The 55278-nt window shown below is 42.4% G+C and overlaps 1 protein-coding gene across 1 annotated transcript; it reads left to right on the forward strand.

Annotated features, from left to right (window-relative positions):
- Positions 1-20344: 20344 nt before the first annotated feature.
- hsf2 (heat shock transcription factor 2) lies at positions 20345-50814 on the forward strand. Its single transcript, XM_033021193.1, has 12 exons — positions 20345-20616; positions 20893-21001; positions 29939-30066; positions 31400-31524; positions 36867-36942; positions 39242-39303; positions 40103-40181; positions 40268-40398; positions 44464-44697; positions 45151-45256; positions 49171-49240; positions 50009-50814. The coding sequence occupies exons 1-12, from the start codon at positions 20524-20526 to the stop codon at positions 50299-50301; spliced, it is 1506 nt and encodes a 501-aa protein (XP_032877084.1). The 5' UTR covers positions 20345-20523; the 3' UTR covers positions 50302-50814.
- Positions 50815-55278: the final 4464 nt, after the last annotated feature.

The raw sequence follows: 55278 nt of genomic DNA on the forward strand, positions 1-55278 counted from the left end.
TAATACAGTGACTGACAGCAATGCATGGTTGATTTGGCACAGACATAGACAGAAACATTTCAAAGCTCTGCTAAATATTAACCTCTCATGCCTTGCATTTTACTTCATTGAGTAACATAAACGCATTAATCAAAAACAGTGAAACAAATCTGGTTTCAATTTCATAATGTGCACGCAAGTAAATTTTTGAACAAGCAATCTTGCAAACTTACTGACAACTCACAGAGTCACAACAGCTTGGATTTTCCATGTGGCAAGACATCTGGTAGATGGACTTTTCACCCGCATGACATCACCTACAGTGGCCTCCATAATGTTTGGGACAGATTATTTATTTATTTGCCTCTGTACTCCACAATTTGAGATTTGTAATAGAAAAAAGTCACATGTGGTTAAAGTGCACATTGTCAGATTTTATTAAGGCAAAGGGGGGCGGAGAGGAAAGGGGGGGGAGAACCTAAAAAACATTTTAGAACCAAAAAAGACACATTCTGCAAGCATTGTAGAACCAAAAGAGACACTTTTTGCAAACATTTTAGAACCAATAAACACTTTTTGCAAACATTTTTGAACCAATAGACACATTCTGCATGCGTTTTAGAACCACTAAGGACACTTACATTTGAGTAGACATGTGTTCAGTGTTATTCACAGCTCAGAGAAACGTGACCCTCTGCCTTCCTCCAGCTTGCAGACACTGATTGAGGCACACCACTTCCTGGTTTTATAGTCCCTCCCCCCTGCCGCCAGCAGGGGCAGCAGAGAGAATGGGGAATTTTGTAAAATCATTAATATATCTGTCATTTTTTATCGACGGGAAAAATCCTCGGCACACATATGACGGAGGGGGGCTTTGAGCAAGGTGGCCAAAAATGATGGCCGTAGGTGGCTGCGTTCTCTCGGAAATCGCAGCACTGATGGCCAAAACCGGTCAAGAACAAACTTTTAGTAATATAGATGACTATTGGTGAGGGAAACAACCTCTTTTTAAAACCGTTTTTGGAAGCAAAGAGGGCAAAAAATATTGTGAAGATGTGGGATTTATCTCCCTTATCGTAAAATTGCTCACCTCACCTCATGTTAATTTTACAGCTGATGCTCTCATCCATGAAGACTGGTCACGAATGACAAATGTGACTGAAGGATTGAGTTTATGGTGCTCTTAAAAAGAGGAAACACTTCCAGGTATGTGGCTTAGGTGGGTCAAGGCAGAACCACCACAATGCTGGCAATCACACACCAATACAGAAATCCTTATGATTCATTAGGGTAGAAGCCAAACCATAATGGATGCAACTAATGACATCCTACAAATGGGCAAATCTCCAAAGACCTACTTTGTTTCCTGATATTCTTTGAGTAAAGACATGTTCTGCTGAGCATGGCACCTGGGTGTGTTTAATGCATGCACTTTCTGGAAACTGAGCTGACCTGTGTGACTGTGGGATTTTCCATGTGGGAGGAAAGCCTGCATAAAGGTAAAAAGCTCATATTTTCAATGAAGCATATTGCATTGGGCATGTTTGCCCTAGCTTTGGCTAATAGCTGCAAATTTTCACACAATTCTTTGATGCCTCTGAGAATTGGAACTTTCTTAAATATGGATTTTCAGAGAACGGCTTGTATATTGTGCTCACCTTATTATCTCTATGTGAGCGTACCCGTGACTCTTATTTTGTGTGTCTTTCCATTTACTCTCCTTTGTCAGTTTATTTATTCATGTGTGTATATATTTATATCATGGTATATGGACACATTTATCTGTTTTGTAGTAAATGCCTACTATTTTCTGTGTGCTTAAGCAAAGCAAGAATTTCATTGTCCTATACAGGGACACATGACAATAAACTCACTTGAACTTGAACTTGCAGCCTTAGCTCTGTTAGCTTTGTTCCCTTCCCAAAATGAAATTCCTAGAAAGACCCAGCAAGGAATGATTGTAATGTATTGTGAAAGACCACATGTATACTGTGATAAGACCACAGTGACAACTACAAATATATTTAAATAGATAAAACAATGAAATGCTAATTTCTGCAAGAAAAAAAAGAAAAATACTCTGAACAGCTACTATTTGAAATTCGCAAAAAAATATTTATTATTATTTGCAATGGCCACTTGGTTAATGAAACATCCACAGAATCACATTAAAAAGAGAAGGCCATTCACAGTATAAAGGAAATATCCTTTTTATTTTTCATCCGCAAAAACTACAAATAGCTTTTTTTATTTTTCTAAGCAAGATCAATTATGCAACATTTGTCTCTTTAATAATCGATCTTTACTCATTCACTTAGTGGACTGACCAACACCGGGATGTCCATGTTTAACTGCCAGCATTTCCCTGAGCAAGTGTCTAAGATTCAGAGCTGCTGCTTGACTTCAGACCTTTCACCTTTCCTAACAGGTGTCCAATGGGGACTTGGTAATTGTGGTCTCCTTTTAGACTGTTCTCATAATCCAGTTATTATTATTATTATTATTATTTTATTTATTTTTTAATCCAGTTAATAATCTATAAACTGTTTTATCCCCTTGAATCTGTGTTGTAGAAAAGCAAAAATAAATTGGAGTTGCTGGAAATAGTTACCTCCGTCTTTCTGGCTGATGCTGCTTGACCTGCTAAGTTCTCTCAGCTTTCTCGTTTTCATTTATCCTGGGGAATCTGTCCTCTGCATTTGTGCCAGATTAGACTTAATGCAGAAGCATTCCATTATCAATGGAGTGGATTGGTTACCCAGGACATTGGAAGGTAATTTAGAATCAGAAAGTCATGCATCACAAAACTCATCCTTCAGCTCAACTCATTCATGTTAACCAAGGTGCCTACCTGAGCTAGTCCCAGTTATCTGCATTTGGCCAGAGCCCTCCAAACTTTCCCATCCACAAACCTATCTAAATGCCTTTTAAACATTATAATTATACCCATCTCCGCCATTTTCTCTGACAGCTTGTTTCATTTACCTACCACCCTTTGTGTGGAAAAGCATTCCCATTAGGTCCTTCATAAACCTTTCCCTTTTCACTTTAAAGCTATGGCCTTTAGTTATACACTTTTCTGCCCTGGGAAAATTAACTGTGACCATCCACCTTATCTACAAATATCAAGTTACCATAAACCTTCCCACCTCTTCTTCTTCATTGAATTTGTGGTGAAGAACTCTCAGTTTCAGGTCTAACCTGTTAATGCAGATTCTACTGGGAATTGCCATAACTTTGTGCTCCTCTGTTACACAGAGCTTAGTCCTAAAATACCGGTTAACATGTGTTAATGGAGTTTAGTCGTGAAAACACAGGCCAACACATATTAGCAACTTCAGGCTTCTGTGTTCAGACACATTGGCAAATCTCCTGGCATGAAACTACCAACATTTTCACATGAAATCAGACTGACCAGTAGCCAGTAACCACCAATAGAAGAAGACTAGGGAACTTAAGCCTTCTTTAAAATTGAAAACACTAAGTAATTAACCTGTCAGGATTTAGTCATAGGGCTGTAAAACACAGCAAAACGTCCTTCTGCCTACCATGTCCATGCTGACCATTGTGCTTATCAAATTGTACTAGTCCGATTTATTCACATTTGCTCTTCAGCTTTCTATGCATTGATAATTTAAGTGCCCGTGTACAAACGTTCAAAAGCTATTCTACTGAAGCATTCAAGTTGCTTACATTTTTGATTTAATAGTATGAATAAAAAATGATGAAAAATATCTGTAATTTACCAACATTAATTTTCAGCGTTGATAGTAGATCTGATCAGAAAGGGCATGGAATCTCACCTGGAATCCAACCAGGCAAAAATATTACATACATTATTACATATATTACAAAAATATATTGTGAAGCTCAAATAGAAGAAAACAGTTTCTAAATCCTACACCTGAAGTGAGTTGATGATAACATTTAAGTTTGCTTTTGATGGTTAATTTCTAAGGGGATCCAGAATTATACTGAAATCAGAGGTCACATAGTTGCTCTTCTCATATACTGCAGCAGGAAAGTCTTGGTGCTGGGACCGCAGCTATTTACAATATACATCAATGATTTGGATGAAGGGATTCAAAGTAACATTAGCAAATTTGCAGATGACACAAAGCTGGGTGGCAGTGTGAACTGTGAGGAGGATGCTATGAGAATGCAGGGTGACTTAGACAGGTTGGGGGAGTGGGCAGATGCATGGCAGATGAAGTTTAATGCGGATAAATGTGAGGTTATCCACTTTGGTAGCAAAAACAGGAAGGCAGATTACTATCTAAATGGCGTCGTTGGGAAAAGGGGAAGTACAACGGGATCTGGGGGGTCGTTGTACATCAGTCTATGAAATAAGCATGCAGGTACAGCAGGCAGTGAAGAAAGTGAATGGCATGTTGGCCTTTATAACAAGAGGAATCAAATATCGGAGCAAAGAGGTCCTTCTGCAGTTGTACAGAGCCCTAGTGAGACCATACCTGGAGTATTGTGTGCTGTTTTGGTCCCCTAATTTGAGGAAGGACATTCTTGCTATTGAGGGAGTGCAGCGTAGGTTTACAAAGTTAATTTCCGGGATGGCGGGACTGTCATATGCTGAGAGAATGGAGCAGCTGGGTTTGTACACTCTGGAGTTTAGAAGGATGAGAGGGAATATCATTGAAACGTATAAGATGGTAAAGGGTTTGGACACGCTAGAGGCAGGAAACATGTTCCCGATGTTGGGGGAGTCCAGAACCAGGGGCCACAGTTTAAGAATAAGGAGTAAGCCATTTAGAATGGAGACGAGGAAACACTTTTTCTCACAGCGAGTGGTGAGTCTGTGGAATTCTCTGCCTCAGAGGGTGGTGGAGGCAGGTTCTCTGGATGCTTTCAAGAGAGAGCTAGATAGGCCTCTTAAAAATAGCGGAGTCAGGGGATATGGGGAGAAGGCAGGAACGGGGTATTGTTTGGGGATGATCAGCCATGACCACGTTGACCATCTGGCTTGAAGGGCCAAATGGTCAACACCTGCACCTATTGTCTATTGTCTATTGAAATTGCCAGCCAGATTGAGCTATAGTGAATAACCATCTATCAGGTGCTAATCAGGCAGTGGCAGACACTTCCTAGGGGGCCGCTGAAAAGCGAGGCAGCGAAGCCTGTCTGGACCAATGGAGCCTTGGTGGCCTTGAGTCTCGGTGGCAGTGGTGGGGCCTCAGCAGCGGTGGAGCCTCGACAGCTGTGGCGGAGCCTCGGAGGTGGCGGTGAAGCGGGGACCCACCATGAGGGGAGAAGAGGGGGAAGAACAATGGAGGACCCGGCGTGGGGGGACGCCTGGAGGGAGGAACAAAGGAGGAGCCAGCTTTGTAACTTTGTCAATGTCGTTTATATGGCGAACATTTGCAAAGAATTTCATTGTGCCTTGTCATATGACAAAGTATTCTATTACATTCTATTGTTGGACAAGTAGTCCCCTGGATATGCAGGAAAGATCATAAGACATTGATTATGACAATGGAGCAGAAATAATCCACTGATCTAATCGAGTCTGCTCCAGAGAGGGGCAAGGGGTTCCTTTACATTCCAACCACATAAATTATTTTTTGAGGATGAACTGCATGATCCAGTCCGTATGTCCTGCTCTGTGCTCCATTGTCAGGGCTGAATGTATAAAACAAATATGGCATATTTTTTCTCCAGTGCAGTTAATCACTGAATAAGTATCAGTCTGAAACCTTAACTCTGTTTCTCACTTCACAGATGATGCCCGACCTGTTGAATGTATTTGGCGTTTTATGTTTTTATTTCCACTTTCCAGCATTTGCAGTTTATTATTTTGAATGTGTTTAAGTCTGTCAGCAGAGGGCATAGTTGTTCAAGAACATAGATTTTGCTTAGTATGCATGTTTAACAGCTGATTTTATATCAAAGCTTCCAATTGATTATTCCAGTGACTATTCACTATAATAATGTGAACAACTCAGGCTTTACATGTTATTAGGCTATTTTGGGCACATCCAGTCACTGTTGAGGAAACCAAGCTTTCCTTGAAATGCAGTTATTTCACTGGACTTAGGGGTACAGCTCCTGAACTTGATGACAGATTCAGAATGCAGAATCTATAAATATACCTTGCAGGAGTGCTTAACATGGAGAATGGCAGTAGGTCCTTATATTCCTGAGATTACTGAGCTTTAAAATTCTTGGATCTGAAACCAAAGTTATTTCACTGGGGATCGTAGACCTATGGATTACAATGTAAGTGTCTTTTTACAAACGATCTCACTCTCGTTTAACACTTATAATTATTTTTAAATCCATCAAACCTGGTGGTAGGGACATAGCAAACCGGGAACTTTCTGCAATATGATTTTGCTCATGCAAGTGCAGGTTCCGTCAATGTATGGTACTAAAATATTGCCTTGAGTAGCTTTTGCAGATATATATATGTTAAATATGTTGTTCAAAATTATTGACATTTGATTTTATGTTTCAGAGGTAAATGAGCAGGCAGTCTTGGCTGTTGTTATCAGGCTTCTGCTGTGCAATTCCTTTTGCGTTCATATATATAATTCTGCACAGCGAATACAAATTAGAAGTAATGAGTTCCCACTCACATATACAGCAGCAGGAATAGGACAAGAATAAAATTGTGATTGAAGGCAAATATATTTGGAAGAAGGTAAAGAAAACTGGATGAGTTTGAATTTGAAGAAAAAAACAGAATGAAGTTAGAAAATGTGGCTTTTTGAATTGGACAAAGCCGACAATTAAAAGTAATGGTTTGAACAAGATCAGTGAAGACATGTTCTCCTTAATTATTTAATCAAAACTCATGCAGATTTTATCTCTCCTCTATTTTGCGATAGCCCACTTCTGCATCTTCTACTACTTCATCCCTTACTCAACATCTGTATCATGTTGACCACATCACTTCATCCAGCCAACCCCCCCAAATTCCAATTACCCCACCCACCCTTTCATATGCCAAATTATACCACCTCTTCTTTCACTCCAGCCCCATCTAGCCCTTCATGCTTCTTCTCTCTCAAGGTTCCTCCCCACATCATCCCTATCCCTCAGCCCTCCAAATCAAAGGCGTAGCTATGGGCATGCGAATGGGCCCCAGCAATTCCTGCCTCTATGTACGATACATTGAACAACCCTGTTCCATGCGTACACTCTATCTCTGTTACATTGATGACTGCATCAGTGCTACCTCCTGTACCCCTGCAGAACTCATGGACTTAATTAACTTCACCACCAATTTACATTCTGCACTCAAATTCATTTGGACTATCTCCGACATCTCCCTCCACTTTCTTGATCTCACCGTCTTCATCACAGGAGATAGACTATCAAATGACATCTACTATAATCCATACTACATCACCTTTACTTCATCAGTGAAGAAAAGTCTCAACCCGAAACGTCGCCTATTCCTTCTCTTCATAGATGCTGTCTCGCCCGCTGAGTTTCTCCAGCATTTTTTGTCTACCTTCAATTGTTCCAGCATCTGCAGTTCTTTCTTAAACATCTACTATAAACCTACTGACTCCCACAACTATCTAGACTACATTTCTTCCCACCTTGCTTCCTAAAAAGATTCTAACCCCTACTCCCATTTTCTCCGTCTATGTGGCATCTGCGCCCAAGATGAGGTGGTCCATACCAGGACATCCGAGGTATCCTCTTTTTTAAGGAACGAGGGTTCCCCTCTCCCATCATAGATGAGGCTCTCACACATGTCTCCTTTGTACCTCGCAGCCCTTGCTCCCTCTCCCCCTAGTTGCAACTGGGTCAAAGTCCCCTAGATCTTACCTTTCACCCCATCAGCCATCGCATACAACACATAATCCTCCGACATTTTTGCCACCTCCAACGGGATCCCACTGTTAATATTGGCTAAATTAAAGACACCATAAAATGAAATTTACAGGCTTTGATTGGCGCCAGACAGTCTAGGCTCAGACTGGTATGCAGGATGGTGAGGGGTCCAGTGTTCTCCCTGTTTCTCTTAAATTGATAACATGTATAGCAGTTTTGCAAACAAACCTTAAATGCATAATTTCGATTGGATCGCTGCAAAGGCATTGTAAATAATATAAATAATGTTGCAAGACGGTCATCCTGTTAATCGATGATTGGTCGAACTGTTGAGCCTTGGAAAAACTGTTTGAATCTCAGGGCACATGTTTCAATGTTTGTTCTTGTTTGTTTCCTTCTAGAGCCTTCATTCTTAGACAATGTATTAGCCATTGTACTATTGGGTTAGGGAAATATTTGTCATGTATGGGGTTAATCAATATCTGTAATTGGATTGTAAAGAGACCACGCCCATGGGTTCGGCCCCTCGAGGACCTATAAAAGCCCGCTGCCACGAGGTCCTGCATCGATCTTCTGGGAGAGCGCTTAGGACTGCGTGACCTTCTGGAGTGTCTCTGTTTGAGCTTGAGGGCTTGATCAGGCAGATACGAGGATCGAACCTGCGGTGGGATAGGTACAGTAGTTGAACTGTAATTGTGTTTTGTCACCATAAAGATTAGTTACGCAAGTGCTTGATTCAGTGGTTTTTGACTGAAACTAGACTGGGGGGGAAGCTTAGAACGAGCTATTTACACCATCACTAGTCAAATCTTCTCATCCTCAGCACTTTCTGCCTTCAGCAGACCATTCCCACCCCAACTCCCTGGTTAACATCCCTTCCCACCCAAACGACCCCCTCCCCAGGTACATTCCTGTACAATCGCAGAAGATACAACATCTGTCCCTATACCTTCTACCTCGATTCTGTCCAGGGACACTGACAGTCCTTTCAAGTTAGGCAGAGGTTCACTTGCATCTCCTCCGACCTCATCTACTGTATTCGTTGTTCAAGGTGTAGACTCTTATGCATCGGCGAGACCAAACGTAGACAGGCGATTGTTTCACTGAACACCGTTGCTCAATCCGCCTGGACCCACCTGATCTCCCAGTTGCCAAACACTTTAATTCCTCAGGAAAAAGCTGGAGAAACTCAGCGGGTGCAGCAGCATCTATGGAGCGAAGGAAATAGGCAACGTTTCGTGCCGAAACCCTTCTTCAGACTGATCGGGGGTGGGGGAGGGCGGGGACAAGAAAGGAAAAAGGAGGAGGAGCCCGAAGGCTGGGGGATGGGAGGAGACAGCAGGGAGACTGAGGAAGGGGAGGAGATAGCAACGAACTAACAAAATTGGGAGAATTCGATGTTCATGCCCCCAGGATGCAGACTCCCCAAGCGGAATATGAGGTGCTGTTCCTCCAATTTCCAGTGCTGCTTGCTGTGGCCGTGGAGGAGACCCAGGACAGAGAGGTCGGAGACGGAGTGGGACCCGCGCCACTGGACTCCGACCATCGGGTCCGGTGACCCACGCCACTCCACCTCCCTCCAACAACCCACAGCTGTCGCCTAACCTGGAGCCTGGACTCTCCACTGGGCCTGAAGCCTCCGCGCTGCTCACTCCCACTCTCCTGGGTTTGACTCCACTGGGTCCTAGTGCCAGTCGACCCAGCCTGGTCTACCACAGTGGCAGTTCCACTGAGTCTTCCCCAACCCCCTCTAACTATGTGACCCCTGCTCTTCCCCACCCACACCACAGCCCTCTCACCCCCCCACCCCCTGACCACCCACCACCTCCCCACCACACATCGCCTCCCCACCACACATTGCCTCGTCCCCAGTCCACCCACCTGCCTTCCTCCGGCCCCAACCCCCAACCCTGCCGGGTGTTCACTATCCCCCCCCGACCTCCCCATCTCCAACACCGAACGGTCTGTCCTCAACAGAGGTCTTACCTTTGTCCCCCTCCGTCCCCACCTCAATGAATTCCGCACCCACCACGACTTGGAGCTCTTCTACCGTCGCCTCCGCCTCACAGTGTACTTCCATGGGAAGGAGTCCTCGCCCCCCACTGATGACCCCTTTTCCCATCTCCAACGCACCCCCTCCTCGTGGAACCCCCCTCATGGCCAATTTCCGGCTTTAGAACTCTTCATCAATAACTGCCGTCGCGACATCAACCGCCTCAACTTCTCCACTCCCCTGTCTCACTCCAATCTCTCCCCCCATGAACGTTCTGCCATCGACTCACTCCGCAACAACCCAGATTGGGTTATCAAACCCGCCGACAAGGGAGGTGCCGTGGTAGTCTGGCGCGCCGATCTCTACAAAGCTGAGGCCACGTGCCAACTCTCGGACACCTCCTCCTACTTATCCCTGGACCATGACCCCACTGACGAGCACCAGGCCACCATCTCCAGCCCCATCACCGACTTCATGAACTCCAATGCCCTACCCGACCGAGCCTCCAACCTCATCGTTCCCCAGCCCCGCACGGCCCGATTTTACCTTCTCCCCAAAATCCACAAACCTGACTGTCCCGGAAGACCCATTGTCTCTGCCTGTTCGTGCCCCACCGAACCCATTTCCAAATACCTTGACTCCATCCTATCCCCCTTGGTTAAATCCCTCCCTACCTATGTTCAAGACACCTCAGACACTCTCCGTCGTCTCCGCGCATTCCATTCTCTAGGCCCTCACCCCTTCATCTTCACCATGGACGTCCAGTCACTCTACACCTCCATCCCCCACCAGGATGGTCTCAAAGCCCTCCGGTTCTTCCTCGACCAGAGAAGCAACCTATACCCAGCCACTGACACTCTCCTCCGCCTAGCGGAGCTGGTCCTTACCCTCAATAACTTCACGTTCGACTCCTCCCATTTCCTCCAAATACAAGGCGTAGCTATGGGCACACGCATGGGCCCCAGCTATGCCTGCCTATTTGTCGGTTACGTCGAGCAATCCTTGTTCAATACATACCAGGGCCCCATCCCCGACCTCTACCTCCGCTACATCGACGACTGCTTTGGTGCCACCTCCTGCACCCGCACACAACTGACTGACTTCATCCACTTCACCACTAACTTCCATCCGGCACTCAAATACACCTGGACCATTTCCGACACTTCCCTACCATTCCTTGACCTCACTATCTCCATTGCAGGTGATAGACTTCTGACCGACATCCACTATAAACCCACTGACTCCCATGGCTACACTTCTTCCCACCCTGCTTCCTGTAAGGACTCCATCCCCTACTCCCAATTCCTCCGTCTACGCCGCATCTGCTCTACGGATGAGGCGTTCCACACCAGGACATCTGAAATGTCCTCATTATTCAGGGAACGGGGGTTCCCCTCCTCCACCATAGATGAGGCTCGCACCAGGGTCTCTTCCATACCCCGCAACACTGCTCTCTCTCCCCATCCCCCCCACTCGCAACAAGGGCAGAGTCCCCCTAGTCCTCACCTTTCACCCCACCAGCCGTCACATACAAAAAATAATCCTCCGTCAGTTTCGCCACCTCCAACGTGACCCCACCACCCTCCACATCTTCCCATCTCCCCACATATCTGCCTTCCGCAAAGACCGCTCCCTCCATAACTCCCTTGTCAATTCTTCCCTTCCATCTCGTACCACCCCCTCCCCGGGCACTTTCCCTTGCAACCGCAAGAGATGCAACACTTGTCTCTTTACCTCCCCCCTCGACTCCGTTCAAGGACCCAAGCAGTCGTTCCAGGTGCGACAGAGGTTTACCTGCATCTCCTCCAACCTCATCTATTGCATCCGCTGCTCTAGATGTCAGCAGATCTATATCGGTGAGACCAAGCGGAGGTAGGGCGATCGTTTCGCCGAACACCTCCGCCCGGTCCGCAATAACCAAGCTGACCTCCCGGTGGCTCAGCACTTCAACTCCCCCTCCCACTCCATCTCCGACCTCTCTGTCCTGGGTCTCCTCCATGGCCACAGCGAGCAGCACCGGAAATTGGAGGAACAGCACCTCATATTCCGCTTGGGGAGTCTGCATCCTGGGGGCATGAACATCGAATTCTCCCAATTTTGTTAGTCCTTGCTATCTCCTCCCCTTCCTCAGTCCACCTGCTGTCTCCTCCCATCCCCCAGCCTTCGGGCTCCTCTTCCTTTTTCCTTTCTTGTCCCCGCCCCCCCAACCCCGATCAGTCTGAAGAAGGGTTTCGGCCCGAAACGTTGCCTATTTCCTTCGCTCCATAGATGCTGCTGCACCCGCTGAGTTTCTCCAGCTTCGATTTTCCAGCATCTGCAGTTCCTTCTTAAACACTTTAATTCCTCATCCCATTCCCACAGTGACCTTTCTGTCCTAGGCCTCTCCATTGTTAAAGTGAGGCCAATCACAAATTGGAGGAACAGCATCTCATATTTTGCTTGGGCAGCTTACAACCCACTGGTATGAATATTGATTTCTCTAAGTTCAAGTAACCCCAACAATCCCTCTCCCCACCCAAGCCATACCAGCTTCAAAGTTGTCTTGTTCAGTCTCATTGTCGGAGATACGGAAATACATAGACAATAGGTGCAGGAGCAGGCCATTCGGGCCTTCGAGCCAGCACTGCCATTCAATATGAACATGGCTGATCATCTAAAATCAGTACCCCATTCCTGCTTTTCCCCATATCCCTTGATTCCTTTAGTTCTAAGAGCTAAACCTTACTCTCTCTTGAAAACATCCAGTGAATTGGCCTCCACTGCCTTCTGTGGCAGAGAATTCCACAGATTCACAACTCTCTGCGTAAATAGGTTTTTCCTTATCTCAGTCGTAAATGGCCTCCCCCATATTCTTAAACTGTGACCCCTGGTTCTGGACTCCCCCAATGTCGGGAACATTTTTCCTGCATCTAGCCTGTCCAATCCTTCAAGAATTTTAAATCTTTCTATAAGATATCCTCTCATCCTAAATTCCAGTGAATACAAGACCAGTCGACCCATTCTTTCATCATATGTCAGTCCCGCCATCCCGAGAATTAACCTAGTGAACCTACGCTGCACTCACTAAATAGCTATAATGTCCTTCCTCAAGTTAGGAGACCAAAATTGCACACAATACTCCAGGTGCGGTCTCACCAGGGCCCTGTACAACTGCAGTAGGACCTCCTTGCTCCTAAACTCAAATCCTCTGGCGATGAAGGCCAATAGGCCATTAGCTTTCATCACTGCCTGCTGTACCTGGAAGCTTACTTTCAGCAACTGATGTACAAGCACACCCAGGTCTCGTTGCACCTCCCCTTTTCCTAACCTGACACCATTCAGATAATAATCTGCCTACCTGTTCTTGCCACGAAAGTGAATAACGTCACATGTATGCACATTATACTACATCTGCCATGCATCTGCCCACTCACCCAACCTATCCAAGTCAACCTGCAGCCTCATAGCATCCTCATCGCAGCTCACATCACCACCCAGCTTTGTGTCATCTGCAAACTTGGAGATGTCACATTTAATTCCCTCATCTCAGTCGTTAATATATATTATATTTAATATATTAAGAACAGTACCGAGCCTTGCGGCACCCCACTCACTAGTCACTGCCTGCCATTCTGAAAAGGACCCATTAATTCCTACTCTTTGCTTCCTGTCTGGCAACCAGTTCTCTATCCATGTCAATACCCTAACCCCATTACCATGTGTTCTAATTTTGCAGACTAATCTCTAGTGTGGAACCTTGTCAAAAGCTTTTTTGAAAGTCCAGATACACCACATCCACTGGCTCTCCCATATCCACTCTACTTGTTACATCCTCAAAAAATTCCAGATTTGTCAAGCATAATTTCCCCTTCATAAACCCATGCTGACTTTGATCAATCCTGTCACTGTTTTCAAAATGTGCTGCTATAACATCTTTAACAATTGACCCAAGCATCTTCCCCACTACCAATGTAAGGTTAACTGGTCTATAATTCCCCGTTACCTCTCCCTCCTTTCTTAAAAAGTGGGGGTTACATTGGCTATCCTCCAGTCCACAGGAACTGATCCAGAGTCGAGAGAACATTGGAAAATGATCACCAATGCATTCACGATTTCTAGGGCCACCTTCTTGAGTACTCTGGGATGCAGACCATCAGACCCTGGGGATTTATCTGCCTTCAGTACCAACAGTTTACCTAACACCATTTCTTGACTAATATGGGTTCCCTTCAGTTCCACCCTCCCACTAGATCCTTGTATTTCTGGGAGATTGTTTGTGTCTTCCTAAGTGAAGACAGAACCAAAGTAATTATTTAACTGTTCTGCGATTTCCTTGTTTCCCATTATAAATCCATCTGTCACTGATTGTAAGGGACCTACATTTGTCTTCACTTGGGTGATCATATTGAGGTGTATAAAATCATGAGAGGAATAGATCGGGTAGATGAACAGAGTTTCTTGCCCAGAGTAGGTGAATCAAGGACCAGGGAACACAGGTTTAAGGTGAAAAGATTTAATAGAAATCAGAGGGGTAACCTTTTCACACAAAGGGTGATGGGTGTATGGAACAAGCTGCCAGAGGAAGTAGTTGAGGCAGGGACTACTCCGATATTTAAGAAACAGTTAGACAGGTACATGGATAGGACAGGTTTGGAGGGATATGGACTAAATGTTGGCACGTGGTACTGAGTGTAGCTGGGACATTGTTGGTTGGTGTGGGCAAATTGGGCCGAAGGGCCTGTTTTCTCACTGTATCACTCTATCTCTCGACATCACCAACTATTACATACATCGTTTCCCTTTCCTCTGAATCTCAGTCTGCAGAAGGGTCTCGTCCCAGAAATGTCACCCGCTCCTTTTCTCCAGAGATGCTGCCTGTCCCGCTGAGTTACTCCAGCATTTTGGTGTCTGTCTCCGGTGTAAAACCAGCATCTACAAACCTGGGTAGACACAAAATGCTGGGGAAACTCAGCGGATGAGGCAGCATCTATGGAGAGGGAATTGGCGACGTTTCGGGTTGAGACCCTTCATCAGTCTGAAGAAGGGTCTCGAGCCAAGACGTCACCAATTCCCTCTCTCTATAGATGCTGCCTCACCCGCTGTGTTTCTCCAGTATTTTTTGTCTACCTCTGATTTTACCAGCAGCTGCAGTTCTTTCTTAAACATCTGCACACTTGGGCCGGGACTCTCCTCTCCTCTCAGCTCCATCACCACCAAAGATACTAGAGCAAGAGCAAGATGGTCCACACAGCGATAAAGCCGTAGTAGATCATGGGTAATTTTTTTGCGCCATCTTAGAAACCGGCTTAATTATTACCATCATGCTCTGGTATATTTGCCTGCAAGTACAGAGTACAATGAGCCACATTAATCATGCCAGCGCCACACATTCATGTTATCATATTGAGGCACCTTAATGGGGTGCCCCATTATAATCATTTTTGTTTTTACACAAGTCTGTAGCTGTGATTAAGCGATTCGAGTCAGCTTACACCATAGCAACAATGTTCCTAGCTCCGTGTACTTACCACGTTATCTCCGAGGAAGTAATTTCACCCAAGTTTGGATCATGCAATTAATTTAATTCATTGTGCAAATTTTTTTTGAATGGGATTGCAGTGAAAAATGCACGCACTCTGGGAGCGAAAATGGAGGAAGTTTCTCCGATCTGTCCTTGGGTGCTTGCTTTCACACATTAACTTTTATTCACAACTTGAAAAGTAATTAAGAGGCAGATAATTTGTTTAGATATTGCACACATTAAGTAACGAAATGGCCAATTGTGAAAATGAACACTGAATAACCTTATCTATTTCTCATTTATAATTGAGATATATAGATATATTTAATTTTGTGAATCAAACAATAAATGGAAAAATGCAATTTAAATTTAAAAACTTCCTCAAGCATAATTTAGAGAACATTTAAATGATTTAATGGGACTTCAAAAAATCAAGATCATGATTTTCTTTTGGTAGACTGAAATTCTATGAACTGTCCTTAAATTGCCACACATGCAAAGAAGTTCTACTAGGACTTGATGCCACTTTAGTTGATCCTGTCCTCATATTCATCCATCATAAAGCATATGACACATCTACGTCTGACTTTGGCTCCTTGGTGGTGCCTTCTGAATACTTTCTAGCGTTCTGTGAAATGTGTGAGAAAGTGTTTCGCACAGAATTTGACGATGTCAAAATGACCAGGAACAACATTTCCCATCTGATAAACACAGTAATACACAATATATACAAGAATACAAGGACATGGAATTGTGCTGCCATAGAGTCAAGGCTAGAATTGTAGCAATCTTTGTGAGTGTCCACATACATTATGGACTCAAATTTAAGAATAGAAAAATGTAGGACATGACGTTAAAAGGAAGTGTAACAAAGTTCAAAAAGTGGAACATAAGTAAAGTACAACATTTTCTTAAATTATTTATTTGAAGTAATACACTTGTTTATCTACATCGTGTGAAATTTTGATTTGTTACCCACACAAAATTATGCAAATGACGATTTATTTTATTGTATATACGTTGGACATTTTGTCCTTTGGGGTAAGCAGGGGGTGGGGCTATCATTGTTTGAAATATGTTGAATTTTAAATCACTTTCATTGGTTAGCTGTTATGCAAAACACTGCAACCCTGTATATCTCACACATAAAACGATGTAAATTATGTAAATCTTACCATGAATGACAGAAATAAAAAGTGTTATCCGTGTTTATGAAGTTTGATGTTGAAGTATTTAAAATTTAGTGGGTTGGTGCAATATACTGCTAACTCATAAATGTGAGTTATGAGATATTCACACTTGAAATATCCATAAATCACAAATAAAAGCAAAAAGGTGCCTCGGTTATTTGCCGAACTTATCGGTTGAATATAAATATGACATTTCCACAGGTTGCAGGGTAGTGGGTAAGGATCGTGTTAATGTATGTAACTCATTTGTCACAAAGTGAGGGTTTGCACTATATTGCACCAACCCCCTCAATTATATGTCAAATTCAAAACTAAACTATGGTAGCAGTGTACATTATTCATGTCTAAAGCTAGTACTTCTGCATCAGTGTAGGTATGTATACACTACATTTTATTACACTAATATAGAATGAAAAGAAGGAAAAAATATCTTGGCATGTGTTCATGGATATTTTATTCACAATATTTGGATTTCATAGAGGGGGAGGGGGGGAGAGGGGGGGGCGGAGGGGGGAGGAGGGGGAGAGGAGGGAAGGGGGAGAGAGGGAGAGAGGGGGGGAGGAGAGAGAGGGGGAGATAGGGGGAGAGAGGGGGAGAGAGGGGGAGAGAGGGAGAGAGTTCAACAAATAATTAGAGGAAATCACAAGAAAGAAACTAGAGAAATATATATATACTGGACTGTGGTACCTGTTGGGTCCCAGCTTCACACAGGAGGGCTGGTCCCCCAACGTAATATTCCACCTCTCCACCAATTCCAATATTGCTACCCCGTGGAGGGGGGAAGGGAGGGTTCTTTCTGGAGCACTAGCATGGTGTTGTGGGCTGAAGGGATTGGTTTCCAGAGGGCTAGTATGGACATTGTGGGCCGAATGAATTCTTGGGCTGCCTTGAGACCACACACACACACACACACACACACACACACACACACACACACACACACACACACACACACACACTCAGACATTTACATTTACACTTACACGCACGCAAGCACGCACGCACACACACTCACATATACACTCACAAACACACACACACTCACATATACGCTCACAAACACACAAACACAAACACACACACACACACACACATATACACTCACAAACACATACACATATACACACACACACACACACTCACTCACACACTCACACACACTCACACACCATATATATGGCAGTAAACTTGAATACTCACACAGCTCAGCGCGTCCTTTAGTGTACCTGGACTTTCAGAAAGCATTTGATAAGGTCCCACGTAGGAGATTAGTGGGCAAAATTAGGGCACATGTTATTGGGGGTAGAGTGCTGACATGGATAGAGAAGTGGTTGGCAGACAGGAAACAAAGAGTAGGGATTAACAGGTCTCTTTCAGAATGGCAGGCAGTGACTAGTGGGGTATAGGAAAGGCTCGGTGCTGGGACCACAGCTATTTACAATATACATCAATGATTTGGATGAAGGGATTCAAAGTAACATTAGCAAATTTGTAGATGACACAAAGCTGGGTGGCAGTGTGAACTGTGAGGAGGATGCTATGAGAATGCAGGGTGACTTGGACAGGTTGGGGGAGTGGGCAGATGCATGGCAGATGAAATTTAATGCGGATAAATGTGAGGTTATCCACTTTGCAAGCACAAACAGGAAGGCAGATTACTATCTAAATGGCGTCAAGTTGGGAAAAGGGGAAGTACAACGGGATCTGGGGGTCCTTGTACATCAGTCTATGAAAGTAAGCATGCAGGTACAGCAGGCAGTGAAGAGAGCGAATGGCATGTTGGTCTTTATAACAAGAGGAATCGAATATAGGAGCAAAGAGGTCCTTCTGCAATTGTACAGAGCCCTAGTGAGGCCACACCTGGAGTATTGTGTGCAGTTTTGGTTCCAATAATTTGAGGAAGGACATTCTTGCTGTTGAGGGAGTGCAGCATAGGTTTACAAGGTTAATTCCCGGGATGGCGGGACTGTCATATGATGAGAGAATGGAGCAGCTGGGCTTGTACACTCTGGAGTTTAGAAGGATGATAGGAGATCTCATTGAAACATATAAGATTGTTAAGGACTTGGACACGCTAGAGGCAGGAAACATGTTCCCGATGTTGGGGGAGTCCAGAACCAGGGGCCACAGTTTAAGAATAAGGAGTAGGCCATTTAGAACGGAGACGAGGAAACACTTTTTCTCACAGAGAGTGCTGAGTTTGTGGAATTCTCTGCCTCAGAGGGCGGTGGAGGCAGGTTCTCTGGATGCTTTCAAGAGAGAGCTAGATAGGGCTCTTTAAAAATAGCGGAGTCAGGAGATATGGGGAGAAGGCAGGAATGGGGTACTGTGGTGAATTGTGGTGCTGGCTCGAAGAGCCAAATGGCCTACTCCTGCACCTATTGTCTATAGTTGAGCTGTTTGACCTCTAATATTTCCGATGTCAACAAATACTCCTTTGATGGTTGACCTGCCTCCAGTGTACCGATGACCACTTTGGCAACATATCTCCCCACAGCATCGGTTGTCTCGTCTATTGAGATCCATATTTTGTTGCATGCAACTTCATCTCCAATTTTCTGCACAACAATGTCGAAGTTGCTGTCAACATAATTTTTCCGTAATGATGACTAGCATGGTATATGTTTCTCTGAATATTTCTCTAAAAAAACCTCTGAGAGATTTGTTTTCCAATTTCCACAGTGGAATTCCAGTATCAATGAATACCTTACACAGTTCACTAAAAAACTCAGATTTGCGACTGGAGCTTGCAGTAAATGTAGTGAGGAGACAAGCTTGGGTATTTCGCTTGGGTAGTCTACACCTCAGCGGTATTAACATTGACCTCACATATATCCTCCCCCCTCCCTTCTCTCTCTCTCTCTCCCTCGGGGCCGACTCTCCCTTCCTCTTGGGCCGACTCTCTCTCTCTTTCTCGAGGCCGGCTCTCTCTCTCGGGGCTGACTCTCTCTCTCTCTCTCTCTCTCTCTCTCTCTCTCTCTCTCTCTCTCTCTCAAGGCCAACTCTCTCTCGGGGCCGACTATCTTTTTCTCTCGGGGAAAACTCTCCCTCCCTCTCGGGCGACTCTCTCGCTCTCTCTCTCTCTCTCTCTCTCTCTCTCTCTCTCTCTCTCTCGAGGCCGACTCTCTCTCGGGGCCGACTCTCTTTCTTTCTTGAGGCCGACACTCTCGGAGCCGACTATCTTTTTCTCTCGGGGAAAACTCTCCCTCCCTCTCGGGCGACTCTCTCTCTCTCTCTCTCTCTCTCTCTCGGAGCTGACTCTCTCTCGGGGCCGACTCTCACTCATTCACTCACACTCTCTCTCGGGTTGGCTAATCACAGCGCTTCGTTCACTGACCCCATATCTCGACTGTGAACCGCGCTGTGATTGGCCGTTGAGTGGAGAGGACTGAGGGTTTTGGGGGGGCAGTCGGTTTCCGCCACGGCCGGTTGTGGTTTTGCCGCGCTCACTGTGCGCTTGTTCTGAGATTCTGGAGGTCGGAGGTCGGCAGAAGAGAAAAGTCCCCCCCGGTTCCTCGGCCCATGTAAAGGACTTACGTGACCATTCCCGTACACTGTGCTTTCACAGTCTTAATTACAGCGCCAACCTTCCTGTTCATCGTGGTGTGTGCCTGTATCACCTTGACTTTGTACCGTGTGAATTTCACTCAGACAGCGCCCCCACCCCTGCTTGTCTTGTCCTGTCCCCGCCTGCATAATGGGCTGGTGAAGGAAGCGATGTGCGTGTGTGTGTTTTTCACTCTGACAGTCGCCGTTCCAGTCGCCGATTTTTAAGGGGACTGTTGACGACTCAACTCGCCTGAAAAATGTGTTTGCCGCTGGTGCTGGTGCTGGTGCTGCACGGGGCCGCCCAGCGCGGTGTGACGTCGTGGGGCGGAGCCTGCGGGAGCGCGCGCGGCGGCGGCGGCGGCGGTTTGCGGGCGGGGGGGCGGGACCAGAGCGGAGCGGGCGGGGCCAGGCCAGACCAGACCAGACCAGAGCGGAGCGGGCGGGACCAGGCCAGACCAGACCAGACCGGGCCGGAGCGGAACCAGTCACGGTGCGGACCCGACTGTGTGAGGATGAAGCAGACGATGGCGGTGCCGGCCTTCCTCACCAAGCTGTGGGCCCTGGTGGAGGACCACGACACTAACGAGTTCATCTGCTGGAACCAGGTGACGGCGCCGCGCCTTCGCACTGCAGCCTTGAGTGCGGCCTGTGCCGTTCCCCCTCTCCCCGAGCAAGCGGCGTGTCCCGGTCCCCGGCTCCGCTGCTGCTGCTGCTGCATAAAGCAGTGAAGCCGGACAGCGCTGCCCGGGCTCCAGCTCCGGGGCGGCGGCGGCGGCAACGGGTCTGTGCTGCCGGCTGATGGTGCCCTGGGGTGGGGGGTGGTGGTGAGAAGGATCCCCCGTCTCTGGCTCATGTCTGTTGTGTTTCCCTTCCCATTGCAGAATGGCCACGGGTTCCTGGTTCTGGACGAGCAGCGGTTCTGCAAGGAAATCCTGCCCAAGTACTTTAAGCACAACAACATGGCCAGTTTCGTCCGGCAGCTGAATATGTGTAAGTGTAAAAACGCTTTACCCAGTGACTTGTGCACCAGGCAGGCAGGCAGGCCTGGTCTCACTTATCAAATCAGGTCCTGAGTCGTGATTTCATTTTTAAAACACAACTTACTTGCAGGAAAAATGTTCCCAATGTTGGGCGAGTCCAGAACCAGGGGCCACAGTCTTAGAATAAAGGGGAGGCCATTTAAGGCTGAGGTGAGAAAAAACATTTTCACCCAGAGAGTTATGGAATTGTGGAATTCCCTGCGGCAGAGGGCAGTGGAGGCCAAATCACCTGATGGATTTAAGAGAGAGTTAGATAGAGCTCTAGGAGTTGGTGAAATCAAGGTATATGGGGAGAAGGCAGGCACGGGTTATTGATTGGAGAAGATCAGCCATGATTACAATGAATGGCGGTGCTGGCTCGAATGGCCTCCTGCACCTATTTTGTATGTGTCTACTCCTTGCACGCATGTAGAACTAGTCGAGTCGAGTTTACTCTCATGGCACTAATACGGTGAGGTGTAGGTGCAATTACATTCTTCCTTGCAGTAGGAGTTTCTTCCCAGAGGCCATTCGGACTAAACTCCTATCTCACCAGGGACTAACTTTACTAAACCTTTTTCCTTCCGCCCACAATATTTAATATGTAAAAAAATATGTGATTCTGTTTGTAGTTTGTTTGTCTTTTTGCACAAAGTCCGCGAGCATTGACACTTTTCATTTCACTGCACATCTCGTATGTGTATGTGACGAATAAACTTGACTTGATCACAATCATGTGGACTCGGACAACACAAAGTTTACACTTTTGACTTGTAGAATTAAAGTATAATTTAATATTGCAAAAAAAAAGACATGAATGCAAAATTATACAATTAGAAAGCATATCCATGTTAGGAAGAGGGGTTTCGGCCCGAAACGTTGCCTATATCCTTCGCTCCATAGATGCTGCTGCACCCACTGAGTTTCTCCAGCAATTTTGTGTACCTTCCATGTTAGGTCTGTTGTGTTCTGTTGTCATGGTAAGTTTAGGGTTAGTTTAGTTTAGATAAAGCATTCACACCAACCTGTTAACACTAGTTATCCCACTATCTCATCCACTATACACTACAACCTACAAACCGACTCATCTTTGGGATGTGGGAGAAAGCCGGAGCACCCGGAGGAAATTTACACGATTGTTACATGTACTGAAGTACAGTGAAAAGCTTTTCTTGTGTGCTAACCAGTCAGCAGAAAGGCAATACATCACAGGGAGAATGTGCTAACTCCACCTGGACAGCACTGGACATCAGGATTGAACCTGGGTTTCTGGTGTTGTGCAACAGCTCTAACAGCTGTGCCACTGCAGTTTGGTTCAAAGACTTGATAGTTGTAAACATGTAGCTGTTCATGAACCTAGAGGTGTGGGCCTCCTGGCTTCTGTAACTTCCATCTGAAGGTAACAGTAAGAAGAGGGCATGGCATGATGATGATGAGCTAGCTGTACCTGTGATAGTCTGGGCTGAGTCATAGAGTTATACAGGATGAAAGCAGACCCTTTGGCTCAGCTTGTCTGTTCTAACCAAGATGCCCTATCTCTGCTAGACCCACTTTCCTGAGTTTGGCCCATATCCCTCAAAACCATTCCTATCATGTTCTGTCTTATTAACTCAAAACATGATTTATTTTGCCTCTTGGTTATAGTTTCTAATAGCTTTTCAACCAGATATTAAACAATAATTTCCCTTTTTGTACACGTGTCATTTTGCTATTTTCTAGTCTGTGCGTCTTCCTTGTTTCTTGGGAAAGCTGGAAGATTATGGAGACCCTTTCAGCAGTATCCACACTTGTTTCTCTACCATAGCTAACCATCCTTGTTCTTCATTTTCAATTGTTCACCAAAAGCATTATCTTTGTTGCCTTATTTTGTATTTAGTCATCAATGAACCATTTTCTGTTCAAAGTCACCCATTGCTCTGACAGTGTTTGGTTCTACTTAATTCTGGGCAGATTCCATTTCATTCTGTTTGTTAGCAATCCTACATTTAAGTTTTATTTCAGATCAATCCTTGCTCCATCATTAATCCAAACCTTGCGATCACTGTTCCCTAAATGTTCTCCACTGACATTATCCTACCTCATTCTCCAGAACAGATCCAACTACACCAGTAATCTTTGCCCTTTTTTTATTCCAATAATTATTGGGTTAATTGAAATCCCAATATTAACTTTCTACAATTCTTGCATAATCTAGTAATTTTCCTGCAGAAATGCCTTTCAAGCTCTTGCTATATTTGGTGAATTATTGAATAAGCACAATTGTGAAAACTTCCTTCAACATTTGTGTTTCACTCCCATAGATCCCCTTCCTGGTGCATTAAGAATATCGTTTTCCACCATTTCAATTTGTTATTTAATCGGTATTGGCATTTTTTCCTTTCTTTTACATTCCTTATTGTTTCTGAATATCTTGTATTAGAAAATATGTGCAAATTTCTGACATTTTGCTTTTGAATTATGTTTTGATTAATGTTGGTGCACAGAATCCTACATACCTATTGTTTACAGTTCAACAGCATTACATTCTCTTCCTATGCAATCTGCTAATGCCTAACCTTTCTTCAGCCACATTAACAGGGCTCGAAATTAGCGGTTGCCCGGGTGCCACTGACCACCCAAAGTGCCGCCGGGCAACCTAAACACCGAATCATTTTGCCCGGCTTGGCATGCAGATACTGGTTTATACCGAAGATAGACGCAAAAAAACTGGAGTAACTCAGCGGGTCAGGCAGCATCTCTGGAGAAAAGGAATGCGACGTTTTATGTCGGCGACGGCTGTAATGCGTGGGAAAGATACTAAGTGTGGCATGTCTGAGGTCGGAGCGAATTACGGCAGCAGCGGCGACGTCGTCGGCGGCTCCATCACCTCCTCCCGTCCCCCGCCCGCCCTGTTAGCGGCAGCTGGCTGCCACTCTGCCAACGGCGCTTTCAAAACAAACCCTCCCGCACGCCGAAGCCGGGAGGAGGGAGGGAGGGAGGCGTCCTTCTGCCGTCTGAAGCGTCTGCACCGCTTGGCCCCGCAACTTCCTGTTGGTTGGAGGAGGAGGGGAGGCGGTGGCGAGGAGATCCCAACTGCCTCCCCCTTTGGCGGCGACACTTGGCGATGGACAGGCAGGGGTGGAGATCCCGGGGTGTGGGGGGGGGGGGGGGGGGGCAGGGGACACGCGTCTCCCCCTGTTTTGAGAGGTCCCCACCCGAGAGCCCACGCCCGGGGGTGGCCAGAGACGTAGGGAGTCAGACGGGAGCAGTGTCCCCAGGCCCACAGCCAGCTCAGAGAAGCAGCGCTAAACCCAGCTCAACACTGTCCCGCCAGGTTATCCCGGCCTGGATTTACGGGCAATATGTCATCAGTCCAGGCATGACCAGGCGAGACAGGCAGAGTTGGGCTGCATTTAGCGCTGGATTGAGCTGAAATTACCGTTCACAGGGCCTCCGAAGCCTCGGGAGTGTGCGCATGCGCGCGCGAACGCCAAGATATTCTGTCCCCCGGTCCTCTCCATATTTTGATAGCGCTTTCCGTGCCTGTCTGTGAGCGATGATGCCTGAATTGCCCGAGGAGCGCTGACCTTCCTTCCCACCTCCTCTGCCCCTTCCCCCCTCTCTCTCTCTCTCTCTCTCTCTCTTGTACACCCCGCTTATCCTGAGACGCCTCTCTCCATCCTGCACTGATTCCCATTCCTGCCTCTATTCAGTCCTCACTGACATCCCGTGTGCTCCCTCCTCATCTACTCCCTCCCCCCCCACCCCCCATTTATTCATCCTGCACTGATCTCCCTATCCACCTCGCATTGATTCTCCTGCCACCCCATCAATCCTACACTGGTCCTCCAATTGATCCTATCCATCCTGCACTGCTCCACCCCTTCATCCTGCACTGCTTCCCCCATCCATCCTGCACAGACCCCCCCCCCCCCCCCCCCCCCCCCCATTCAACCCCACTGTCATCCCCTACGCCCTCCCCTCACAATTTTACCTACTCCAACCAACACGCACTAATTCCCCTGCCTCAATCCATCCATTCCGCACCGATTGCCTTCTCAACCCCCCTCCCCCACCGCCATCTATCCATCTTGCACTGATTCACGCCCCCCCCCCCAGGCCCTATTGTGCTGGAAATGTCTTCAGAGCGAACATTGACTATGTTTGATAACGGAATGCAATCAACTGTGTTTTTATTCCCAATGTTATTATTTCTTGATATAATTAAGAGGCTGCCATGATCCCAGGGTCCTCGCTGCCTAGCGACCTTAATACAGAGCGCGTCCGCCCTCAGTCAAACGTGCATTGATTGGGCAATTGCTACTCAGGAAATTTGAGGTTTTTCTCAAAAATGTGCAGTTTTGGTCTTGACGAGTTTCAGGTATGATTTATATAATATTTTTACACAATATGTTAAAAATTTAGGTAGTTCCGTGAGTTGGATCACGAACCTGAACGAAAAAAGCTCCTCGGCCCACAGCCTATAACTATTTGACTATAGAACCTGTATTTTTACTGTATTCATAATTCCTATTTTTCACCCTTATGTGGTTTATTTTCCCATGGTTGCCATGTTTCATCCTGGCTTCCAAGATAATGTCATCACCACCAGTTGCTGATGAATGCTATTTAATAATTTATTTTAAAGATTCCTGCATTTCTTATGTCTTTCTGGTAGATGACCTTCCACTTAGTATCCTGAACTTCATCTGTTGCCATCTCATGGAATTACCATTTAAGAAATTAAATTCAATGACATGCAATGACTCCAATTAACACTCTATCTGAGTTTAAATAGCTGGAGGCACTTGCTGTTCATGGCTTTCAGGGTCATTTGTGCCTTCAACTTATCGCATGATGCAGGAATTGCACAAGGTCTAGGCTGTCCATCTGTGATTTAGTAAACTTTGTATTTCTTCGATGTTACATTACAATTTTAAAAATACATTTATTTGGCAACAGTACTTCCCTCTACACTAAACTCCTGTGTTTCCCCACTGTTCCCTTCACAGTCTACTTTCAATTGCAGCATTTAAATGTATATAATTATATTTAACTAGAGTACATTCAAGATGCAATCAACAGTTTAAAGAAAAATGACGTAATGTATTCTGTTTGTAGAAATATCACTGGGTGAAGTGGGATAGACAAAGAAATTCGAATCTTAGTAGTTAATAAGGATCTGAAGTCTATCAAAGTGGATATTAAAGGATATCTACGATCAGCATACTTGCCTCTTTTTTGTTATGGGTACCAGTCCTGCCTGAGTGTAATGTGGAGACATTTTATGATCTATATGTCATTTACCTTTACAAAGAAGATGCACTCTGAAAAAAAGATTTACTATTTATGCCAAATATATATAGCTTAAAATAAATTGAACAATGCAATGCCCTACTTTTAAAGATTTCAAAATTTGTGCAAAACAAACAAAATTGCTAAGTTAAGGCTAAATATGAAAAAAATCATAAACTTCAAACTTATTTAGTATCATTGGATACATTATCTGTGTGGTAGGTTCTTTACTTTTGCAATATTGAAGACTGGAGATAATAGCCACTCCGATACAAACTGATTTAGGAGGAGTTGTGAATGGATGCTCTTTTGAGCAGTATGCAGAGGTTTCCTGAGATTTGGTATGAGGAGCTTTGTTTCTAATGTTCAATGATTTTGTTGACATGTATTTTGTGTTTCATGTATTTTGTGATTTTATGACTTGGCAGATCAATTTCCGTCCTGGGATAAAAAAAGTTATATCGTATTGTTTGCATTTGCAGTTTAAAAATTTGCATACATAAACTTCTAGATGTTTGGACAGCGAGGAAAGTTGCCTAGACTTTTGGCTAGAGTGTTGGCTCTCCAACCCTAGGTACCCATTGCCTGAGCTTTTCTGGTTCACATGCAGAAGGCCTAACTTATTGGCCCCAACTATCCCAGAGACCAACAAGGAGGCCTAAAACAATAGTGAATTTTTAATTGTGTCCTCAAATCTGAGGAAATTAGGAATTGACATACACCTTTGCATTAACATCTGTATCATTTGAATTAATCAAATAAGAAGAATAAGCAGGATAATATATTACCCTGAAATGCCATAGTGGTGAGTAATTATGGACTTCTGCAATTGACTATGCATGTACAGAAGTTTTGATGCCTTTTTTATTAGCAAATTCTGAACCATTGTGATACTGGAGAAAACCGATTGGAATGAATAGGTGCAGGAGTAGGCCATTTGTCCCTTCGAGCCAGCACCGCCATTCAATGTGATCATGGCTGATCATCCCTAATCAGTACCCCGTTCCTCTCCCCATATCCCCTGACTCCGCTATTTTTAAGAGCCCTATCCAGCTCTCTCTTGAAAGCATCCAGAGAACCTGCCTCCACCGCCCTCTGAGGCAGGTGTTGTGTTGTGTAGTGGGGATTTTTCTTTATTATGGAGAGAATTCTTCTGTTATCAGCTGTGGGGGTCTTCCTTGGCCTGCCAGTCCCTTTGTGATTAGTAAGCTCGCCAGTGCTCTCTTTCTTCTTAATGATGTTCCAAACAGTTGATTTTGGTAAGCCTAAGGTTTGGCTGATGTCTCTAACAGTTTTATTCTTATTTCTCAGCCTCATAATGGCTTCTTTGACTTTCATTGCCACAACTTTGATCCTCATGTTGATGAACAGCAATAAAACTTTCCAAAGGTGATGGAAAGACTAGGTGCTGAGAGATCTCTTATACCTGCATTAAGGAGGCAATTAAACACACCTGAGCAATTACAAACACCTGTGAAGCCATGTGTCCCAAACATTATGGAGGGCACTATACGATAGTAGCTTTAAGAGACTATTGAATAGGCATGTGGAAATGGAGTGATTTGGACTATGTGCTTGTAGATAATAGTTGGTCTTGGCATCCTGTTCAGCGTGGATATTGTGGGCCGAAGGTTCTTATGCTGTGCTGTTTTGTGTTCCATTTTCTTACCCCCTCACCCCAATCTCCACAACTATGGACCATAAAACATGCTGCTGAAAGACTGATGGCTTGACGCAAAACATTGACCATTCCTCTCCGCAGGTGCTGCCTGCTGAGTTTCTCTGGAAGATTATTTTTTTCAGAATCGGTTGTCTCTAGTGTAAACTAGATCTATATTAATTTTAAACAACAGAACGTCACTAAATAAAGCGAAGTGATCATGCAGTCTACACTTTAGGTCATTGATTTGTTCGTGTTGAATTATACATGGTGGTTGGCAACTTAATTGTCGATTCAGCAACTTAAATCGGTAAAGCAAATAATACTAATATTTTCATACTGTTTTGATTTCAGTTCATAACATTTCATTTCAGTTCATAACATAAGGTTGTTTGCTGATAACTCCAGATTCAGCGAATACACAATGGATGTTCCATCTCTGCCTTCATCTTTGACCGCCTTCCTGCGGCCTACACCAACCTGAAGCCGCCGGGGTCTCCGGTGGGGGAGGCACCGTTTCAGAACTTACCTCGACTTTCACTCATCTGGACGCCCACAGCGGGGGCTGCGGAGGGTTGAGGTCCCAACCACGGGGGGAAAAGGAGGAGGACTGGCCAAATTTTGTGCCTTCCACCACAGTGATGAATGCTGTGGTGGATGTTTGTGTTCAATTTTTATTGTGTTTTTGTGTGTTCTTTTTCATTGTACCGCTGCTGGCAAATTCATTTCACTTGCACTTGTGCAAGCGACGAATAAAACTGATTGATTGATCTTAAAGGACAGTTCACCAAAACCATTTGTTTCTCAACATAATTTCAAGCAGTAAATGAAGAGAATTGATGTTGTGAAAGCTATTGGATTCGACACAATGTGGCACAGGAGTCCAGTCTGATAGCTTTTTGACAGAACTGTTAGTTATCTTTTATTGCTTTTTGTCTTGTCAATTTCATATTGCACCAAGTTGCTGCAAATTTAAAAATTATTTTGTTGATCATCTTACCTTTTTGTGATGAACCATTTTACCAGTAATTATCCATCTGAATTCTTAATGATTTTGAATATTTGTCAGATTTATTCTTAAATCTCTGAGGTGAACAACCAACTTTTCTATTCTTCTTTAACTGTTCAATGGTGCTTTTATTGTTACATGTGCGAAGTTAAAATGCACAGTGAAGTTATTTTCTTGTAAACAGTCCAGTAGAGTATTGCCATACCTAAGCACATCCTCGATTAGCAAATTGTACAGAAATATTCTACTGCTCTTGCATGCAAGAGGCGCCATGTTTTAGCACCATTTTTAAAATCCAGCCCACACTCTATGTATTGAGTGATGCCCATTCCAAGCAAGCCCCAGGCTGCTGTCGATTTCCAGCTGTTGCCTTCCCTTGGACATGCAGGTCGACCAACGAACTGCCTTCCCTCATCGCCAGTCCACCTTTGTGTCCTGGGGACGCAGCCGACCACGAGGGCGTGGTAGGCCAGTAGGAATTTCCCTTCCTACTGACCTTGCTCTTCGGTTGTGACCGCAGTCTTCGCCAGCTCCATCCTCTGGTCTTCGGAGGAGGAGCACGGCTGGACTCGGCGGGCTCCCCTTTCCAGGCCGTGGTCTGCAGGGTTCTCTGAGCAGAAGCCGGCTCCGCAGCCACCCCCTGCAGGCTGTGGTCAGTTGGGTCGTGCATTCGGCCATGGAGACCTGCTCGGCAGCTTCTCCCTGTAGGCCATGGCACGTTGGATATTACTCGTCTCTTGATGCTGTCATGATTCGGTAGCAATATTATAGAAAAATAGTTTCTGGTGATTTGCATTGGATTTTGGTTTAGTATCAATTGTCTCTCTTAGCTCAATCAGTTTGTGTCTAATCTATCATTTTTTCATTTTACTGTGGGTTAAATAAGTCTGCATTTATCTGGACCAAGTAACTTGCTGAATCGTTAAAGAATCTTTTGCTAATGATGAAATCTGAATGCTTTTTAGATGGCTTTCGTAAAGTGCTGAATGTTGATGGTGGCATAGTCAAACAGGAACGTGATGGACCTGTAGAATTTCAACATCCATTTTTCAAGCAAGGGCAAGATGATTTATTGGAAAACATAAAACGAAAGGTGAGTGCCACCACTTCCTGTGTCTTGAGAAAAATGCATTGGGTCTTTTTTCTTTTTGCCTGTGGTTTCCCAATAATTTGTTGATGCTTTATGTAGTTTTTATTTCTTTTATGCAGTCATGATTCCATTAATTTAAAGAAAGAGCAATTGGAAATTGTGAGATTTAAGTAGAGCTGAACTAAAGAATCTTTAGCTAAAAGAATGTAACCTGGTTTTAAGCATTTCAAATCAAATCTGAAACTACACCATCCCCATTGAGTAATCTATCTGTTTTATGAAGTTCATCCTAAACAAACTTAAATTGAATTTGAATGTTGTTGCTGATTGCTGAAGTAGCCTATTCTTTTAACCATGGAATTATTAAAAAGAAAACAAATCTAAAGATCTTAAATACTGCACGTGTTCAAAACACACCCACAACCTGTTGAAATTGGGAATAAAAACATAACATGTTAAATGGTCAGCTGAGAGACTTTAAATGTTTTCCAGAAGCTGCAGTACTGTTTAAATCAATAGCTGATTGTACAAATTGGTTCCTTAATAGTCTTTCCATATTATGCAGCATTCAACAAAATCCATCTTGGATTATGCAGTGGAACTAATTTATGTTATTATATACAGAACTAGGTAGGAGAATGTTATCAAATGCCTTTGTCTCAATGGCAGTCTTAATTGCTTAATTGATAATACACAGCCAGTATGTATGACCTCCTTGCACTGTATGGCCTCTGAGACGCAGGCAATATGGTTATTTCTTAACCGTTCTTAGAAGCTACACCAGTGTATTACATGCAGAATAAATGGCAGGGACCTGAGGATGTGCAAAGATGCAAGTCCAAATCTCCCTGATAGTGACACCAAAGGTAGATAGAGAGCAAAAAGGGCATTGGGTATGTTAGAATGAGAGTTGGGACCATGTTGCAAGTGTGAAAGACATCGGTTAGACTGCACCGAGTATTGTGTACCATTCTAGTCACTGCACTACAGGAAGAATGTAGTAGCAATAGAGGGAATACAGAAGAGATCCACTGGGACGTTGCCAGGAATGGATGGCTGAAGTTGTGAGAAGAGATTACATACGTCGCATTTATTCCCGCAGGAACATAAGATGCTGAATGGTGACCTTTTAGAGGTTTATAAAATTGAGGGGCATAGGTAGGATAGGTCAATCAAAAAAAACGTTTACTGACTGGGGGAATCTAGCACTAGAAGGCAGGAGTTCAAGGTGAGACATTATATGTATGGACATAATGTGTGGATATGTATGGACATTATATGTTTGTGGAAATTCACATTGATGCATGGTAATTTTGTCATTTTTACATTACTGTAGGTATCTTCGATGAAACCAGATGAAGCTAAAATTCAACAAGAGGGATTGAATGCAATTGTATCCATTGTTCAAGAAATACAAGGAAAGCAAGAGAACCTTGACTCGAGATTAACTTCCTTGAAATGGTATTGCGATGTACTTTTCATTAATTGTTTCCTTAACCAGGTTACAATATAGGAACATAATTTTCTGTTCTTGTCCTTGTGTTTATTGGATCATATAAATACAGAAAATACTGGAGCAAACCGAAATTTGGATTCCTTTACAAGCATGTATTCAACCCTGGATGTCTTCCTTAACCAGTTAACACCACATAATATTTATACTTGCCTTCATGTCATGAGTCTCGTGTGATGCAAGTAGATAATAGGAAGGTCTATGACAGGAAGGTCAGTATGGGAATGAGAGGTGGAATAAAAATGTTTGGCAACTGGGAGGCGCGTAGGCCAAAGCGCACAGAGCGAATGTGATCTTCGATATATAGGGTCCACACTGAAAGCAATCGTGTTTTGATAGTTTTTAACTTGCATTTTGATTGTGTTCAGGATATCGCTCTAGTCAGAAATCAGTGCATTTCTTGTGGATTTGAATAGTTTTTTGCAGTGAGCTATACCAAAACTAACATGGCTGGTGGTCATGTTAGATTTTTTTGAATGCAGCAGATTTTGCTAACAAATGATGCAAAGACAAATGTGAAACGACTAGTAAGATTCCAGATTGAGATGTGGCTGACTATAGTATGATAATTCAGACCATGTTACATTGGCAAATCTGCTAAAGACAAACTGACACGGATATTTGTTGCAAATTCATTGCAAAGTTTGTTTTTAACTTGAAGGGTGATAAATTCATTGCAAGGTTTGTTTTTAACTTGAAGGGTGAGATCCATATTTGCCAAAAAGAAAAACTGGATGGCTAAAAAGTAAAGGACGCCACATCTAAAAAAAATGGATGTAGAAAGGCACAGATTGGCTGATCTAGAAGAATAAAGTGAGACAAAACTGCTGCAAAAGACAGTTGAAAGGAATATAAAAAGCAAACAATTTTTACAATTTGTATTCAAAAGAATGGTCAGGGGAACTTAAAAATAGTGATATTTTTAATAAAGGAATTAGTTAGTAAATAGGTTGACAGCATTTATGGTGTGAAAACAGTTAGCATGCAGAACACGTTTCCTAGGGTCAAATAGCTTCCATTGCAGAGGTCCTTTAAAAAAAAAAAAAGATAATATTGCAGATGACCTAACTAATGTGATCTGGGAACAGCTCTTTTAGGTTGGAAGAATGCACACGATGTCTAAAAAAGTGAGAGTGAATAAAATTTCTTGGAGTTGTGGAGAGTGAAGAAAGCTATCAAAAGAAACGGCAGGATATAGATCAGTTGCAGATATGCGCATAGAAGTGGCTGATGGAGTTTAATCCAGGCAAGTGTGAGGTGTTGTACTTTGGGTGATCATATGTAAGGGGATAATATACAGTTAATAACAGGGCCCCTAACAACACTGGTGAACAGTGCGATCTTGGGGGGGGGGGGGTCCAGGTTCATAGCACACTGAAGTAGCAACACAAGCAGATAGTGGTAAAGAAGGTGTATAATATGCATGTCTTTATTGGTTGTGACATTGAGCACAAAAGTCAGGAAGTCATGTTGCAGCTCTAAAGGACTTTTGATAGGCTACATTTGGAGTATTGTGCATAATCCTGTTTTGAAGGATGTGGTGGCTTTGGAGAAGGTGCTGAAGAGGTTAATCAGAATGCTGCCTGGATTAGAGGGTATTAACTGGAAGGGGAGAGTGGATGTTTGGTCTGTTGTTTTGTGGAGTATCAGAAGCTGAGGGGAGACCTGATAGAAGTATATAAAATGATGAGAGGCATAGATGGGGAGGGGGGGGAGTTTAAAGAACTTTTGGCACAGGGAGACAGCTGGTTGGGCAGATGCCTCACATCGCCAGAGACCCAGGTTTGATCCTGACCTCGAGTGCTGTCGGTATGGAGTTTACATGTTCTCCCCATGACCGTATGGGTTTCCTCCCACACTACAAAGACATGCTGTTTATAGGTTAATTGGCCTGTGTTAAATGCCCCTTGTATGTAGGATGTGGATGAGAAAGTGGGATAACATAGAACATAACATTAAACAGATGGTCAGTGGTCAGCTTGTATTTGGTGCGCCAAAAGGTCTGTTTCCATGCTGTATCTTTCAATCAATCAATCAATTAAAAAAAGATCTGCAGGGCAAGTATTTTACACAGAAAGTGAAAGGTGTGTGGAATGCAATGCATCCAGAGGTGGTGGTCCAAGTAGCTACAATAATCGCATTTAAGGCTTTTATATCGGCACATGACTATGGGGGGGATGTGGATCATGTTCAGGCAGAAGGAATTAAATTAGTTTGGCATGTTTGGCACACACATAATCCAAAGGTCCTGTTTCCATGCATTATCAACAACAACAATCAACAATCAGTTTTATTCGTCACATTGCACATAAAGTGCAAGTGAAATGAATTTGTCCTATTGTTCTATGTAACCAACCTATTATGCACCAGTTTGCCTAATTAATGTATTTTCATGATTTTTCTTTTATAAACCAGAGTGACTGAGTACTTTAAATTGTGTAAAATGAAACAAGAATAGTTTTCCAAATATTTACGGCTGATAAAATGTGAAACTTTTTGAAAGGATGAGGGGATGCCAATCAATTAGAATTTGCTTGCACGGTGGAAGAGAAAGAGGCAAAATCTCTGATTATCAAACATAACGGGTTGTGGAGGCTTCAATTAATCACATTACTTATCTCATAACTGATGCTCTCAGTACCAAATTTGCTGATAAAAGATGGACATTTTAAGTAAACAGACCCCTTTCACTTTTTTCACATTTTGTTATGTTACAGCCTTATTCTAAAATGGATTAAATTCTTTTTTTTAATATCATCAATCTACACACAATACCTCATAATAAAAAAGTGAAAACGGGTGTTTAGAAATTTTTGCAAAGTAATTAAAAGAAATAACTGAAATATGACATTTACATAAGTATTCAGACCCTTTACTCAGTACTTTGGTGAGACACCTTTGGCAGCATTTACAGCCTCGTTTTCTTGGGTATGACGCTACAAGCTTGGCATACCTGTATTTGGGTAATTTCTCCCATTCTTCCCTGCACATCCTCTCATGCTCTTATCAGGTTGGATGGGGAGCATCGATGCACAGCTATTTTCAGGTCCCTCCAGAGATGTTCGATCGGGTTCGTCAGGGCTCTGGCTGGGCCACACAAGGACCTTCACAAACTTGTCACAAAGCCACTCCTGCGTTGTCTTGGCTGTGTGCTTAGGGTCGTTGTCCTGTTGGAAGCTGAACCTCCGCCCCAGTCTGAGGTCCAGGACACTCTGGAGCAGGTTTTCATCAAGGATCTCTGTACTTTGCTCCGTTCATGTTTCCCTCGATCCTGACTAGACTCCCAGTTCCTGCCGCCGCAAAACATCCCCACAGCATGATGGTGCCACCACCATGCTTCACCGTATGTATGGTATTGGCCAGGTGATGAGCAGTGCTTGGTTTCCTCCAGATGTCTCCATGGCTTGGCATTCAGGCCAAACAGTTCAATCTTGGTTTCATCAGACGAATCTTGTTTCTCATGGTCTGAGTGCCTTTCGGTGCCTTTTGGCAAACTCCAAACGAGCTGTCATGTGCCTTTTATTGAGGAGTGGCTTCCGTCTGGCCGCTCTACAAAGGCCTGATTGGTGGAGTGCTGCAGATATAGTTGTCCTTCTGGAAGGTTCTCCCATCTCCACAGAGGAACTCTGGAGCTCTGTTAGAGTGACCTCCCTGACCAAGGCCCTTCTCCCTCGATTGCTCAGTTTGGCCGGGCGGCCAGCTCTATGAAGAATCCTGGTGGTTCCAAAGTTCTTCCATTTAAGAATGATGGAGGCCACTGTGCTCTTCGGGACCTGCAATGCTGCAGAAATTGTTTTATATACATCCCCATGATCTGTGTCTCGACACAATCCTGTCTCGGAGGTCTACAGACAATTCCTTCATCTTCATGGCTTGGTTTTTGCTCTGACATGCACTGTCAACTGTGGGGCCTTATATAGGCAGGTGTCCGCCTTTCCAAATCATGTCCAATCAATTTAATTTACCACTGGTGGACTCCAATCAAGTTGTATAAACATCTCAGGGATAATCAATGGAAACAGGATGAACCTAAGCTCAATTTTGAGTGTCATAACAAAGGGTCTGAATACTTATGTAAATGTGATATTTCAGTTATTTATTTTTAATTACTTTGCAAAAATTTCTAAACACCTGTTTTCGCTTCTTTATTCTGGGGTATTGTGTGTAGATTGATGATTAAAAAAAAAGAATTTAATCCATTTTAAAATGGCTGTAACAAAATATGGAAAAAGTGAAGGGGTCTGAAGACTTTATAGGACAGGTTTGGAGAGATATGGACCAAGCGCAGGCAAGTGGGACCAAAGATACTATAGAGTGGGACTAGTGTAGCTAGGACATTGTTAGCCGGTGTGGGCAAGTTGGGCTGAAGGGCCTGTTTCCACACTGTATCACTCTATGACTAATGTACTTGTAAGTGATGAAAGTCTCAGTGAAGGTCCAAAGGGATTTAAGGGTTCATGAAATGAATCCAAGGCCAATAGAATAGTCTCATTTAATAGATAATTTCTATAACTGTACAGCAGTCCTTTAGTCTAGTTGTTTTAGCACTTTAGAATGAGGCTCACAACCATGCATTGTGAGAGTGCTACCATTCAGACCAAGGATGCTGAATGGATTTGCCAGAAAGATGCCTGAATTTCCAAGGATTAAATTGCAAGATGAGATTGTATAACCTCCGTTGCGTTCCTGGAATTGAAGGATGTATTTGATAGAGTTTTCAAGGCATTAATGGACGTGAGTCACAGGGTCGGTAACAGTTGGTATTTAAGGCCGGGCAATGCCCGTGTCAGGTGAGGAGTAGGGAGCTGTATTACAGAAGAATAAAGCGTTATTTTATAAACGGCATAAATTATTTTCTCCAGTGGTTGAGGCTAGAACAAAGGGACATAAGTCCTGCTCTAATTTTTAGTCTTCATAGACATTGTACGTTTCAAAAGAAGGTAGGTATCAGGTGTTTTTTTCAGCTTGCAACTATTAATTTCCAAACTGGGATGAGGCTTTTTTTGTTCAGGGAAGTTGCTTAGGGTTATGGATCACATCATATAACAATGAGATTCATTGTTTGAGTAGTCTAGAGGGGCTACTCTTTAAATATTTTAGCCCTGTTCTGGTGTGAATTCAAAGCCCTATGTAAATGAACTGAAATCTATTGATCTTCTCCCTGTTCCAATCATAAATTGTAATGCATCAAGCTATTGTGATTCATAAACAGTTCATTATCTCCAGTTCAGTTTATGACATCATAAAATTGTTTTGCTGCATACTTTTATTTTTATTTGTTTATTGACAGGGAGAATGAAACACTATGGAGAGAGATTGTGGACCTTAGACAGAAACACGCACAGCAACAGCAAGTAATCAGACAGGTAATATGTTTCTCCTTTGACTCAGAATCAACATAAAATGTCATTGTCTAACAAAAAAAGTCCTTTAAAACATTTATCCTGTGTAATTAGGTTATCTCACCTTCGTATAACTTTTTACTTGTTGATTGCAATCGGGTTTTCAAATTTACGTAGTGTGGCGGCACTTGATAGCAACCCAAGGTCACGGCAAACCATCGGCTCTAGAGGGCAGCGCCTTGGTGGGGGAGGCGTGAGTCACGGGGTCGGTAACTGAGTTGGTATTTAAGGCCGGGCAACGCCTGTGTCAGGTGAGGAGTAGGGAGCTGCATTACAGGGGAATTAACACGTCTAGTGCGCACAACTTGTGTCTGACTAGTTTTTGGCTGGACTCCTGCGAGTCCCCGGCACAGCAGCATCAAGTCAAAATTTGCATTAAATGATTCAGAATTCACTTCTGTCGTAGATGTTGACTTAAACTTTCCTGTTTTTTGTTGTATGACTTCCTGAATTCAATGTTTAAGAAAGAACTGCTGATGCTGGAAAAATCGAAGGTAGACAAAAATGCTGGAGAAACTCAGCGGGTGAGGCAGCATCTATGGAGCGAAGGAATAAGTGACGTTTCGGTCGAGACCTTTCTTCAGACTCAAGGGAAACGTCACCTATTCCTTCGCACCATAGATGCTGCCTCACTCGCTGAGTTTCTCCAGCATTTTTGTCTACCTGAATTCAATGCATTCTTCAAATTTGGCTTAGAAGAGAACACTAATTATATTGAATGGGAAAGCGGTGTCCCCGACTCTACTCATCCATATCATTCATAGCATTTAGCTGGAGAATCTTCAGGATTTTGGCTCATTTTCCTGCTCTTTCTGCATCCTACCCCTCCCCTACCGCGTCATCTCAACTTTGGCACTCTTGCCTTCATATCTGGAACTCTTCATATTTAATATTTACATATTAATTGGTGGTGCCAAGATTTCTTTGGAACAACCATTCTTGATTTATCTGCAGCCAGAATATGCTGTATGTTATGACTCAATTGGGAAGATTTGAAGCCATTGGCTCCTGCACTAATCATTATTACACAGCATTGATGTACAAAGGTATCTTGGGGTCCAAGTTCATAACTCCCTAAAAGTGACAACAAAAGTGGCAACAAATAGAGTGTGTAGTAAAGAAGGTAGCTGGTGTGCTTGCTTTCATAGATTTGGGTATTGAGTATAAGAGTCAGGAAGGTTATAGGACTTATAGGCTGCATTTGGAGTATTGCCTGCAGTTCTGGTAGCCCCACTCAGAAAGGATGTGGAGACTTTGGAAAGGGTTTAGAGGAGGTTTACCAAAATGATTAGGGAGTATTAGCTACAGGAAGAGGTTGGACAGATGGATTGTTTTCTCCAGAGTGCCGGAGGTTGTGAGGAGATCTGATAGAAGAATATAAAATTATGAGGGGCATAAATAACAGACAGTCAGAACCTTTTTCCCAGAATAGAAAAATCAAATAATAGAGGGCATAGCTTTAAGTAGATGTGTGGGATTTTTACATAAGGTGGTGAGTGCCTGGGTGGTGGTTGAAGCCAGATATGATAGTGGCATTTAAGAGACTTTTGAATAGGCATATGGATATGCAGGGCATGGAGGGATATGGATTTTGTGCAGGCAGATAAGAGTTGGTCTTGGCATCATATTCAACACAGGCATTGTGGGCTGAAGGGTCTGTTATTGTGCTGTACTTTTCTATGTTGTTCTATCTGTTCCCTAACCAATTGTTAAATTCTCATTGGCTGCTTTCTCAGTCTGAACCACATTACATTTTACAAACTCAAAAACCAGAATTAAATATTCTGCCTCAATTGACCAATTCCAATTCATATCTCAATGTATCTGCCCTTCCAATCCCAATGGTCTCATTCTGTATCCCCTACTCCTTCTGCATCACAATTGCAGCTTAGTTTGCAAAAAGAAAGCAAAGCATTCCCTAATCCTCTTTTCTGAGTGATCCTTTATCATCTGCATTACCCTTTTTCTTTTCTGATGAATCTCTGTAAAGCAACTTGGGATATTTACCTTAAAGATGATCTGTAAACCTGTAGGTTTTTTGCGCAATTTGAGATTTTTTAACAGTTCTTTGCTTCGTGTTTATTATTTAGATCTGCTAAATCCTAAAACCAGTAAAAAATAAATAAACACTTTTACTTATTACAGTGGTTCTGGTTGTATTCACATTTGTCCTTAACGTTCTGTAGGGATAAGATGTTGATTTTATGTTCAAACTTTATTTTTAATTTTCAACTATGATTATTTATATTCTCTGTTTTTTCAGATTATTAAATTTATCGTTAGTTTGGTGCAGAATAACCAAATTGTTACTTTGAAGCGGAAAAGGTATGTCTTGTCTATTTTGCAATTTTTTTTTAACATTAAGGTCTAATTTACATTTCTATCATGTCCCAGAAGTTTGGAAGCATTCAATTTTCCACATAATTGTATGTAGTTTGTAAATATTTTTATACAATACACCGTTTGGAAGATTTATTTTTACATTGTAAACAATAGTTGGTGGAATGGTAGCGTTAATTTTTCCCCAGGCTATAAATTATGTTTCTGAGCATTTAAATGGATGAGATTAATAATGTTCATGAATTTATTTCCCTCAATAAATTACAGAAGTATTTTTACATCACACACTCTGCATTATTTTGTACATTGTGCAATGTTAATTCCTTTAAAGTGTCAATATGTATGAAAATGTTATATTTAACCTGCTTTGAAATGTCTAAGTTGAACTTCTTCAAATCAATTCTCAAAATAATACACTAAGAAATCTTTTATTTCTGGTTTTTAATTTGCCAATTGTTGGATTGTGTTCTGCCTTCTGTCACTGAGGTTATTTACTTGTACAGCTTGCTAATTACCAGTAACAATAAGTTTGTGATTGACAAAAATATAAGTTTTAGTATGTGTAAGAAGGAACTGCAGATACTGGTTTAAACCGAAGATAGACACAAAAAGCTGGAGTAACTGGCAGCATGTCTGGAGAGAAGGAATAGGTGACGTTTTGCATCTAGGCCCTTCTTCAGACTTTCTTCAGACGTCACCCATTCCTTCTCTCCAGAGATGCTGCCCGATAAGTTTTAGTATGTTTAGTAACAATTGCATAACTTTGCTTGTTTTTAAACTCTAGGCCAATAATGATTAATACCTCGGGACCTTCTAAGCCAAAATATTTTCACCATATAAAAGAACCGGATGATACAACTCATGTAAGTATGCATCTTTCTTAATTTGTTTTTCACTTTTTCAGATGTGAGGTTGTAACTAATTTTTTTAAATGTATCTTTCTTGGTAGGTACCTGTGCATGGACCAAATGGTGTCAAACAATGTGTTAGAACCTTAGATGATATCGTAATTTGTGACATCACAGACAAGCCAACAGAAAAAGCTGAAGAAGATGAAGCAACTGTATTTGCTACTAACGAGTATGATTAATTTCTGATTGATTTATATTTTTCTAAGTGTGGAATTTAGTCATAGATTGATAGTGTGGAAACTGGCCAAAATGTCCCAGCTCCACTCGCCCCACCTGCCTGTGTTTGGTCCATATCCTCCCAAACCTGTCCTATCCATGTACTTATCTAACTGTTTCTTAAACATTGGGATAGCCCCAGTCTCAACTACCTCCTCTGGTAGCTTGTTTCATACATCCACCACCCATTGTGTGCAAAAGTTACCCCTCAGATTCCTATTAAATCTTTTCCCCTTCACCTTTAACTATGTCATATGGTCCTCGATTCAACTACTCTGGGCAAGGGACTTTGTGTATGTAGCCAATCTATTTCATGATTTTATACACCTCAATCACTCCTCATCCTCCTGCGCTCCAAGGAATTGAGTCCAAGCCTACTCAGACTCTCACTATAGCTCAGACCCTCTAGCCCAGGCAACATCCTTGTAAATCTTCTCTGTACCCTTTCCAGCTTGACAACATCTTTCCTATAACATGGTGCCCTGAATTGCACACAATACTCGAAATGAGGCCTCACAAACGTCTTATACAACTGCAACATGACCTCCCAACTTCTATACTCAATACTTTGACTGATGACGGCCAATGTGCCAAAAGCCTTTTTGACCACCCTATCTTCCTACAACTCGACCTTCTAGGAACCATGCACCTGCACTCCTAGATCCCCCTGCTCTCCAACACTCCCCAGAGCCCTACCATTCATTGTGTAGGTCCTGCCCATGTCTCCCAAAATGCATCACCTCCCATTTTTTTGCATTAAATTCCATCAACCATTCCTCAGCCCACCTGACCAATCAATCAAGATCCTGCTGCAATTTTTCACAACCATCTTCACTATCTGTAAACTTGCTAATCTTGCAATGTATGTTCTCATCCAAAACAGTGACGAGCCCTGCACCAAACCCTGAGGCACACCACTAGTCACAGGCTTCCAGTCCGAGAAGCGACCTTCTAATACCACATTCAGCTACCTCTCACTGGATCCCATGCTATCTAACCTTCCACAGCAGCCTACCATGCGGAACCTTGTTGAATGCCTTACTGAAATCCATGTATACAACATCTCCAGCCCTGTCCTCGTCGCCCTTTTTTAGTCACATCTTTGTGAAACACGACCTCCCACATACAAAACCATGCTGACTATCCCTAATCAGCCCATGTCTATCCAAATGCCTGTATATCCTATTCCTCAGAATATTCTCTAGTAACGTTCCAACAACAGATGTTAAGCTCATTGATCTATAGTTCTCAGCATTTTCCCTGCAGCCCATCTTGAATAAAGGCCCAACATTTGCCACCTCCAGTCTTCCAGCACCTCTCCTGTATTTAAAGATGACACGTAAATTTCACCGTCACAAGTTCTAGGAGTAGAATTAGGCCATTCAGCCTATCGAATCTACCCCACCATTCAATCATGCCTGATCTCTGCCTCCTAATACCATTTTCCTGCTTTGTCCCCATAACCCTTGACAGAGTTTGGTTATCTCTGGCTTAAAAATATCCACTGACTTGGCCTCCCTCAGTGGCAATGAGTTCCACAGATTATCTACCCTCTGACTAAAGAAGCTCCTCCTCACCTCCTTTCTGTAAGAGCATCCTTTAAATTCTGAGGCTATGACCTCTGGTCCTAGACTCGTAAATTTCAACCAATGCTCCTGCAATTTCCTCTCTAGTGTCTCACAATGTCCTCAGATATTTACGTAGTGTGGCGGCACTTGATAGCAACCCAAGGTCACGGCGAACCATCGGCTCTAGAGGGCAGCGCCTTGGTGGGGGAGGCGTGAGTCTCTTGTTTTTGTATGTTTTTGCAACATACGAGGAATTTGATTTGCAATACAGCCATACCAGTAAATAGCACCAAAACAGACAAAATACATTTGAACATAAACATCCACCACAGTGACTCCTCCACATTCCTCACTGCGATGGAAGGCGAAAAAAAAGTTCAATCTCTTTCCTTCTATGTCCTTGGGGGCCTCGAGCCTTCTGTTGACGGGATGATCTTGGCTCCTGTAGCCGACGATCAAGCCCTCCGCTTCGCGGCGATCAAGCTCCCACATTGGGGGGGGATGGTCGACGCCGGGCGCCGGGCGATCGGACCTCGGGACGGGGATGGTCGAACCTCCTGCAACTTTGGAGATTCCCGACATCGGTCTACCCGAGCCTGCGAGCTCCTCGATGTTGAAATTCGCAGGCCGCGGTTGGAGCGTCGATCCCAGGCAAGGGATCCACGGCCTCGCAGTGGGGCTCAAAGTCAGTCTCGAGCAAGGCCACCAGCTCCATGATGTTAGGCCACAGAGTGAAAGGAGATACGATCTGAAAAACAATCGCATCTCCGGCAAGGTAAGTATCTGATGAGGCCCTGGAGATTTGTCTACCTTCATACACAATAGTACCTTCAGCATCTCCTCGACCATACCTTTGACTGCTCTCACGACACTTCCATTGACTGCCCAAGTTCCTCTGTTCTCCTGTCGTTCTCCTCAGTAAATACAGAGGAGAAATATTCTTTGAAGACCTTGCCTGTCTCCAGTGGCTCCACACTGAGTTGACAGCTTTGATTTCTGATTTTGAATTAGAAAAAAAAACAGACTGTTGCTGGCTGGTTCTACAGGCCCCACATATTACATAAATAGTCATACTGGAAAAGGGACTGCTTGATTTAATCAGAAAATTAACCTGGGCAAGAGGTGGAAATGTCAGTGGAAGAGAGAGATAAGGATGTTATGTAAGTTAGAATCCTAAATTGTGGGACGCTGATTTCAATAAAATAAGACAGGACTTTTTGAAAGTAGATTGCGAGCAGCTGTCAAACACCATCCATCAAGTGGGAGCCTTTTAAAAGGAGTACAGTGAGAGTTCAGGGCCAACATGCTCTTGTGAGGTAAAAAGTAAAGATTGCAAGAGTGACTTTACAATCCTTGTCTAAGTATTCCTGAATGCAGCAGCAGCACAGTTAAATAAGGTGGTTATGAAGGCATTGGGATACTTGCCCGCATCAATTAAGGGCATATAATAGAGCAGGGAGGTTATGGTACAGCTTTATTAAACACATGTTGGGCTACAGCCAGTGAGTTTTGTGTAGTTCTAGTTGCCACACTGAAGGAAGGATGCGATTTTACTGGATGGTGTTGTCAAGTCAAGTAGAGTTTATTGTCATTTGCACATACAAGTGCAGTGAGGTACAGGTACAATGAAAATCTTGCTTGCATCAGCATCAGAGACACGTTGACCCAGACTACACACAAAAACATCAATTATTCTTAAATTCTACATAAATTCCACAAGACAGTGAAAATAAAAAAAGATAGCAAAAGAATTGGGCATAAGTGTAAAAAATTAAATTGGAAAAAAAATTGTTGGTAGTGCAAAAGGTGGTCTGTGGTGTTCCTTTGTTAAGGTAGGATTTGTATTGTGCAGGCCAATTCAGTATTGGTAATCATGTCCATTCATATGCTGAGATGTCACTTTGTGTGTAGTACTTTGACTAAAGTACTTCTGAGAATCCTGCCATATGTTTGCACAATTTATTGATGCCATTGTATCTGGTCTAGATTTCTTTGTTACAAGGTATCTTACCCTGCAAAAATTATCTAGAAAAGTAAGGGAATTTGGTCTATCTGCAGCTACTGCTCTGTGATGTGCTGTTGTGTTTTTGACCATCCTGTAAGTGAAAAGAGCTTGGTAATGGCATACAGGGGAGAAAATGTCGTAGCAATGTGCGGATTGGCTCAACAAAGCCATACAATGAGGGGAATTGTTATGGAGATCCACTAACGAACTTTTTAATTGATTTAATTTAATTATAGAATTAGTTGCCCTTTTCTGGAAAATTTAGATTTTGAAATATTTTGGACACTGTCCTTTAATTTTATCGATGGAGTTTGTATTCTTAAAAAGTTCTATTCATGGATTTGAATTTCTTTTTGTGTATCTATATATGGATTAGAAATGATTTGAAAATTCCACGAATCATTTGATAAATTTGCATTTTGTTTACTTTTATTGATCTATCCAGAGTTGTAGAACAGGATAATTATTTTAATGAAGTGAATGCTAAAAATCACGATCCACTTCCATCTTCTGAGATAATGGATGTATGCAGTACTGACCATGTTGTGAACACTATGATACATGACAATGAACTAACAAATACTGAATCATCCATAAGTTCTGAAGATCCTATATCCATGATGGACTCCATTTTGAAAGAGAGTGCAGTTATATCACAGAACATAAATCTTCTTGGCAAGTGAGTGTTATGCATGAATTTTTATATCATACTAGTTTTTGTAGTGTCTTAGCAATATTAAAAAAAATACCTTCTGGGTGTTCACTGTATGTTAACATCTTGCTTGTGGTTACTGGTTGCTGTATTTGCTTAAATATTTGCACAAATTTGTGGATTGTAAAGTGTTTTTGATATACTCTTGGAAATTATACATTAGTCTTTATGTATTCTAATAGCGACCTACACCAATAGCGGAATAGCACGCAACTAACTTTAAATTGTTTCATGAGTACACTTTCCAAGAAATAATGCATGCATGTTTGAATCCATGTTTTTTTTGTTGTGTTTTTTGATTAAGTCGTGAGATTCACTGATTCTGCCATGGGTAACATCATAGACATGGTCCTTGTTAGAAAACTTCCATGAACTTGAATATTAACTTTAATGAGTATTAAATAATCACTTGCTTTGCAGGGTAGAACTTATGGATTATTTGGACAGTATTGACTGTAGTTTAGAAGATTTTCAGGCCACGTTATCAGGAAAACAGTTCAACGTGGATCCAGATATTTTATCAGCTGTAAGTACCCATCTTGTAATTTGGTTTTTGAATTTGAATCCAACGTAAACTGAAATTTTCACTTGTGCCAGACGGTAATTGACTACATGAGATAAAACTATGATGTGGCGGCGCCTAACGGCAGCGGCTCCACTGCAGTCCGTCTGGCTTTAAAACATTTTTTTGTCTCGTTAAATGTATGTGTGGATTCTAGTTTTTATTATTTTTTAGCTGTGTATATGTGGGGGTGGGGGAAACCGTTTAATCTCTTCCCTGTACGGGGACCCGACTTTTTCCGTCGGGTCTCCGATGTCGTTGGGCCTAACATCGTGGAGTCGGCGGCGGCCTCCGTCCGGAACTAACCTGAGGGCTCCAGTCGCGGAGTCTGCAGACTCGCCATCACGGAGCTGGCCGACTTCAGAGCAGGGAGAGCTGTGCTGGCGCGCGGCTGCAACCCGACTTTGGAGCTTCTGAGGCGCAGGCCCGGTGGATAGGAACATTGGGAGCTCGCAGGTCCCAAGTGGGATGCCGCTCTTCGGACTTACCATCGCCCGCCGGGGGCTTTAACATCGGGAGCCCCAGCCTCGACGTTGCAGTTGGACTGCGGGAGAAGAACAAAGGGAAGAGATTAAACTTTTGCCTTCCTTCACAGTGAGGAGGTGTTGGAGATTCACTGTGATGTATGTTTGTGTAAATTGTGTTAAGTGTGGGTCTTGTTTTTTTTTTGTAATGTTAAGACTAGAAATCCAATTTCATTCAAACCAAGCTGTTTGAATGACAATAAAAGGCATTCTATTCTACTAGACCTTAGTTTTTAATTTTATGTGTTTTTAATGTTTAAGGCATGTAATTTGTTTAGCTGGTATTCACTTTGTCTGGTAGTATGTTTGCAGGAGCTGTTATGAATTAGTAACATTCCATAAATGTGCCAATGGATGGAGATGAGGGAGGCCTTATAGGGACAGGTGTTACTTCTCCTGCAGGGGAAGGCACCTGGGGAAAGGGAGGGGGCGGGTTAGTGGGAGGATTTAGGTTGAAGGGATGAGTGAATGAAGGAGCAGTCTCTGCGGAAGGCGAAAAGGGGCGGGAGGATGCAAAAATGCGACTGATGGTAGGATCACATTGGAAGTGACAGCAGGTCGGGGGTTGGTGTGTTAAATGCGGAGACTGGTGAGGTGAAAGGTGAGGACTTGGGGAACTACTCAAGACCAAGCGGTGACTGTTTTGTCACACTCTTGGGATTAGTCCACCTAGACCTGCTGGATCTCCGAGTTGTAGACCATTTTAACTCCTCATCCCATTCTCATACTGATCTTGCTGTCTTGACTGCCTCCATTGCCAGAGCGAGGCCACATGCAAACTGGAGGAACCATTCCTCGTATTCCACCTAGGTCACTTTCAACCCAACAGTATGAACATTGAATTCCCCAATTTTAGATAAAAATCAATCCTCCCCCTTCTTTCCCCACCCCTCTCTTTCTTTCTCTCCCCCCCCCCCACCCTGCCATTCCTCTCCACCCCACCACATCTAATCCCATGGCACAAATGCAGTCCCAGCCTACATTGGGAAAGTTATCCTATCATGACACGATTAGTCTTGCAGCAGCCTGCAATCTTCCGGCATATTTGCTCGTCTAATTCCAGTCATCTTTTTATTTCTCAACTCATCACCTGCCCTTCCAAGAAAAACATATTTTATAAGTTGCATACCATGACCAGAATTTCTTTGGATGTAATACTACAAGAACACAAGTAAAGAGAAGGATAGACACAAAGTAAAGTAACTCATAGGGTCATGCAGCATCTCTGGAGAAAAAGGATGGGTGACGTTTCGAGTTGGGACATTTCTTCAAAATAGCAGGAACAGGCCGACACCCTTCAAACCTGCCACACCATTTAATATGATCATGGCTGATCTGTGCTGGCTTCAACTCCTATGATGCCATTTCTTCATATCCTCTTATTCCTTGATGTATCAAATGGTAATCCCACTTTAAATACTTCTCATGATCCAGCTTCCATTACCTGCTAGGGCAGAGAATTCCAGAGATTCACAATCCTCTGAGAATACATTTCTACATGCCTTGGTGCTATATGAATGGCCCTTTGTAATTATTTCCACATTAAGACTCTTCCATGAGTGAAAATATCTCAACTTCTAACCATCAATTCCCCTTAGGATTTTATGTATTTGAATAGTCATCCCTCATTTTTCTAGACTCCAGAAAATGAGTGTTTACTGATTTGGAAATTTCCACACTGAGCTCAGTAATTTAATTCTAATTTGTTATCTGTGGTTGCAAATCCTTGATGTTGAGCAAAGTATGTGAAATATTTTGTTTAATTTCTCTTCTTAGCCATAATGTTTACAAAGGAAAATTATTCAGTATTGGGGTTTTACTTGCCTTTATTATTGCCTACGGGAGGTTTTTAAGTTGGTGCATAATTGTTCATTTGCCTCTTCTGATTTTTTTCATACTCGCTCTGGTTGAATTTCTGATCTCTTGCATCAGATTTCCTCTTGATAAGAAATATGACAAGAGATATAGCACATACAAAATACTACTTGTTTAATCTGAATGTAGTAGAGCAGGAGCTTAATTTTTATGTTTGGCATGTATCAGAAGGAGGAATAGCTGTGGCCTGGAATATTTTTGTTGAAAAACACTGATGGTTATAAATGTATGATCAAGGTGAGTGCATTCTTCCTGACAAATTGTACTTTTGTGCATCTGAAGAATAATTTAGTCAATTTAATCATATAAGAGTTTCTTTGGGAACGAGGAAATAAATTATTAATATATCACACTGTTTAAAAAAATAACATTATTCAGGAAATTTTGGAAACAAGGAAACACCAGCTGCTTGTATAGAGAAACAATATAGCCACCAATTTATCATTGCATAGGAGCAATTTTTAGCTGTATGTGAAATTTTTAGAATAGGAATCCAAAGGGAAGTAGCTGAAATATGACATTCATCCTCAAATCTTCGTGTCAGCCTTTGAATATGATGTCTGTTAACTTTGGAAACAATTATTTTCTGTTTTGCCTGGAAGCATCTATTGCTGTTATTTACCATTTGTCATCCTCTTTCCTTGATAGACAATGTATCTGATATTCTTGCACACATTGGATTTCCATGGTACCAGACTTGCAGATTTTCGAGACTATTAGATATTACTTATTATCTCATCATAATTCTCATTTGCTTTTTAATATGGTATTTTAATTTGCTTTTCCCACTGAGTGTAGGGAAGATTCAAACAAGGGGACATGACTTGAGAATTAAGGGACAGAAGTTTAGGGGTAACATGAGGGGGAACTTCTTTACTCAGAGTGGTGGCTGTGTGGAATGAGCTTCCAGTGAAGGTGGTGGAGGCAGGTTCGTTTTTATCATTTAAAAATAAATTGGATAGTTATATGGACGGGAAAGGAATGGAGGGTTATGGTGTGAGCGCAGGTATATGGGACTATGGGAGAATACGTGTTCGGCACAGACTAGAAGGGTCGAGATGGCCTGTTTCCGTGCTGTAATTGTTATATGGTTATATGGTATGCAATAGTGTAATTAATATCCCAATAGTACAGATGTTTAAAGGGAGTGTGGAAAACAGGACCTCCAGTGAGTTTAAAGGGGACCATCGTGAATTTTGAGAATTTGGGGAAATGGGACAATTTAAAAGTAGAGCCATGTCAAATTTTGCTGTGATGTGCATGTATAAATGTCTGGATTGATTTTCAGTCAAGAAAGTGTGTTGTGTAAGAACGTAGTGGCTATTATTCTAGTACCGTGATTATTTTATAAACTTTATATCCAAACTACTCTCTCTGGGTATAATTTGAAAGATTGCTGATTATGGGGTGTTGGAACTAAGTGTTCATGTATCATGATTCCATTATTTAAATGTAATATATTTTAATAATTTATTTTAGGTATCAGAAACTAAAGACAACCTTCATGGAACAGAATCCAAAGTGGATGAAAGTAATTCTTCTAATACTGGTTAGTAGTTGTAGAATTTTCATTTGCCAAAAGCAGTTATAATTAAATGTGGATTTTCTGTTTTTTGTAATCTCCTTTAATCTGGGCATTGGAACAGCATAGAATGCCTTAACTACATCATGCTTAACCTTTATCAATCAGGTTAACTTGATGTGTCTGGTCATTTGAGAAGCTTAGTTGCTGTCTGACCAGCTTTGCCTTGGTGGGACATTCAGCTGTGAAACTGGCTGGTACTTAGGCACAGCTGCCAGTGGCAAGCAGTCAGATCCCCTATGAAACAATTGGCCTAAAAGTGGTTTTTGGCTGGTTGGATTCTTGATGAAGTCCAGATAGTATGGTTAACCTGCTCCTCTCTGAAGATCTTTGTGGTTGAGAACGTTGTAGCGTTAGCTAGCATATATGGAAATTCTTCCGTTTCTCAACTGATGCCCTCAGATGGAGCCAATTATTCTAACTCTCATAGCAGCACTGTGCCTCCCTTTGTAGCCTGGAAAGTATTCTGAACAGAATTATACTATACTAGACCAAGTGCAGACCCGTTGGGTCTGTTCCCCCAATGTGCGGTTGGGGGGGGGGGGGGGGGGGGGGATCCTCTGTTGCTTAGTATCATCTTGAGCAAGTCTTGAAGAGTTCCAATTATTGGTAACAATTGCACACGTTTAGAAAAATTTGTATGGTTTTTAGCTTATTGCCAACTTTCAAAGACTAATGATGAGTGTTTTATTTTTGAAAGGTTGAAAGACCATAAATTGTATTGTTTATTTTCAGGTAAGCAGTTGATGCAATATAATGTGTATCCTGTTCTGGCTTTTTTGGATGGAACTACCTCAGCTATATTGGAAAAGGAACACATTGCTCAAGGCCATAAATATACATTTGATGACAATCACCTGCAGAGAAATGAGCTAGTAGAAGGAGAAACGGAGAAAAAAAAGACAAGTCAACTTTTTAAATTAGAACCTCTCTCAGAAGAAGAAGCAACAGAGGAAACGTTGTTTTACTTGTGTGAACTGGCACCTTCAAGTACATTAGATGGTGAAAACTCTTTACTGGACAGTTAGCCAATAAGTTAGGGGTTTGTATTTGTACATCTAGCTAGAAAATAACTTAAAACATTTAATTTATATTGTAAGATTGGTTTGTGTAGTTCAGGTCCTATATTGTCATTCTTGTAAATATGTTGCACTCTTTTTTTGCTGATATGCAAAATACTTTGTCTCATGTATTCTTAATAACTCCCACCATCAGAAATGCAACTATATTTATGTTTGTGATTTTTTTTTTAGTGCTGTTGCTGTGTCATTATTGAGCATTGTTTTATTTTTGTTACATTTTTGTTACTGATAATATGAATTGGAAAATCAGTACTTGGAGCGTGTAAAATTTTCGCCTGAAACCAGCGGGATTATTAAAAGCACTACCCTACATTCCAAAGTTTAAAATGTACTGTATATTGGAACTGGATATACTGTTTAGCTCAGGTTTGGGCATTGTTCTTGAAGGTATATTACAGCTGCTGTAACCAGATTCCTGATTGCCTTAGCACCTTGAATAGAAATACTTACAACCACAAACTTGAGATTCCATACTGTTTTCCGCTTAATTTGGAGGGGTTGGGAAATCAGAATAGGAATTAATTGGTTAAATTACAAAGCATAACATTGTTTTAAAGTTGTCTCAATACCTTAGTGGTGATTATATTGTGTGCTGTTTATTGGACATAGAAAATATTTTAGGTTATATTTCTAGCTCTCAGGCCAGGTTAAACAGCTCTGTGCTATCAGCTAGGATTTAACATTTGGTTATTATTGGTTAAGTTTGAGAATATTTTTTCCAAAAGTGACACTTATGCATTTTCCGAGGTCAGTACCGGAACCCTTTCCTTATGTGACATGAACATAGGTTATTCAAATTAATTCAATGGAGTCATGTTAATATTAAGGTAACATACTCCACCTTTTGTACTATTTAACCTGATTTTACAGCAGGCATTGTAGTATTTGCCTCCCAGTGACAATGAATTTGGTTTCTGAGATGTACTGTAAATGCAGATTGACAGGTTTGGAGATCACAAAATACCAGAGACTGTTAACATTACATGAATGTTAAGCTAGTATGTGAAGATTTGGGTCAATATTGCAGCTTACTGGTCCACTAAATCCACCCTCCTGGCCTGGGCCTATTATTAAACATCCAGGTGTCCAATAGCGGGCAAGATTACAATTACTGCAGAAGAAAGACAAAGTGCTGGAGTAACTCAACAGGTGAGGCAGCATCCCTGGAGAACAGGGATAAGTGACATTGAGTTGGGATCATTCTGCATACTGAAGAAATTACTACTTTGCAATTGGTAATTAGTCCTGGGCTTCTGAATGTTTAGGCTATTTGATAGCAGAATTGCTGTAATTTAAGTTCTTATAAATTTAGGCTTACAGTAGCTGTATGGTTTTATGTTATTTGCAGTAATTTATATTACTCATGGGTTGAGGATTATTTTAATAACGATACATTCAAAAATTAAAGCAATGCAAAGTTAGATTTTGTGACATGCAGATTAGTCTTAAATTATCCATTTACAGTAAACCATCACAATAACGGACTACTGGGGAAGGGCGAGCGGGGTGCAGAGAGAGGAGATGGTGCCCTGTATTGCTGATTGTCTGCTGTAACCAGGTGTGGCGTAAATATTAATGTTCAACCTTAGGAAATAAGATAAACCAGCAGGAATTCACAGGCTACAGCAGCTCCACATGTGGTGCTCTGGGGACTGGTCCAGTACTGGTGTTACTTTCATGCTGCTTGCTCTCTGCTCCTGCAACCATAAGCATGGCACCAGTTCATTTGATAAAATGGTGGAATTAGGGGTGTCGCAACAAGGATCTAGGGTTGTTACCAGGCGACTGAGGCACAAACTGCAGTGGTGCACACTGCATCTGCATCCAACACCCCAGGACCTCACTTTGTGGCAACTGCTGCAATCCCATGCAACACTCATCAAGAGTGTTTTAGTTTGCTCTCTCCCTGCCGCCACTTTTTCATTGTGCTGTGCGCCACTTGTCAAATGACACCACGAATAGACGCCTCAGTTTACTATAACCAAAATCCATTATATACATCTGTAAATCCAAGGGTTTACTGTATTTTTAACAGATTAGGTTTAGATTTGCATAGTCTTGATCAATACTGATCTTGGACTGAGAGCATCAATTGAAAACTTATTCTTACCATCAATAAAGTTACTGCTTTGCATCTAAAAGATTGTTTAATTTCAATTTACACAAAGTCTTTGAAGTGCAATTCCATTTGGTATCTCAGGCTGAAATTTAAAATTAACATCAAATTCACAGTGCCCTCCATAATATTTGGGACAAGGACCCATTTATTTATTTGCCTCTGTACTCCACAATTTGAGACTTGTAATAGAAAAAAAATCACGTTAAGATTTTAATAAACGCCATTTTTATACAATTTGGTTTCACCATGTAGAAATTACAGCAGTGTTCATACATAGTCTCTTCTCTCCCCCCCCCCCCCCCCCCGTATTTCAGGGCACCATAATGTTTGGGACACATGGCTTCACAAGTGTTTTTAATTGCCTCCTTAATGCAGGTATAAGAGAGCTCTCAGCACCTAATCTTTCCTCCAGTCTTTCCATCATATTTGGAAAAAGCTATTGTTGTTTATCAACATGAGGACCAAAGTTTTGCCAATGAAAGTCGAAAGAAGCCATTTTGAGACTGAGAAACAATAAAACTGTTAAGAGACATCAGCCAAACCTCAGGCTAACCAAAATCAACTATTTGGAACATTATTAAGAAGAGTGCATTGGTGAGCTGACTAATCACAAAGGGACGGGCAGGCAAAGGAAGACCTCCACAGCTGATGACAGAAGAATTTTCTCTATAATAAAAACGAATCCCCAAACATCTGTCCAGCAGAAGACCACGAGCAGAAATAGAGGCTACACTGCAAGATGCAAACCACAGGTCAGCTGCAAAAATAGTATGGTTACAGTGATGGCAAAAGCAAAGTATGGAGGAGAGAGGAACTGCCCAAGATCCAAAGCATACCACATCTGTGAAACGGGGTGTTATAGACTGCACATGTATGGCTGCTGAAGGTACTGGCTCACATATTTTCATTGATGATGCAACTGCTTGCTGATGGTAGCATAATGAATTCTGAAGTGTCTAGACACATCCTATCTGCTCAAATTCAATCAATGCCTCAAAATTCTTTGGCCGGCAGTTCATTCTACACCAAGACGATGATCCCAAACATACTGCTAAAGAAACGAGTTTTTCAAAGCTAAAAAATGGTCAATTCTTGAGTGTCCATGTCAATCGCCCGATCTGAACCCAATTGAGTAGACATGTTACAAAATTTACCTTCAGCGGCGCTGCAGTTCTGTCACTGGCCGTGTGCGAGACTTTGGAGCCTTTGAGAGGGGGACGGGTTTAAAATGCCGTTTTTCTCTAGCCTCAAATCGATCTTTGTCAGGCTGTTTAGTTGCTGAAGAAAAATCGCTCTGACTGCCGTTATATCAAGTTTATTAAAATTAGTGCTGGATAATTTAATAGGAGTAAAATTAAAATCTACTCGGCGTGTACCCTGCGGGATTTGGTGAGAATAATTCATTTTTATATTGGAATTAACATATATGTCTTTATTGATACTATCACTTGTAGTAGTGTTATTAACAATACATATTGTGGTTTTTAATTTTTTTTTTTTTTTTTTTTTCGTTTCTCTTTTCTTTCTTATATATAATCAATTTATTATTTAATCACTTTCTTAATGATTTATAACTGTTCTATTCTTTTTCTATCATTATTTCTAAAAAAAAATAGTAGATAAGTATTATTAGTGTTTTACTTAATGCAAATTGAATTAATTTGATATAAAGTTGTTTGAAGCATTGTAATTGATTACCTTTAATAAAAAAATATTTAAAAAAAAAAATTAAAATCTACTTCTAAAGCCGTCAATGCCGACAACTGGACGGATCTCATGTACGGGACAAAGCAAGGTACGCCATTTATTTTTACATATAAACGTGCTTAGGATGCCTTTAAACAAACTTTCACGTTGCGAAAATGTGATTATGTAAATATACAAACCCACAGTATTTTTCCTGCCGATATGGGGTTCAAATTCACTGCAACCGCAACGTTCCAATCAAGCGCGTTCCACAAATTCCCACTCGCAAGATGATTTAAATGGCCATTAAGTTACGGGAATTAATCACTAAATTCCTTCCATTTGGTCTATAAATTCATGACAATGAGATTTAAAAATCATGTTATATTGTGAATTCTTGTGTGAATGTTATTTGGACACTTAAGCTATTTAAAAATGTTAACCTTTTCTTAAGAAATGGATAGATGTTTAGATCTAGTAATTGAATGTTGTAATTAGCTACAATTAGGTAGCTAACTAATTATATGCTTTAATTTCAGGTCATCCAAGTAAGATTGTTTCAGAATGCTTCAATCTACAATAACTGAAATTTTCTTTCAGTTCTCTTAACTTTTAAGAAAGTTATGGGCTTTTGCCTGTCCTTGATCACAGCTTTTGAGTTAAGTCAATGGAAAAGCAATAGGGAACAAGGTGCTAATTTCCGAGTATGAAAATGGCCATAACCTTTTTAATACTGAAGATATGAAAGTGAATTAGGTGTCAAATTAAACTTATTTTTATGCTTTATCTGATGGGATAAATTGCAGACTTGATTTTTTAAATCTCAAAATGTTGTAACATTGCTAAATTGAGCATACCTTTTATATGTTGAAGAGAAAACTGAAGGGGACTATCACCCAAAACAAGCATAAGCTAAAGATGGCTGCAATACAGGCCTGGCAGAGCATCACCAGAGAAGCCACCCAGCAACTGGTGATGTCTATGAATCGCAGACTTCAAGCAGTCATTGCATGCAATGGATATGCAACAACATCCTCTTCAGATAGTTTACCTAGTGGCTAGATAGATGATCCTAGTGGCGGCGCTGTGATACGGCTGCGGCTCGCCTGCAGTCTGTC

The sequence above is a fragment of the Amblyraja radiata genome, chromosome 5 (genome assembly GCF_010909765.2).
Source record: "Amblyraja radiata isolate CabotCenter1 chromosome 5, sAmbRad1.1.pri, whole genome shotgun sequence".
Classification (NCBI taxonomy): Eukaryota; Metazoa; Chordata; class Chondrichthyes; order Rajiformes; family Rajidae; genus Amblyraja; species Amblyraja radiata.

Bases quoted from the DNA above. Each gene is read 5' to 3' on its own strand.
- hsf2 (XM_033021193.1), top strand. From the start codon at position 20,524: ATGAAGCAGACGATGGCGGTGCCGGCCTTCCTCACCAAGCTGTGGGCC. The intron at 21,002-29,938 runs GTAAGTGTAAAA...AATGCTTTTTAG, and splicing joins CGTCCGGCAGCTGAATATGT to ATGGCTTTCGTAAAGTGCTG. The intron at 44,698-45,150 runs GTGAGTGTTATG...CTTGCTTTGCAG, and splicing joins AACATAAATCTTCTTGGCAA to GGTAGAACTTATGGATTATT.